Raw genomic sequence first — 72,089 nt, 5'->3', positions numbered from 1 at the left:
TTTGTCTTTTCTGTTTCCCTCTTATCTCTCTCATTATATTAATCAGTTGACCATCACTTACAAGCAAATAATTTTATTCTTGACCCAAATTGTTTCCTTTTTTGCATTTTGTGGGTCCCTACCTCCTTTTTTGCATTTTTATCACTTCTCCCAAACTCAGGTCCTCCATGATAGGTAGTTTTTGCTCCATTTAGCACAACATAATTCACAGTTTATCACAGTATTTTCTCAAAGAGAAGGGGAAAAGAGAAGAAAACAAATAATAATAAATTTTCTTTTTTTATATATTTTTTGTTTTTTACTTTTTATTCTTTATTAATTCACATTAGTGCTATTAACAAAACCACCCTCAGATGCCATTAAGGAAAAGGAAATTGAATATCATGAATACAAAAGACAACGAAGTAGCACAGATAGATGAGAAAAAAAATCTATGGAGAAAAAATTTAATATATTGGAAACCTTGGAGCTAAATGACAGAGAATTTAAAATAGAAATCCTAAAAATACTCAGAGATATACAAGAAAACACAGAAAGGCAATTTAGGGATGTCAAAAAACAACTCAAAAACTCAACAAACACAAAGAAAACATTACCAAGAAAATTGAAACTATAAAAACAAATCAAACAGAGATGAAAATCTCAATTCATGAACTGAAAAATGAGATAACAAGCTTAGCTAATAGAACAGGCCAGATAGAAGAGAGGATTAGTGAAATAGAAGACAAGTAACTTGAGGCACAACAGACAGAAGAAGAGAGAAACTCAAAAATAAAAAAAAAAAAAAGAGAAAGCCCTACAGGAATTGTCTGACTCCATCAAAAAGACTAACATAAGAATAACAGATATATGAGAAGGAGAAGAGAGAGAAAACGGAATGGAGAACAATTCCAACAAAAAATAGATGAGAACTTTCCAAGCCTGTGGAAAGAACTAAAGCCTCAAATTCAAGAAGCAAACAGAACACAGAGTTTTCTTAACCACAACAAACCTACTCCAAGGCACATCATAATGATATTGGCACAAACCAACAAAAAAGAAAAAATTCTCAAGGCAGCCAGGGAAAAGAAGAATACAACATATAAAGGAAGGCCCATTAGATTATCATCGAATTTCTCAGCATAAACTCTACAAGCTAGAAGAGAGTGGACCCTAACATTTAAAGTTATGAAAGAGAGAAACTTATAGCCAAGAATATGATACTTATCAAAGCTATCCTTCAAATATGAAGAAGCAATAAAAACATTCACAGATACAGAAAAGAAGAGGGAATTTATCATCAGAAAACCCCAATTCAGGACATAATAAAGGGGGTTTTCCAACCAGATACAAAGAACAAAACAAAACAAAACCACAAGTAAAAGCTCCACCAAGAACACAATAAAACCAAATTTAAATTGTGACAACAAAAACAAAAAAGAGGGGAAGAGGAAAAAATGAACAGTAGCAAAGAACAATGGAGTGCAGAATCACTCATAAGATAGTGTACTACAATGAACATGGTAGGCACCCTTTTTATTACTTAATAGTAACCACCCTTGAAAAAACCACCACAGAAGCACATGACTTAAAAAAGATAGCAACTGAAGTGACGTCACGAAAATGGCGCCGTTAGCAGCGCGTCCGACAGCTCTCCCCTAAATCACAACAAATATATCAACTAGAAACAGAAAAATTTATCCTCGGAGCATTTCGGAGTTCCACACAAACAGAGCGAAAGAACTGTTATCACTTGAATCTGAGAGACGAGGGTGTGGAGGAATCTACCACAGGGATGTTCTTTCAAACCGCGAGGAAGTGCGCCTGTGGTGAGTCAGCCCATATTTGGGAACCGCGAGCCGCCACCGCGAGCCACCACGAGCCGCCGCCGCGAGCTGCCGCGAGCAGCCGCGTGCGCGCCCGGTCCGGTTGAGCACCGCTGACGTTCCCAGCGGCCCGCACACTGCGAGTGGGGGTCGCCAGCCACTGGTGCCCGGAGTGCCCCATTCGCGCGTGTGCATTGGGCATTCCATGCACCCAGGGCGCCCTGCTGGCCCACACACCCAGAGTGCTCCATTATCCTGCGCCTGGTGCAGTCCAGCCGCCAGCGGCAGGGCGAGCGGGAGAGGCTTGGGAGATTCTCTCCGTGGGCGGGGCACCTCACCCAGCCATTCAAGCTAACAATCAAGTGTTGGGGGAGGGGTGCGTGCAGGCAGCCTAAAATACCTTCGGAAGCACAGCTGCGACCCAATCACTGAAATTAGCTTAACCCATGAAATCTGCGCACCCTCGGTTCTAATTGATAAGATCTCTCTCAGTTCAGCGATCCAAGACAAGAGGCGTGATATTTTTTAGTGCCTCTCGCTAAAGGGGCGGGGGAAACTTCTGATTGATAGAGCCTCCATATTCAGGGATAAACGCTAACAAGAAGGACTTGGCAGATAATAAGGTCTATACTACACTAGTCGCAAGCAGACTAGTGCCTCTTCTTCCCTGCAAAAACAGGCTACAAAGTGTGGAAAGCCTGGGTTGAGAGGTCCAACTAAATGATAGGCGCTGAACAGTCACCTTGACAACAATTGATTCCCACCCCCGCCTGATTACACTGGAGGCCCTGACTGTCAGAGCCGTTCCCAAAGCTTTGCACTGAGTGGGGATAGAGTGGGGATTTCCCAGCTCTTTGAGCCTCTTACTCCCCAGGCAGAAGCAGTTGCAGCCTTATAGCTGGATCACCAGGCTGCTAATTCAGAAAGGGGGGACTAGGAGAGAGAATCCAGGAAACCAAACTCTCTCATCGTTGGACCCTGCAAACGCCAACAAGCCTTGACCTCCAGCAAGACTAAAGCCAATTATATGACATTGCCATAGAATCCCATCAACTGCAAATCCCTACCTAAGTGTGACACAGGGGCAGAGCCTGGGGTACAGAGTCACCGACCAGGAAGAGGGAGAGAAAAGAAAAAGGAAGAAGTTAACCTCTCAAAATCAAGAAAAATCCACAGACTTTACAACTTAATCCACTAATTTTTTTGTTGTTGTTGTTTGTTTCTTCTATCTTATTGCCTTTATTTCCTCCACCTCGGTCCTTCTATTCTCTGCCCATCTTATGCTTCCCCTTTCTTGAACTATACTACCCATGAGTGTTGCATTTTATTTCTCTTCTTCATCCTCACCCTCCTTTAAGGTTATACTCCAAAACACTTAACTCTCACTCTCTCCTCTTTTGTTTTTTTTTGTCTTGCTTTATTTTGTTTTTTTCTTTTCCTATTTTATTTCTTCCTTCGTTTTTCTCTTTTTCTTATCTTTTCCTTTCTATTCGTTTTTTCTTTTCTCATTTTACTTTCATCACATATAACCCTCAATCACGAACAAATTAGTTAATTTGGAACTCAAGGCTTTTTTTTGGCTTTATTTCTCTTTTTTGCTTTTGTTTTTATATTTTTTTTTCTTGTTTGTTTATTTTTGTGGCATTTTGGGTCCTCCCAACCCAAGGTCTCCATTGTATTTAGTCTTCGCTCCACTTAATACAACAGATTTTTACTTATTATTTTTATTTTTTCTTCTTTATTATTCTTTTTTGTTCCTTTTTTCTGGTTCCCTCTTATCCCTCTCATTATATCTCTTAGTTGACCATCACTTACAAGCAAATAATCTTATGCTTGTCTAAGATTTTCTTTTTTTTTTTTTTTTTTTTTTGCATTTAGTAGGTCCCTACTCCCTTTTTTTTTGACCCTTGAACTCTACACCCCAAACCAGGCCCTCCATTATAGGAATGATATTTCCCTGAGGAGGGGAGAGGAGGGAAAGAGAAGAGAGAAAAAAGGGGGAAATAATAAATTATTACTGTTTTTTTTTTTGTGGGGTGTTTTACCTATTTTTGTTTGTTTGTTTGTTTGTTTTTTTTACTTTTTACTCTTTAGTAATTCTAATTAGTGCTATCAACAAGACCACCCTCAGATGCCGATAAGAAAGAGGAAATCGAATATTATGGATACAAAAGAAAGAGAGGTAACACAAATAGATGTGGAAAAATCTATGGAGAAAAGACTTAACATATTGGAAGCCTTGGAGCTAAATGACAGAGAATTTAAAATAGAAATCTTAAAAATACTCAGAGATATACAAGAAAACACGGAAAGGCAATATAGGGAGATCAGAAAACAACTCAATGAACACAAAGAATATATTACCAAGGAAATTGAAACTATAAAAACAAATCAAACAGAAATGAAAAACTCAATTCACGAGCTGAAAAACGAGGTAACAAGCTTAGCTAACAGAACAGACCAGATTGAAGATAGGATTAGTGAAATAGAAGACAAACAACTTGAGGCACAACAGAGAGAAGAAGAAAGAGACTCAAAAATAATAAAAAACGAGAAAGCCCTACAGGAATTGTCTGACTCCATCAGAAAGAATAACATAAGAATAATAGGTATATTAGAGGGAGAACAGAAAGAAAATGGAATGGAGAATATACTCAAACAAATAATAGATGAGAACTTTCCAAGCCTGTGGAAGGAACTAAAGCCTCAAATTCAAGAAGCAAACAGAACACCAAGTTTTCTTAACCCCAACAAACCCACTCCAAGGCACATCATAATAAAGATGACACAAACCAATGACAAAGAAAAAATTCTCAAGGCAGCCAGGGAAAAGAAGAGTACAACATATAAAGGAAGGCCTATTAGATTATCATCAGATTTCTCAGCAGAAACTCTACAAGCTAGAAGAGAGTGGACCCCAATATTTAAAGCCCTGAAACAGAGGAACTTTCAGCCAAGACTACTATACCCATCAAAGCTATCCTTCAAGTATGAAGGAGATATAAAAACATTCACAAATACAGAAAAGATGAGAGAATTTATCAACAGAAAGCCCCCACTCCAGGAAATACTAAAGGGGGTTTTCCAACCAGATTCAAAGAACAAAAGAAAACAACACCACAAGTAACAGCTCCACCAAGAACACAATAAAACCAAACTTAAACTGTGACAACAAAGAAAAAAAAGGGGGGAGAGGATGGAGATTAACAGTAGCAAAGGATGATGAAGTGCAGAAATACTCATAAGATAGGGTACTACAATGAATATGGTAGGTACCCTTTTCATTACTTAATGGTAACCACCCTTAGAAAAACCACCACAAAAACACTCGACTTAAAAAAGGTACCAACAGAGGAAAGAAGTATGGAACACAAACAAACAAAAACAAATGATAGAAAAACAAAAGAGAAGAATCAAACTAGATACAAAACTAACAGAAAGCAATTTATAAAATGGCAGTAGGGAACCCACAAGTGTCAATAATTACACTAAATGTAAATGGATTAAACTTACCAAAAAAAAGACACAGAGTAGCAGAATGGATTAAAAAAGAAAATCCAACTATATGCTGCCTACAAGAAACACATCTAAGCAACAAGGATAAAAACAAATTCAAAGTGAAAGGCTGGAAAACAATACTCCAAGCAAACAACATCCAAAAAAAAGCAGGCGTAGCAATACTCATATCTAATAATGCTGACTACAAGACAGAAAAAGTACTCAGAGACAAAAATGGTCATTTCATAATGATTAAGGGGAAGTTGAATCAAGAAGACATAACAATCCTTAATATATATGCACCAAACCAAGGAGCACCAAAATATATAAGACAGCTACTTATTGACCTTAAAACAAAAACTAACAAAAATACAATCATACTTGGAGACCTCAATACACCGCTGACGGCTCCAGATCGGTCATCCAAACAGAGAATCAATAAAGATATAGTGGCCTTAAACGAAATACTAGAACACCTGGATATGATAGAAATCTACAGGACACTTCATCCCAAAGCGACAGAGTATACATTTTTCTCTAGTATACATGGAACATTCTCAAGAATTGACCATATGTTGGGCCACAAAGACAATATCAGCAAATTTAGAAAAATTGAAATTGTACCAAGCATATTTTCTGATCATAAAGCCTTGAAACTAGAATTCAACTGCAAAAAAGAGGGGAAAAACCCCACAAAAATGTGGAAACTAAACAACACACTTCTAAAAAATGAATGGGTCAAAGAAGAAATAAGCGCAGAAATCAGAAGATATATACAGACAAATGAAAATGAAAATACGACATATCAGAATCTCTGGGATGCAGCAAAAGCAGTAATAAGAGGAAAGTTCATATCACTTCAGGCCTATATGAACAAACAAGAGAGAGCCGAAGTAAACCACTTAACTTCACACCTTAAGGAACTAGAAAAAGAAGAACAAAGACAACCCAAAACCAGCCGAAGAAAGGAGATAATAAAAATCAGAGCAGAAATAAATGAAATAGAGAACAGAAAAACTATAGAAAAAATCAATAAAACAAGGAGCTGGTTCTTTGAAAAGATCAACAAAATTGACAAACCCTTGGCAAGACTCACCAAGGAAAAAAGACACAGGACTCAAGTAAATAAAATCCAAAATGAAAGAGGAGAGATCACCACAGACATCATAGATATACAAAGAATTATTGTAGAATACTATGAAAAAGTATATGCCACCAAATACAACAATCTAGAAGAAATGGATAAATTCCTAGAACAATACAACCTTCCTAGACTGAGTCATGAAGAAGCAGAAAGCCTAAACAGACCAATCAGCAGGGAGGAAATAGAAAAAACTATTAAAAATCTCCCCAAAAATAAAAGTCCAGGCCCAGACGGTTATACTAGTGAATTCTATCAAACATTCAAAGAAGACTTGGTTCCTATTCTACTCAAAGTCGTCCAAAAAATTGAAGAAGAAGCAATACTTCCAAACACATTTTATGAGGCCAACATAACCCTCATACCAAAACCTGGCAAGGATGGCACAAAGAAAGAAAACTACAGACCAATATCTCTAATGAATACAGATGCTAAAATACTAAACAAAATACTGGCAAACCGAATACAACAACATATTAAAAAAATAATACATCATGATCAAGTGGGATTCATCCCAGAATCTCAAGGATGGTTCAACATACGCAAAACGGTTAACGTAATACACCATATCAACAAAATAAAGAACAAAAACCACATGATCTTATCAATAGATGCAGAAAAGGCTTTTGATAAAATACAACACAATTTTATGTTTAAGACTCTCAACAAAATGGGTATAGAAGGAAAATATCTCAACATGATAAAGGCCATATATGATAAACCATCAGCCAACATCCTATTAAACGGCATAAAACTGAGGACTTTCTACCTTAAATCAGAAACAAGACAGGGTTGTCCACTCTCTCCACTTTTATTTAACGTGGTGCTAGAAGTTCTGGCCAGAGCATTCAGACAAGACAAAGAAATAAAAGGCATCCATATCGGAAAAGAAGAAGTAAAGGTATCACTTTTTGCTGATGATATGATCCTATACATCGAAAACCCGAAGGACTCCACAAAAAGATTATTAGAAACAATAAACCAATACAGTAAGGTCGCAGGATACAAAATTAACATACAAAAGTCCATAGCCTTTCTATATGCCAACAATGAAATATTAGAAAACGAACTCAAAAAAATAATCCCCTTCACGATTGCAACAAAAAAAATAAAATACCTAAGAATAAACATAACAAAGAACGTAAAGGACCTATATAATGAAAATTACAAAGCATTGTTAAGGGAAATCGAAAAAGACACAATGAGATGAAAAAATATTCCTTGTTCTTGGATAGGAAGAATAAATGTTATCAAAATGGCCATATTACCCAAAGCAATATACAAATTTAATGCAATTCTCATCAAAATCCCTATGAGATTTTTTAAAAAAATGGAACAAAAAATCATCAGATTTATATGGAACTATAAAAAACCCCGAATAGCCAAAACAATCCTAAGGAAAAAGAATGAAGCTGGGGGCATTACAATACCTGACTTTAAACTATATTATAGGGCCACGATAATCAAAACAGCATGGTATTGGCAGAAAAATAGACACTCAGACCAATGGAACAGAATAGAAAACCCAGAAATAAAACCACATATATATGGTCAAATAATCTTTGATAAAGGGGCCAACAACACACAATGGAGAAAAGAAAGCCTCTTCAACAAATGGTGTTGGGAAAACTGGAAAGCAACATTGAAAAGAATGAAACTCGACTACAGCCTGACCCCGTGTACTAAAATTAATTCAAAATGGATCAAAGACCTAAATATAAGACCTGAAACAATAAAGTACATAGAAGAAGACATAGGTACTAAAATCATGGACCTGGGTTTTAAAGAACATTTTATGAACTTGACTCCAATGGCAAGAGAAGTGAAGGCAAAGATAAATGAATGGGACTACATCAGAATTAAAAGTTTTTGCTCAGCAAGAGAAACTGATATCAAAATAAACAGACAGCCAACTATATGGGAACTGATATTTTCAAACGACAGCTCAGATAAGGGCCTAATATCCAAAATTTACAAAGAACTCATAAAACTCAACAACAAACAAACAAACAATCCAATAAAAAAATGGGAAGAGGACATGAACAGACACTTCTCCCAGGAAGAGACACAAATGGCCAACAGATATATGAAAAGATGCTCAGCTTCATTAGTTATTAGAGAAATGCAAATCAAAACTACAATGAGATACCACCTCACTCCTGTTAGATTAGCTATTATCAACAAGACGGGTAATAGCAAATGTTGGAGAGGCTGTGGAGAAAAAGGAACCCTCATTCACTGTTGGTGGGACTGTAAAGTAGTACAACCATTATGGAGGAAAGTATGGTGGTTCCTCAAAAAACTGCAAATAGAACTACCTTATGACCCAGCAATCCCTCTACTGGGTATATACCCCAAAACCTCAGAAACATTGATACGTGAAGACACATGCAGCCCCATGTTCATTGCAGCACTGTTCACAGTGGCCAAGACATGGAAACAACCAAAAAGCCCTTCAATAGAAGACTGGATAAAGAAGATGTGGCACATATACACTATGGAATACTACTCAGCCATAAGAAATGATGACATCAGATCATTTACAGCAAAATGGTGGGATCTTGATAACATTATAAGGAGTGAAATAAGGAAATCAGAAAAAAACAAGAACTACATGATTCCATATATTGGTGGAACATAAAAATGAGACTAAGAGACATGGACAAGAGTTTGGTGGTTACCAAGGGTGGGGGGGAGGGAGGACATGGGAAGGAGGGAGGGAGAGAGTTAGGGGGAGGGGGAGGGGCACATAGAACTAGATAGAGGGTGACGGAGGACAATCTGACTTTGGGCGAGGGGTTTGCAACATAATTTAATGACAAAATAACCTAGACATGTTTTCTTTGAATATATGTACCCTGATTTATTAATGTCATCCCATTACCATTAATAAAAATTTATTATAAAAAAAAAAAGATAGCAACAGAGGAAAGAAATATAGATTATAAACAAAAAAAAACCCTAAATGATAGAAAAACAGAAGAGAAGAATCAAACAAGACACAAAACTAACAGAAAGCAATGTATAAAATGGCAATAGGGAACCCACAAGTGTCAATAATTACACTAAATATAAACGGATTAAACTCACCAATAAAAAGACACAGAGTAGCAGAGTGGATTAAAAAAGAAAATCCAACTGTATGCTCCCTACATGAAACACATCTAAGCAACGATTAAGACAAATTCAAAGTAAAAGGCTGAAAAACAATACTCTAAGCAAAAAACATCCAAAAAAAAAAAAAGCAGGTGTAGCAATACTCCTATCTAATAATGTGGACTACAAGACAGAAAAAGTTCTCAAAGACAAAAATGGTCATTTCATAATGATTAAGGGGACACTGAATCAAGAAGACATAACAATTCTTAATAAAAATGTACCAAACCAAGGAGCACCAAAATATATAAGACAGCTACTTGACCTAAAAACAAAAACTGAAAAAAATACAATGATACTTGGAGGCCTCAATACACCACTGATGGTTCTAGATTGTTCATCCAAACAGAAAATCAATAAAGATATATTATCCTTAAATGAAACACTAGAGCAATTGGATATGATAGACATCTACAGAACATTTCATCCCAAAGTGACAGAGTATAAATTTTTCTCTAGTGTACATGGAACATTTTCAAGAATTGACCATATGTTGGGCCACAAAAATAACATCAGCAAATTCAGAAAAATTGAAATTGTACCAAGCATATTTTCTGATCATAAAGCCTTGAAACTAGAATTCAACTGCAAAAAAGAGGGAAAAAATCCACAAAAAATGTGGAAACTAAACAACATACTTTTTAAAAATGAATGGGTCAAAGAAGAAATAAGCACAGAGATCAAAAGATATATACAGACAAATTAAAATGACAATAAGACATATCAGAATCTCTGGGATGCAGCAAAAGCAGTAATAAGAGGGAAGTTCATATTACTTCAGGCCTAGATGAACAAACAGGAGAGAGCCCAAATGAACCACTTAACTTCACACCTTAAGGAACTAGAAAAAGAAGAACAAAGACAACCAAAGACCAGCTGAAAAAAGGAAATAATAAAAATCAGAGCAGAGCCTGACCTGTGGTGGCGCAGTGGATAAAGCACCAACCTGGAAATGCTGAGGTCGCCGGTTCGAAACCCTGGGCTTGCCTGGTCAAGGCACATATGGGAGTTGATGTTTCCAGCTCCTCCCCCTTCTCTCTCTCTCGGCCTCTCCTCTCTCTCCCTCTCTGTCTTTCTCTCTCCTCTCTAAAAATGAATAAATTAAAAATAAATTAAATAAAAAAAAAAAAAAGTCCCAGCTCAAAAAAAAAAAAAAAAAAAATCAGAGCAGAAATAAATGAAATAGAGAACAGAAAAACTATAGAAAAAATTAATAGAACAAGGAGCTGGTTCTTTGAAAAGATCAACAAAATTGACAAACCCTTGGCAAGACTCACCAAGGAAAAAAGAGAAAGGACTCATATAAACAAAACACAAAATGAAAGAGGAGAAATCACCACAGACATCATAGATATACAAAGAATTATTGTAGAATACTACGAAAAACTATATGCCACCAAATTCAACAATCTAGAAGAAATGGATAAATTTCAAGAACAATACAACGTTCCTAGACTGAGTCATGAAGAAGCAGAAAGCCTAAACAGACCAATTAGCAGGGAGGAAATAGAAAAAACTATTAAAAACCTCCCACAAAATAAAAGTCCAGGCCCAGATGGTTATACTAGTGAATTTTATCAAACATTCAAAGAAGACTTGGTTCCTATTCTACTCAAAGTCATCCAAAAAATTGAAGAAGAAGCAATACTTCCAAACGCATTTTATGAGTCCAACATAACCCTCATACCGAAACCTGGCAAGGATGGCAAAAAAAAAAAAGAAACTATAGAACAATATCTCTAATGAATACAGATGTTAAAATACTAAACAAAATATCAGCAAATCAAAAACAACAACATATTTAAAAAAATAATACTGATACATCATAATCAAGTGGGATTCATTCCAGAATCTCAAGGATGGTTCAACATATGAAAAACAGTTAACATAATACACCATATCAACAAAACAAAAAACAAAAACTACATGATCTTATCAATAGATGCAGAAAAGGCTTTTGATAAAATACAACACAATTTTATGTTTAAGACACTCAACAAAATGGGTATAGAAGAAAATATCTCAACATGATAAAAGCCATATATGATAAACCATCACCTAACATCATATTAAATGTCATTAAACTGACGACTTTCCCCCTTAAATTAAGAAAAGACTGGGTTGTCTTCTCTCTCCACTCTTATTTAATGTGGTGCTAGAAGTTTTAGCCCAAGCAATCAGAGAAGATAAAGTATAAAAGGCATTCATATTGGAAAAGAAGAAGTAAAGTTGTCACATTTTGCAGATGATATGATCCTATACATCAAAAACCGCAAAGACTCTACAAAAAGATTACTAGAAACAATAAACCAATACAGTAAGGTCACAGGATACAAAATTAATATACAAAACTACATAGCCTTTCTATATGCCAACAATGAAACTTTAGAAAATAAACTAAAAAAAAATCCCTTTCATGATTGCAACAACAAAAAATAAAATACCTAGGACTAAACATAACAAAGAATGTAAAGGACCTATATAATGAAAATACAAAGCATTGTTAAGGGAAATTGAAAAAGATACAAAGAAATGGAAAAATATTTCTTGTTTTTGGATATAAAGAATGAATATAATCTAAATGGCCATAATACCCAAAGTATATACAAATTTAATGCAATTCCAATCAAAATTCCAATGACATTTTTTAAAGAAATGGAAAAAAAATCATCAGATTTAAATGGAACTATAAAAACCCCAAATAGCCAAAGAAATCCTAAGGAAAAAAAATGAAGCTGGGGGCATTACAATACCTGACTTCAAACTATATTATAGAGCCACGACAATCAAAACAGCATGGTATTAGCAGAAAAATAGACACTCAGACCAATGGAACAGAATAGAAAGTCCAGAGATAAAACCACATAAAAATGGTCAAATAATTTTTGATAAAGGGGTCAACAACACACAATGGAGAAAAGAAAGCCTCTTCAACAAATGGTGCTGGAAAAACTGGAAAGCCACATGCAAAAGAATGAAGTTTGACTACAGTTTGTCCCCTTGTACTAAAATTAATTCTAAATGGATCAAAGACCTAAATATAAGACCTGAAACAATAAAGTACATAGAGGAAGACATAGGTACTAAACTCATGGACCCAGTTTTTTTTTTGTTTGTTTGTTTGTTTGTTTTTGTATTTTTCTGAAGCTGGAAACGGGGAGAGGCAGTCAGACAGACTCCCACATGCGCCTGACCAGGATTCACCCAGCACGCCCACCAGGGGGCGACGCTCTGCCCACCAGGGGGCGATGCTCTGCCCCTCTGGGGCGTCGCTCTGCCACGACCAGAGCCACTCTAGTGCCTGGGGCAGAGGCCAAGGAGCCATCCCCAGTGCCCGGGCCATCTTTGCTCTAGTGGAGCCTCGCTGCAGGAGGGGAAGAGAGAGACAGAGAGGAAGGAGAGAGGGAGGGGTGGAGAAGCAGATGGGCGCTTCTCCTGTGTGCCCTGGCCGGGAATCAAACCCGGGACTCCTTGCACGCCAGGCCGATGTTCTACCACTGAACCAACCGGCCAGGGCCTGGACCTGGGTTTTAAAGAGCATTTTATGAATTTGACTCCAAAGGCAAGAGAAGTGAAGGCAAAGATAAATGAATGGGACCACATGAGACTAAAAAGTTTTTGCTCATCAAGAGAAACTGACAACAAGATAAACAGACAGCCAACTAACTAAATGGGAAATTATATTTTCAAACAACAGTTCAGATAAGGGCCTAATATCCAAAATATACAAAGAACTCATAAAACTCAACAACAAACAAACAATCCAATAAAAAAATGGGAAGAGGACATGAAAAGACACTTCTCCCAGGAAGAAATACAAATGGCCAACAGATATATGAAAAGATGCTCATCTTCATTAGTTATTAGAGAAATGCAAATCAAAACTACAATGAGATACCACCTCACACCTGTTAGATTAGCTATTATTAACAAGACAGGTAATAGTAAGTGTTGGAGAGGCTGTGGAGAAAAAGGAACCCTCATTCACTGTTGGTGGGAATGTAAAATAGTACAACCATTATGGAAGAAAATATGGTGGTTCCTCAAAAAACTGAAAATAGAACTACCTTATGACCCAGCAATCCCTCTACTGGGTATGTACTCCCAAAACTCAGAGACACTGATACGTAAAGACACGTGTAGCCCCATGTTCATTGCAGCATTATTCACAGTGGCCAAGACATGGAAACAACCAAAAAGCCCCTTAATAGATGACTGGATAAAGACGTGGCACATATACACTATGGAATACTACTCAGCCATAAGAAATTATGACATCGGATCATTTACAACAAAATGGTTGGACCTTGATAACATTATATGGAGTGAAATAAGTAAATCAGAAAAAACTAAGAACTGCATGATTCCATACATATGTCGGACATGAAAATGAGACTAAGAGACATGTACAAGAGTGTGTTGGTTGGGTGGGGAGGGGAGGAATGGGAGAGGGAAAGGAGGGGGGGAGGGGCACAAAGAAAATCAGATAGAAGGTGAGGGAGGACAATTTGACTTTGGGTGATGGGTATGCAATATAATTGAATGACAAGATAACCTGGAGATGTTTTTTTTGAACATGTATTCTGATTTATTGATGTCACCTCATTAAAATTAATAAAATTTATAAAATTAATAAAAATTTATAAAAAAAAAGAATGGATGTCAGAAAAGTCAGAGAATTAAAGTCTTAGTTATTCCACTTTGACCCCTTACCACTAGGTTCGATCTTGAAATGTGTTGCTTCAATTTGAGTGCCTCTTTTGAAAGTCATAATTTTAGGCAAGATCCTAACCAACAGAATGAGGAAGCCTCCTTCTTACTGGCAACAAAAGTAATTTTTCTGAATCAAAATTGTATATTTCTTACGATAAATCTTCAGATTAATGAAAGTTGATGACTTAGAATATAGGAAGTGCTTTAAAATGTGATATAAATTCAGGGAATTAAAAATATTATTTACAGGACTGACCTGAGGTGGCACAGTGGATAACGCATCAATCTGGAACGCTGAGGTCACCGGTTCAAAACCCTTGGTTTGCGCAGTCAAGGCACATATGAGAGTTGATAATTCGTGCTCTTCCCCTTCTATCTCTCTCTCTCCTCTCTTAAATAAATAAATAAAATCTTTTTAAAAAGAAAAAAATAGTGTTTAAAGAAAATATGTTACCTAGAATTCTTGCATATTCTAGAAGTATGATTGCCTCCTGTATCTTGTAAATAAATATTATTAGGAAAAAAAATTATATGTTTCTCTTTTGGGTTGAGGCTCTTTAATATCCCAAAAGCCTATCAATTTAAACTATTTTACTTATTTTTTTCTTAACAATTCAGTGAAATAAATATGAATTGACTTTATTACAGATAAAGAAGTCAAATTTCTTCAAAATTCACTACTTTGAGATAAATCACCTTGAGGAGATGGTAAGAGTTAGATGATCACTCCAAGACATCAGAAGCCTGGTATACTTCCTGTGACCTCAGTTTCTATACTTTCTTGTCTTTATTCATTAAGGAACGAGATACCAGTAAGCAGAAAATCAAACAAGAAGCCCTACAAATGAAGGGCTTGGAGAAATACATCCTAGGAGGTGAGGCTTGGGAGGAAATGGATTGATTAAATTTTATTTTATATCCCATGATCAGACTTCTTTGATAAGTAAACTGTAGCCTAAAAAAGGGTGATGAGAGAGGGGTGGAGAAAACACCCCCTATGATAAAAGTTTAGACTAGCATCTGTGATTTTAAATATTAACTTAAAACAATTTTAAAAGCTTTAGGAAACTTACTGGCCTTCCCCAGGAAGATGCTACTTACTCTCCCTGCCCCCCAGGGAGATGCTAATCAAGCTTGGCCCCTGGCAGTTGTGAAGAATTCTTTAAGCCTGACCAGGAGGTGGCACAGTGAATAGAGCGTCAAACTGGGATGCGGAGGACATAGGTTCAAGACCCCGAGGTTGCTAGCTTGAGTGCGGGCTCATCTGGTTTGAGCAAAGCTCACCAGCTTGGACCCAAGGTTGCTGGTTTGAGGCAAGGGGTTACTCAGTCTGCTGAAGGCCCACGGTCAAGGCACATCTGAGAAAGCAATCAATGAACAATTAAGGTGTCATAATGAAAAACTGACGATTGATGCTTCTCATCTCTCTCTGTTCCTCTCTGTCTGTTCCCCTCTATCCCTCTCTCTGACTCTCTCTGTCTCTGTAAAAATAAATAAATAAATAAATAAATAAATAAATAAATAAATAAAAATTTATTAACAAAACAGAAAGTAGGCAGGTGTCTTTAAATCCTATCTCTATTTATAAGTGCCTTTAATATGAAACAGTTTGATGTTGAAACTTGATAAGCAAATAAATAAAACAAGGCAAGCAAACAAATGAAAAAGTCCTGAAGGAAATATTTAGATTTTCCACCAGAAGTATTCTGTTTTCTGAAATTGTTCTGGCCATCTACCGCTCCCCGATACAAGAACCTTCTCTTAGCTGATGTTATTCTTTATACCTGTCCATGTGTTCCTTTTCTCTTGATTATAAAATAAACACACTTGGTGTAAAAAATACAGAAATATTTAAAAACTATACATGCTCTCTTCTCTCAGATGTAAGCAACTTTGATACCTTGTAGTATATTCTTTTGTGTTTTCCCTGGTTGTTTGTTTTACCAAATAGCACTAAAATACAATACCTTTCTGCATACATTCTCATGAGCACATGCACAAAAACACACATAAGAACAAAAATATATCTTAAGGATTTTTCCATTTTACATACAATAATATTATGCATGTCTTTCTGGGATAATACTGTATTGTGTTCATATGGATACTTCATTATTCTTTTGTACAGTTCATAGTGGCTGTTAGAAGCCTCTTTAGTATCCAATACAACTTTCTTTCTAACAGAATCCTAGCAAGAGCAGCAAGATGCCCAACTAAAACACAGAATCAACTAAATTTATTAATGTTCTTTGTTGCTTGCAAAGACAGCCATTTAACATGGTCCTGGCCAATGAGGTAGGTGAAGGTTTCTGAGGAAGTTGTGTTTTCTCAGCACAGAAACTGGAACTGGAAAAGTGACCCACAGGTCCAGCTGCCTGTTGCAATTACATGATACAGGTACTGATGAGAAGGAAAGAGGTTTATTCAAGCATGGGCCACCTGAGAAGATGAGAGAACTGCTGTCCTCAAAAATCCATCTTCCTCTTTTGGTGCAGGCATGTGTTTTTATAAGGAGGGAGGAGGGAAAATAAACAAAAAATAGAACAAAAAAATCAAAAGGAGGGGGTTGAGGTTGAGAATTCTTTGCTGAGGGGACTCAGATTACTGTTTGAAGGCCAGCATGTCTCCCAGAGCAGCCATATCTGAAGATTGAACTTTGTTTCTTTGGTTGGTACAGGAACTGAAGCTAGCAAGTAACTTACAAGCTAGGCTTTTTGTCCTATGTAACAGGTGTCCACAGACTGCCACAGTCAGGTTGTCCTCTTGGCCTTGAGCAAGAATCAGAACTGCAAGCTTCAGTGCAGGTTCAGATATTAACCCTTGATGTGCATCAGCAGGAGGAGAAAAGTCTTTTTAACTGTAATGAGATCTGGGCCAGAGGTAAAAGCACAGGATTAACTACATACTTTTTGATTTCTTACAGAATACATAACTGTGACCACTTAATTAGTAATATTGAATTATAGTTGTAGGAGTAACAAACTGGATTTAACATTTAACAGAAATATTTTTATAAGCTTAGTTTGTTAATACATTCTTTTAAAAAATTTTTTTTTTCATGAGAAGCAGGGAGACATAGATCCACCCATCAAGCTCCCTATGAGGTGATGCTCTGCCAATCTGGGGCCATTGCTCTTTTGCTTGGCAACCAAGCTATTTTTGAGGCAAGGCTACAGAGCCAACCTCAGCACTCAAGGCCAATTTACTCCAATCGAGATATGGCTGCAGAAGGAGAAGAGAGAGAGAGAGAGAAGAGGGGGAGGTGTGGAGAAGCAGATTGTCACTTCTTCTGTGTACCCTGACTGGGAATCAAACCCGGGACATCTATGCACTGGGCCAATGCTCTACCACTGAGACAACCATTCAGGGCAGTGCATTCTTCTTTAGTTCTGTTTAATGGCTAGTCAGACTAATAACAGTAAATCAGTAATATAGCATATCTATTCCCAATTACAATCAGCCCTACTTTCTTTGTCCTTTCCTCCTTCCTATTGTCTGAAATATGGATATAATAACTGGAGCTGCACTGCCCATACCTGTACCATGAGAGAAAAGATAAGTGAATCATCACCATCTTGCCCCTGACATTCCTGAGTCATGTCTGCAAACTTCTTCTTATAGATATAAACCCGTAATTTGCAAAGAATACAATTGGATCATTATCTTGCACCATACACAAAAATCAATTCAAAATAGATCAATTACTTAAATGGAAGACCTGGAACTATAAAACAACTAGAAAGATAACATAAGAAAAGAGCTCTTTGACATTGGTCTTGGAACGAGTTTCTGGAATTTACACCAAAACCATAGGCAACAAAACAAAAATAAACCAGTAGCACTATGGAGAACTAAAAAGCTTCTGCACAGCAAAAGAACCATCAGAAATGAAAAGGCAACCTATGAAATGAGATAGAATATTTATAAATCATATATATAATAAGGGATTAACATCCAAAATATGTAAGGAACCCACATACCTCAATAGCAAAAACATCTAGTTAAAAAGTAGGCAGAAGGCCCTGGCTGGTTGGCTCAGCAATTGAGAGTTGGCTTGGCATGTGCAAGTCCTGAGTTTGATTCCCAGTCAGGGAACACATGAGAAGTAACCATGTGCTTCTCCACTCCTCTCCCTTCTCTCTTTCTTTCTCTCTCCCTTCTCTTCCTGCAGCCATGGCTCCTATGGTTTGAGCAATTTGGGCCCAGGTGCTGAGGACGGCTCCATGGTTTCACCTCAGGCACTGAAATAACTCTGTTCAGAGCAACAGAGCAGCAGCCCCAGATGGATAGAGCATCATCCCTTAGTGGGCTTGCTGAGTGAATTCCAGTCAGGGTGCATGTGGCAGTCTGGTTCTCTGCCCCTTGCCTCTCATTTAATAATAATAATTTAAAAAGTGGGCAGAGAACCTGAATAGTCATTTTTCCAAAGAAGACATACAAACAGTTAGATATCACCTCAGGCTTGTTAGAATAACTATTATCAAAATGTCAAAAGACAACAAGTATTGGTGAGGATGTGGAGAAAAGAAAATCACTGTGCACTGTTGGTGGGAATGTAATTTGATGCAGCCATTATGGAAAACAGTATGGAGGCTCCTCAAAATATTAAAAATAGAACTGCTGTATTATTTAGCAATCCTACTTCTGAGATTTTACCCAAAGGGGTTAAAATCACTATCTTGAAAAGGTATTTTCCTTCTCATGTGCATTGCAGCATTATTTACAGTAGCCAAGATACAGAAATAATGTAGGTGTATATCGACTGTTGAATAGATAAACACACACAAACATGTACACACAACACAACAGTATATTACTAAGCCATAAAAAGAAGTCAATCCTGCCATATGCAACCACATGAATGGACCCGGAGATCATTAATATAAGTGAAATAAGCTAGACACTGAAAAACAAATACTATATGACCTCACCTTTGTGTGAAATCTTAAAAAGTTGAACTTACAGTAACAGAAGATAGAATGGAAGCCACCAGAGGTTGGGGTGGGAAAAAAGTGTAGATGTTAGTCAAAGGTTACAAACTTGAAGTTACCATATAAGACGAGTAAATTCCAGGGACATACTATAACATGGTGCCTATAGTTAAGGTATTAAATACTTGAAATTTGCTAAAAGAGTTAACCTCAAGTGTTCTCACACACACATAAAAAGGTTACCTGTGAAAATACAGTGGTACCTTGAGATACAAATTTAATTCGTCCTATAACCGAGCTTGTAAGTCAGTCATCTCATATATCAAACAAATTTCTCCCATTTAAAATAACTGAAATAGATTTAATACATTCTGGCCCTGTGAAACATCCCCAAACCATCCTAAATTATAAAAAAAGACATGTTTTTAATTAAGAAACTCACATGTACACTTTACCAATGCATAACAAAATATATGAAATAAAAGAAAAAAGTGTTATTTAGTATTGTACTGTATTCTTACCTTGGAGTCAGAGGAGCGCAGCTAACAGAGGTGAATGATGGAGGAGGGAGGGAGGAAGGGATGCAGACACTGTAGACACATAAACTAAAACTGCACTTTCTTAACACTAAATGTAAACTATAACTGCATTTTCTTTACTTTAAACAAAACTAAAACTGCACTTTCTTTACTTGAAATGAAACCACAAAAACTTAATTGTAAAAATATGCATTCTTAACTTTAAACTTAACCTAAGCTTAACATTACATATTTTTTATTTAATCATCACCTGTTTTGCCTTTTTGGCTGTACTTTCGGCACTTTCACTTGCGGGACTTTTAAATAAAAATCTATTTAAAGAGGTTTGCTTTTTTGCCTGCCTTTTAAAATGTTACAGAAATGTGACAAACAAGTGTCATTAAAAAGTGCTGAAGCATGACCAGTTGAAACTTTTTCTGGGTGTTTCTTTTCAATGAAACTTGAAAGCTTCTTCCACATTGCCAGCATGTCTTTAATTTCACTTGTAGAAATCACTTCCTCCGACTCTACCTCCTCACTACTAATCTCTTGCAGAAGCTCCATATGTTGCATCATCTGTAACTCCTTCAACTCCTCAGTTGAGAGTTTCTTTTTTTTTTAATAAATTTCTATTTTAATGGGGTGACATCAATAAATCAGGGTACATACATTCAAAGAAAACATTTCCAGGTTATCTTGTCATTTAGTTCTGTTGCATACCCATCACCCGAAGAGAGATCATCCTCTGCCACCCTCCATCCAGTTCTCTCTGTACCCCTCCCCCTCCCCCTCTCCCTCCTTCCCTCCCCCCACCCCCGTAACCACCACACTCCCGTCCATGCCTCTTAGTCTCGCTTCTATGTCCCACCAATATATGGAATCCTGCAGTTCTTGTTTTTTTTTGATTCACCCATTTCGCCCCACACAATGCTACCAAGACTCCACCATTCCACTGCAAGTGATCCGATGTCATCATTTCTCCTAGCTGAATAGTATACCATGGTGTATATGTGCCCCATCTTCTTCATCCAGTCCTCTATTTTTTTTTTTTTTGCAGTGATTAAAAGCCTTTAAGCAAACTCTTGGCCAATACAGCAAGAATCCCTAAAAGAGTAGTGTCCTTAACATGTTCACCAAGTCCAAGTTGGCCCCATCACCATGCCAAATCCCTGAAAAATGCAACCCAACCACAGTTCAGTCTGTTAGGAGCTGTCACAGGGAGCAGGAGTCCAGGAAAGTTCCCCACAGGAAAAGTCCGCATGGCACTGGAATTGTTGTCACCATTCTATACTTTGCAGCTCATGTCCAAGTCCCAATGACCGCTGCTTCTAGCTGGTAATGATTCAGGTAGACTGGAAAAAGCCATTTGCAGCATGCGTGAATATGGAGCTTCTGTTCTCCTCTGCCTGGAGAGTTGAGACCAGGTTGCTTTTCCTTGGAGCTCTGTGACTGTGGCCTGGTAAAGAGAACCTTGGGATACACTAAGCTGGGTGGCAAAGGTAAATTCATAATACAAGTTGGCAAAAGGAGGAAAGAGAGCTCTAAATTAGGAGTAGGCCCCAGCCTGAAATATGAGTGGGGTATTGAGGTAGGAGGGATAAAGGAAACACTATATATTAAGCAAAGCAGCAGAAAATAGGACTATCAACACCCACAACAGAGATATTTGAGGGAAAGATAAAAAACCTGACTATTCAGGCAAAACATAGTCAAGTGGCCCTTGTGCGAATGAGATCAGTTTACCTGCTTCTTGGAAGAAATACCCTAGGCTCGTCCACAGTGTCGTAGATGGGGCCGACGGCCCTGGGCACCTTCAGCCTTCAGTGGCAAACCCCAGCTTTCTGGGAAAGGTTAGGTCATAGGTGGCTGGAGCAGGGCTGGAAGAGACTGAATCCTCCCTTAGAGGAGCGAGGGGGAAGCCCACCTTCCAGTGTCCCTGTTTCCTCACAGCAGAGGCATGTAAGCCTGGCAGGCTTTAGCTCAATGACCTTCCTTTCAACTATTGAAGCAGGACCCAGATGGCATCCTATGAGACCCCTTTGGGGCGTTGGAGCCTTTAAGGGTGTATCCTAAAAGCTGGTAGTTCCCCTGATCTCTATTGGGCTTTTTCTGCCTCTAGGTATCCCAAAAGCCATTCTCAGAAGATCCCGCTGAGGGGTTTGAGGGTCCCCATCTGCCTATATAAATCTTTTCCATATATCTGGAGCTATTTGGAAAAAAGACAGAACAGTGTTATTAACTAGATCTAATAAAGAAGGTAGTAGTTTGCAGGCAAAAAAGATTGGTGTCTCCTGTTCATCAGCATTCAAAAGAAATGTAAATTTTTTTTTAAGTAAAAAACATGATATGGTAGACCCGTTGGAGTCATTGGCCTGGTGTGCAGGATTCCCGGGTTCCATTCCTGGCCAGAGCACAAAGGAGAAGTGCCCATCTACCTCTCCACACCTCCCCCTCTCCTTCCTCTTTGTCTCTCTCCTCCCGCCTGCACCCAAGGCTCCACCAGAGCAAAGCCACCCTGGGCACTAAGGATGGCCCCATGGCCTCCACCCCAGTCACAAGAATGGCTCCGGTTGTAACAGAGCAACACCCCAGATGGGCAGAGCATTCCCCCCTGGTAGGCATGCCAGGTGGATCCCAGTCAGGCACATGCAGGAGTCTGTCTGACTGCCTCCCCATCTCCATCCTCAGAAAAATACAAAAAATAAATAAATAAAAGAAAAAATACTAACAAAAAAAGGGGGGGCATTCCCTTGTGCTAAAGTTCCAGGGAGCATGGAGCGAGCTTGAGTATGTCCTATGAAACATGGAGCTCTAAGTCTTTGAAGAAGGAGGAACTGCTGAAATCGTTTATCAGCATTTGTCCCTAAGACAGCGGTCTTTATAGTGGGAACACCATACGTAAATATTTGCTGTCTGTCTATAGATTAAGGGGGGAATATGGCAAATGCTGAAAAGCCATGATCTTTGTGCCCCTCCCCTCCCCAACCCCCCTCCTCTCCTCCCCCCACCCTGTAACCCCAACACTGTTGTTCATGTCTCTGAGTCTCATCTTTATGTCCCACCTATGTATGGAAACATATAGTTCTTAGTTTTTTCTGATTTACTTCTTTCACTCAGTATAATGTTATCAAGGCCCATCCATGTTGTTGTAAAAAATCCTATGTCATCATTTCTTATGGCTGAGTAGTATTCCATAGTATATATATATACCAAAGCTTTTTAATCCACTCGTCCTCTGATGGACACTTGGCTGTTTCCAAATCTTTGCTATTGTGAACAATGCTGCCATAAACATGGGGGTGCATTTCTTCTTTTCAAACAGTACTATGGTGTTCTTGGGGTATATTCCTAACAGTGGTATAGCTGGGTCAAAAGGCAGTTCGATTTTTAATTTCTTGAGGAATCTCCATACTGTTTTCCACAGTGGCTGCACCAGTCTGCATTCCCACCAGCAGTGCAGGAGGGTTCCCTTTTCTCCACATCCTCGCCAGCACTTATTCTGTGTTGTTTTATTGATGAGCGCCATTCTGACTGGTGTGAGGTGATATCTCGTTGTGGTTTTAATTTGCATTTCTCTAATCATTAGTGATGTTGAACATTTTTTCACATGCCTGTTGGCCATCTGTGTGTCCTCTTTGGAGAAGTGTCTATTCATTTCTTTTGCCCATTTTTGGATTGGATTGTTTGTCTTCCTGGTATTAAGTTTTACAAGTTCTTTTTTTTTATTTTTATTTATTATTATTATTTTTTTTTTACAGAGGCAGAGATAGACAGGGACAGACAGACAGGAATGGAGAGAGATGAGAAGCATCAATCATCAGTTTCTCGTTGGCATTGCGACTTCTTAGTTGTTCATTGATTGCTTTCTCACATGTGCCTTAACCACGGGCCTTCAGCAGACCGAGTAACCCCCTGCTGGAGCCAGCGACCTTGGGTCTAAGCTGGTGAGCTCTTTGCTCAAGCCAGATGAGCCAGCGCTCAAGCTGGCGACCTTGGGGTCTCGAACCTGGGTCCTTCCGCATCCCAGTCCGACGCTCTATCCACTGTGCCACCACCTGGTCAGGCAGTTTTACAAGTTCATTATAAATTTTGGTTATTAACCCCTTATCAGACGCTATGTCAAATATATTCTCCCATTGTGTAGTTTGTCTTTTTATTCTGTTCTTATTGTCTTTAGCTGTGCAGAAGCTTTTTAGTTTGATAAAGTCCCATTTGTTGATCCTGTCTTTTATTTCACTTGCCTGTGGAGACAAATCAGCAAATATATTGCTGCAAGAGATGTCAGAGAGCTTACTGCCTATGTTTTCTTCTAAGATGCTTATGGTTTCACGGCTTACATTCAAGTCTTTTATGCATTTTGAGTTTATTTTTGTGAGTGGTGTAATTTGGTGGTCTAGTTTCATTTTTTTGCAGGTAGCTGTCCAGTTTTCCCAACACCATTTGTTGAAGAGGCTGTCTTTACTCCATTGTATTTCCTTACCTCCTTTGTCAAATATCAGTTGTCCACAGAGCTGTGGGTTTATTTCTGAGTTCTCTGTTCTGTTCCATTGATCTATGTGCCTGTTCTTATGCCAGTACCATGCTGTTTTGAGTACAATGGCCTTATAATATAACTTGATATCTGGAAGTGTGATACCTCCTGCTTTTTTCTTCCTTTTCAGGATTGCTGAGGCTATTTGTGTTCTTTTTTGGTTCCATATAAATTTTTGGAATATGTGTTTGATGTCTTTGAAGTAAGTCATTGGTATTTTAATCGGTATTGCATTGAATTTATAAATTGCTTTGGGTAATATAGACATTTTAATGATGTTTATTCTTCCTAACCATGAGCACGGAATATGCCTCCACTTATTCGTATCTTCCCTGATTTCTTTTATCAATGTTTTATAATTTTGCGAGTACAAGTCTTTAATCTCCTTGGTTAGATTTATTCCTAGGTACTTTATTTTTTTGGTTGCAATGGTAAAGGGGATTGATTCCCTGATTTCTCTTTCTGACAGTTCATTATTAGTGTATAAAAATGCCTCTGATTTCTGAGTATTGATTTTATATCCTGCCACCTTGCCAAATTCATTTATCAGGTCTAGTAGTTTTTTGACTGAGACTTTAGGGTTTTCTATATACAATATCATGTCATCTGCAAATAATGATAGTTTTACTTCTTCTTTTCCAATTTGGATGCCTTTTATTTCTTTTTCTTGTCTGATTGCTGTGGCTAGGACTTCCAGAACTATGTTGAATAAGAGTGGTGAAAGGGGGCACCCCTGCCTTGTTCCTGATCTTAAGGGGATTGCTTTTAATTTTTGCCCATTGAGTATGATGTTGGCTGTGGGTTTGTCATAGATAGCCTTTATCATGTTGAGGTATGTTCCCTGTATTCCCACTTTGCTGAGAGTTTTGATCATGAATGGGTGCTGGACTTTAGCAAGTCCTTTTTCTGCATCTATTGAAATTATCATGTGGTTTTTCTCCTTTCTTTTGTTTATGTGATGAATCACATTGATTGATTTGCGAATATTGTACCAGCCTTGCCTCCCAAGAATAAATCCTACTTGGAGAGTTTCTTGATGAGCTCGTTTACATCACCTTCATCTACCTCCAGACCCATCAACTTTCCAAGGGACACAATCTCCTCCAATGCTTCTACCTTGGTCTTGGTCTCTGGTTCGAATCCTTTGAAGTCCTTCTCTGCAACAACATCAGGCCATAACTTTTTCCATGCCAAGTCCAAGGTTCTTCTTGTAACCTCTTGCCATGCCAAGTCAATAATGCATAAACATATTACAATGTTGTAGAGATCTTTCCAAAACTCTCAAATGGTTAGAATTGTATTCTCAGTCACCTCAAAGCAGGGGTGGAACAAGTGCTTTGTGTAAAGCTTTTTAAAGTTGGAAATGACCTGCTGATCTATAGGTTGCAAGATTAAAGTTGTGTTGGGTAGGAGGTAGAGGATTTTCATGAATTTGAACTCATCGAGAATGTCATCTTCAAGACCAGGTGGGTGGGCTGAAGCATTATCAAGTATTAGTAATACTTTCATCAGGAGTTTATTTTCTTGAAGATATTTCTTCACTGCAGGATCAAAGATGAGATTTACCCATTTAGTAAAAAACTGCCACATAACCCATGCCCTAGAATTGGTGCGCCATATAACATACAGTTTTTTTTAAGAATCTTGTGAGTCTTAAAGGCTCAAAGATTTTTGGAATGATGCACTAGCAGTGGCTTTACTTTACAGTCACCATTAGCATTTGGTACACAATGCAAGGGTCAAACAGTCCTTCATGGGTTTATGGCCTGGCAGCTTCTTCTCCTGTATGGTGATGAAAGTTCTCTGGGGCAATTTTTTCTAAAACAATCCTGTTTTATCACAGTTGTACACTTGTTGGGAGATGTAGCCTTCCTTTGTGATAAGCACAGCAAATCGTGCAGCTGCCTTAACATTGGCACTCGCAGCTTCACCATGCCTCACCACCGAGTGGATGCCAGATCTCTTCTTGAAATTTTCAAACCAGCCATAACTTGCCTTAAACATATTTTCTGCTGCCTCTTTTGAGGTTGATGGTTCTTTCTTCTTCAAGTTGCCATAAATCAGTGATTTTCAACCTTTTTTGAGCCACGGCACATTTTTTACATTTACAAAATTCTGGGACACACCACCTACCAAAATGACATAAAATGACACTCTAACACAGTACATATTATACACATAGTTAATAATATAGTTTCTAAATGTATTTATACTCACTTAGTGTGAAACCTGGGCCTGTTTTGATGAACACAAAAGGGATATCCTGGCAGGAATGGTAGAAAGACACACACAAAGCTCTTTCTCAACAGTTTTCAGTCTCTCTCTGTTTTTAGTTTTTATAGCAGTCAAGCTTGAGATGCTTAGCTCATATAGAGATGTGGTTGAAAATGGGAGCAATGTCAAAATAGCTTTGTTGGCCAGAATGGGGAACTCCTTGGCAACAGATAACCAAAAACTGTCCAAAGGAAGATCAGCAAACTTTAGCTTTAAAGTTAGATAACATTGTGATGCATTGTGATGCATTGTATATCACCCTCTGCAGGGGCCTCTTTTAAAAAGAAAAAGGTCAAATATCTATATATACCATCAGGATAGACATAACCAGCTGAGGCTGAGGCTTCTTCTAGTGGTGGCAACATTTACCTCCAGTCTTGACCAGGATGAGAAATTGGGACCATGGGGAGGAGTAGCAGCTTCAACTACTCGCCGCGGCCACACAATGACTAGTGTGTGGCAGCCCAAACAGGGACCTTCCTGGGTGTGGAGGAGAGGTGGCTACTATTGGTTTATTGCTAGTGGTCAAGATGAATCCTAGAAGGTGATTGGTCAGTGAGCATTCCCTGTGCCTCCACTCTTCCTGTCGTTGATAGCTGGAGGGATTGTGAGGGGAATGTTTATGTTCCATTGGAGGCGGCTGGCTGCGGGCCGAATAAATAGCCTCCACAGGCCGTAGCCGGCATGTGGGCTGTAGTTTAGGGACCCATGTTTAATTTCCCCATGGCACACCTGACCATGTCTCATGGCACACTATTGTGCTGTGGCACACTGGTTGAAAAACACTGCCATAAATAATACGTGCCTTTTCACATATTACAGTCTCCATCACTGTATCTCCTGCCAATTCTTTCTCTCACCCACACCAGCAGAAGCTTCTCCATTTCTTCATGGATATTTGTCCTTAATTGGGAAAGAATTATTGTTTCTTTGCTGGATTTGCACTTTTTATGGCATCCTTTTGTTTAAGGATGGTACAAATTGTAGATGTATCATGGTCATATAGCCTTGCCAGTTCAATCACTCATACCCCACACTCATGTTTTTCTATTATTTCTTGCTTTACTTTTATCAACATCATTCTCTTCTTCTCACCACAGTTCTTTTTTTTTTAATAATTTTATTTTTTTAATGGGGTGACATCAATAAATCAGGATACATATATTCAAAGATAACAAGTCCAGGGTATCTTGTCGTTCAATTATGTTGCATACCCATCACCCAAAGTCAGATTGTCCTCTGTCACCTTCTATCTTGTTTTCTTTGTGCCCCTCCCCCTCCCCCTTTCCCTCTCCCATTCCCCCCTCCCCCCCTAACCACCACACTCTTATCAGTGTCTCTTAGTTTCACTTTTATGTCCCACCTACGTATGGAATAATGCAGTTCCTGGTTTTTTCTGATTTACTTATTTCGCTTCGTATCATGTTATCAAGATCCCACCATTTTGCTGTAAATGTTCCAATGTCATCATTTCTTATGGCTGAGTAGTATTCCATAGTGTATATGTGCCACATCTTCTTTATCCAGTCATCTTTTGACGGGCTTTTTGGTTGTTTCCATGTCCTGGCCACTGTGAACAATGCTGCAATGAACATGGGGCTGCATGTGTCTTTACGTATCAATGTTTCTGAGTTTTGGGGGTATATACCCAGTAGAGGGATTGCTGGGTCATAAGGTAGTTCTATTTTCAGTTTTTTGAGGAACCACCATACTTTCTTCCATAATGGTTGTACTACTTTACATTCCCACCAACAGTGTATGAGGGTTCCTTTTTCTCCACAGCCTCTCCAACATTTGCTATTACCTGTCTTGCTAATAATAGCTAATCGAACAGGTGTGAGGTGGTATCTCATTGCCGTTTTGATTTGCATTTCTCTAATAGCTAAAGAAGATGAGCATCTTTTCATATATCTGTTGGCCATTTGTATTTCTTCCTGGGAGAAGTGTCTGTTCATATCCTCTTCCCATTTTTTTATGGGATTGTTTGTTTGTTTGTTGTTGAGTTTTATGAGTTCTTTGTATATTTTGGATATTAGGCCCTTATCTGAGCTGTTGTTTGAAAATATCATTTCCCATTTAGTTGGCTTTCTGTTTATTTTGTTATCAGTTTCTCTTGCTGAGCAAAAACTTCTTAGTCTGATGTAGTCCCATTCATTAATTTTTTCCTTCACTTCTCTTGCCTGTCTCACCACAGTTCTTTACACTCACTTTCTTTGGCCCCATGATAGCACACAAAAAGAGTTAGTTAAAAATGCAAAAATGATGCAAGAATGAGTACAGCACATGAGATTCGACTTGATTCTGCTGGTAACACGTGAGAAAGAATGAGATGCTGGTGTTGTGCTGCTGATACTGGACCCATGTGCCAATGCACCAACTAGTGGCAGCTTCCTGAATCATGACTCATATCTCAGAATTTTGTTCAGATCTCAAACAAAAATATGAACCGAGTCACAGCTCATATCTTAAAAATATTTGTATGTTGGTCTGCTCATATCTCAAGGTCCCACTGTAATGGATATTATGATTAGCTTGATTTTGGTAATCACTTCACAATGTACATCTTAAATATATACATTTTTGTCAATCATACCTCAATAAAACCCCAATTTTTTTAAGCTACTGCCTACTTATAATTGTTGCAACTGAAATGGAGCCCTTGTAATGTATGTAATAATTAATAAAAATAAAAGTACCATATTTTAATATATGATGCAACATATAGATATTAGGATGCACTTTTTAATAAATATGAATGCATCATAAATTCTTTAAATTTTTTATTTTATTTTATTTATTTATTTTTTTAGAGAGGAGAGAGAGAGGGAGAGAGAAAGAAAGAGAGGGAGAGAGAGGAGAGAGAGACAGAGAGAGAGAAGGGGGGAGGAGCTGGAAGCATCAACTCCCATATGTGCCTTGACCAGGCAAGCCCAGAGTTTCGAACCAGTGACCTCAGCATTTCCAGGTCAATGCTTTATCCACTGTGCCACCACAGGTCAGGCCCATAAATTCTTTAACTATTCAACAAGTAAAGGATATTTAGAATATTTTTAGTTTTCACTATTATAACAATGATAAAATGGACAAATTTTTCATTTCTTTGTCATTTTGTGCTTTTTAGTTTGGGTTGTAGCATATTTTCCCATGTATAAGATGCTCCCGTGTATAAGACACACCTTAATTTTGGGGCTCAAAATTAGAAAAAAAATGTGTTATATAAAGTTATCAAATTTAAGTTTTATTCTTCATAAAATTCATACAACTCTTCATCACTGTCAAACTCCCATCCATTAGCTTGTCCTCCTCTGTGTCTGATGATGAATCACTGTCTTCATATATTGCCTCATCCTCAGTTCCATCTATGGCATTTGAAATGCCACAATCACTATATAAGATGCACCCAGGTTTTAGACCCTAAATTCTTCAAAAAAAGTGCATCTTATACATGGGGAAATACAGTGTTTTTTTATAATCCTTTTGTTCAATCTACCATCTCACTAATTCATATTTTATTTGGGTTTTTCTATGCTTTTAGCTCATTATTTTGTGTGTTTTTAAACTTTAGCATTCACTTATGAACCTATATTTATGTGTGTATCTGAAACATTAAATATTTTATTATGTTGCATAAATATTTAAACTATGTGGAATTGATAACATATAAAATATGTATTACTAAGAATTATTTATTTATATTTAACTCTAAGCACCAAAGTAGTTTTAGAGAAGTGTGTTTCTTTTATTATGCATAAGAAAAATTTTTTGAAGACATTAACTATATTTATTTAAACTTTTATTCTATTTTTCTCTACTATGTCTATTTAACTGTAATGATAATTTTCTTATAATTTAGGCTTGGCAGTTTCAGAATCCTTGACTCCCACCAGGCTTTTGTCTTTTTTTTCTGAATATCTGAAAATGTTAGAAAATTCTGGACTGCAGTTTGAATGGCAGAGAGTATTTCTTTAGTGTACATGAGAGTCTCTGAAGGCTTTGCAGTGAATGTAGCCCCGTTCTTTTTTCAGGTACGTGGTGAAAGTACCTGGGGGCCAGGCATAGCTTGTATATCACTTATCTTCAGGATATGGGCTCCATGGAGCTTCTTTGTGGTTATAAGGTGACTGGGACAATTTTCAAATTTATTGCCCCAGTCCAGGATTATCTAGTGTGAAAATGTCCACCACTTACAATTGTACTCTCTGGTTTATTGGGGAAGAGAGCAAGGGTCTGCAGAGTCAATTGGTCATTAGTAGAGAAATTAGTTCAGCCAAAACTGTGTATTTTCCTCATTGCTACTGGAGTTTCTTCCGTTTGATCCTTTTGCATTTTTTTTCTTGCCTTATTAATCAACTGGGACTGCCAGTATAATAATAAAGATGACATTGGGCATTCTTGTCTCATTTCCAGTCTCAGAGGGAAAACTTTTAACAGTTACAATTTTGAACAGTGTGTTGTGTAAATCTTTTAGTGGATATCTTTTTTTTTTTTTGATCAAAGAATTTTTTTTTATATTTTAGTTTACTAAATAGATCTATTTGAATGGATGTTGAAAAAATATTCTGTATGCATCTACTGAGATTCTGGTTACATATATGAATATATTGGTTGACTTTAGAGCTGTTGATTCTGGTTACATGTATGATTATATTGGTTGACTTTAGGGCCATTATTCAACCTTGCAGTCTTTAAATAAATCCTACTTTGTCATTGGGTCTTGGCAGGAAAGCAGTGGCCCAATTAAATTGGGTATTTTGAAGGTAGTATAGCAAAAGGATAGTTGAAAGGAATATGGACTAGAAAATAAAGAAATCACAAGAAGTAGAATAGCGGGCCATCTTGGTGTCCCCAGGCTTGCAGGCAGGAGAGTTAGAAGTGTCAACAGAGCCAGAGGAAAGACAGCTCAGTGTAGAAGGGCGCCGGACAGGGGTAGAAGAATTAATATACCAGCCTTTGGTCCTCCTTTTTTCTTACCTCTGACTGGTGCTCACCACTAACCAAACCCAGAGGAAAGCTTGAGGGAAGAGAAGTTCATTGATTCAGCCCTTGTGTGTTACCTGTCCCCCACTGTGGCAAGTGCAGTACAGGTTTGGATTGACCTTTACATTTATTTCTGGACTCAAGTTTTGCATTTACATTCAGGAGTAAAATTGGTATTGAGATTTTCTTTCTTATAATTGCTTATAAAATAGGCTGGGATTTTAAATGTTTTTCATTTTCTCAAAAAGTGTTTTTAAGATTGGCATTATTTCTACCTTAAAAATTTGTTTGAATTGACTGGTAGAGAAAATTGATATTGGTTATATATTTTTTATATCAGTCTAAAAAAAACTTAGCACTTTTATAAGTCCCTTCAAAGAACCAACATTAGCCTTAACTAATTCTATTTTTAGTTATTTGTGTATTTTATTAATCTCCACTTGTTTCCATTCTTCAGGTCAGTATGTAAACTTCTGGTTCTATCTGCATCTCCTAGTTTTGGTATGTGACATTGTTATTATATGCTTCTCACCATTTGCTTTAAAATCTTTTTTCATTTTCAATTTTAACTTGTATGTTCTTTAAAACTCTACTTCTTCTTAATTTTCAAATGACTTTTTATTTTATTTTTCAAATACCTTTTTTTGGGGGGGTTGGTTTCTTGTTTAATTGTGCTTTGATGTGAGAGCATATGTATAAAATTTGTATAATTTTGGTTCCTTGAAATTGGTTGAGATATGTATTCTGACCTGGTATATGGTATTTTTTCTAAATGTTCTATGTGTGCTTAAAAAAAACAGCCTGCCATTTCATTGTATCTTTTTCAATTTCCCTTAAAAATGCTTTGTAGTTTTTATTATATAGGTTCTTTACATTTTCTGTTATGTTTATTCCTAGGTATTTTATTTTGTTGCAACCATAAAAGGGATTATTTTTTAGTTCATTTTCTGAAGTGTTATTGTTGGAATATAGAAAGGCAATAAACTTCTGTATATTAATTTTGTATCCTGCGACCTTACTGAATTGGTTTATTGTTTCTAATAGTCTTTCTGTGGAGTCTTTGGGATTTTCGATGTGCAAGATCATATCATCTGCAAAAAGTGAAACCTTTACTTCTTCTTTTCCAATATGAATGCCCTTTATTTCTTTCTCTTGTCTGATTGCTTTAGCTAGAGCTTCCAGCACTGCATTGAATAAGAGTGGAGGGAGTGGGCAGCCTTGCCATGTTCCTGATTTTAGAGTAAAAGTCTTCAGTTTTTTATCATTTAATATGATGTTAGCTGATGGTTTGTCAGAAATGGCCTTTATTATGTTGGAATACTTTCCTTGCATATATATTTTGTTGAGTGTTTTAAACATAAAATGATGTTGTATTTTATCAAATGCCTTTTCTGCATCTATTGATAGGATCATATGGCTTTTGTTCTTTATTTTGTTGATATGCTGTATTACATTAACTGTTTTACATATGTTGAACCATCCTTGTAATTTCAGGATGAATCCACTTGATCATGATGAATTATTTTTTTAATGTGTTGTTGTATTTGATTTGCTAGTATTTTGTAAAGGATTTTAGCATCTGTATGTATTAGAGATATTGGTCTGTAGTTTTCTTTTTTGTGTTGTCCTTGTCAGGTTTTGGTATGAGGGTTAGGTTGGTCTCATAAAATGTATTTGGAAGTATTGCTTCTTCTTCAAGTTTTTGGAAGACTTGGAGTAAAATAAAAACCAAGTCTTATAGATACTCAGACCAATGGACAGAATAGAGAGCCCAGAAATAAAACCACATATATATGGTCAAATAACATTTGATAAAGGAGCCAAAAACAAAATGGAGAAAAGAAAGCCTCTTCAATAAATGGTGCTGGGAAAACTGGAAAGTCATGCAAAAGAATGAAACTTGACTACAGTTTGTCCCCTTGTACTAAAATTAATTCAAAATGGACCAAAGACATAAATATAAGACCTGAAAAAATAAATTACATAGAAGAAAACATAGGTACTAAACTCATGGACCTGGGTTTTAAAGAGCATTTTATGAATTTGACTCCAAAGGCAAGGACATGGAGGCAAAAGTAAATGAATGGGATTACATCAGACTAAGAAGTTTTTGCACAGCAAAAAAAATTGACAACAATACAAACAGACAGCCAACTAAATGGAAGATGATATTTTCAAACAACAGCTCAGATAAGGGCCTAATATACAAAATATACAAAGAACTCACAAAACTCAACAACAAACCAGCAAACAATCCAATAGATTGTTTCTCCAGGAAAAAGTACAGACACTTCTCCCAGGAAAAAGTACAAATTGCCAAAAGATATATGAAAAGATGCTCATCTTCACTAGCTATTAGAGAAATGCAAATCAAAACTATAATGAGATACCATGTCACAGCTGTTAGATTAGCTATTATCAACAAGACAGGTAGCAACAAATGCTGGAGAGGCTGTGGAGAAAAAGGAACCCTCATTCACTGTTGGTGGGAATGTAAAGTAGTACAACCATTATGGAAGAAAGTATGGTGGTTCCTCAAAAAATTAAGAATAGAACTACCACATGACCCAGCAATCCCTCTGCCGGGTATATACTCCCAAAACTCAAAATCATTAGTACATCAAGACACATGCAGCCCATGTTCTCTGCAACATTGTTCACAGTGACCAAGACATGGATGTAAGGTATTTTTCCCCACCAAGAAAGAAGGAAGGTCCAGAGCCACAAAGTGTAAAATAATAAAAGCCTTCAGTTAGTACAGACCACACATCCCGCCTGACGAGTTTCCCTAGCCCCGGAGACAGAGGCTAGGCAAGTTGCAAGTGGTGACCCATATGGGAGATATTTAAAGGGGCCCTAGGGTGGTCAAGCTAATATGACGTGGTGAAATCTTACTGGCTGATGGATGGTTGCTCTTTTCCAAAGGGCTCTTGGGAAGTTTCTTTTGGTGCGCTTGGTTGTGGGCAGTCCCAGCCAAAGTTTGCAGGCATGAACTTTCCCCATTATCCACCAACCTTACAATGAAAACAACCAAAAAGCCCTTCAATAGAAAATTGGATAAAAAAATGTGGTATAGGCCTTGGCTGGTTGGCTCAGTGGTAGAGCGTCGGCCTGGTGTGCAGAAGTCCCAGGTTCGATTCCCGGCCAGGGCACACAGGAGAAGTGCCCATCTGCTTCTCCACCCCTCCTCCTCTCCTTCCTCTCTGTCTCTCTCTTCCCCTCCTGCAGCTGAGGCTCCACTGGAGCAAAGATAGCCCGGGCGCTGGGGATGGCTCCTTGGCCTCTGCCCCAGGTGCTAAAGTGGCTCTGGTCGCGGCAGAGCAACGCCCTGGAGGGGCAGAGCATTGCCCCCTGGGGGGCATGCTGGGTGGATCCCAGTCGGGCGCATGAGGGAGTCTGTCTGACTATCTCTCCCCATTTCTAGCTTCAGAGAAATACAAAAAAAAAAGTGTGGTATATATATACTATGGAATACTACTCAGCCATAAGAAATGGTGACATAGGATCATTTACGACAACATGGATGGACCTTGATAACATTATACCGAATGAAATAAGTAAATCAGAAAAAACTAAAAACTGTATGATTCCATACATAGATGGGATACAAAATTGAGAGTCATGGACATAGATAAGAGTGAAGTGGTTACCAAGGGGAGGGCAAGGGAGGAGAGCAAGAGTGTGGTCAGAGAGGAGGGGCATAAAAAACAAATAAAAGGTAGCAGAGGACTATTTGACTTTGGGTGATTGGTATGCAATATAACCAAATGTCAAAATGACCTGGAGATGTTTTCTCTGAATCTATGTACTCTAATTGATCAATGTCACCCCATTAAAATTGTCTAAATAAAATTTTTTTAAAAATGCATGTGATCATAATAAGATATTAAAAATGCAGTCTTATTGATAAGAGTGTGGTGGTTATGGGGGGAGGGGGGAGAGGGAAAGTGAAAGGGGGAGGGGGAGGGGCACAAAGAAAACAAGATAGAAGGTGACAGAGGACAATCTGACTTTGGGTGATGGGTATGCAATATAATTGAACGACAAGATAACCTGGACATGTTTTCTTTGAATATATGTATCCTGATTTATTGATGTTACCCCATTAAAAAAATAAAATTATAAAAAAAATGCAGTCTTGTTCTTTTAAAGGAAGGAACATTAATATAACCATTATTAGTGTAACTTTTATGGACATGTTGCCAGAATTTTTTCTATCCCAGTACATGTCTTTTTATAAATGAGTAAGCAGTTAATTATTCTCACTTAACTTCTCTGCTAAACTGAAGGTCACATTGATTGAAAGGCTTTGAATTGGTTTATGCTCCCTTCTCTGTCAGGTCACATGTGGTTCTAATAAAGTGGTATGTTCTTTTTGACATTAAACTTACCTATTAGAAAGGTGCTAAAGGTGGAAACCACTGCTGGGGGTTGAGTTTTTGGTTTGTTGTATCTTTCTGGAGTTTTGACCCATGTTCTCATGGAGCTACAGCATAATTCACCTGTCCTGTTACTTGTGATTTTCACTACTAGAAACCTTCAGGAAATTATTTATTCCTCCTAACACTCGCTTTTCTCTGTAAATTGTTGAACAAGAAATGCAGCTTTTGTTCATAAATTTCATCTTTTGTGATTGTTTGTAGTATTTTGGTTGCCTCATAACAAAACATATGTTATTCTCCTGAGACATACCAGCTTGACACTGAAGTCAAATTTAAATATCCACTGTATTGTACATTTGCAGGGGTTGAGGGTGATTCAAAGTGGGACAATTCCAGATTTTGACCTTTGGAGCAGAAAACAGTTATAATAATTAAACCTTGCTGCATAACTGTTTTCAAAAGCTGGAAAGCATGAAAAGAGCCTTCAGAAGACCTGGGCTCATCACAGTGAAGCAAGAGATCAAGGCTTCCAAGAATGAAGGGCACTCGACCTCACAAGCCAAAGAGATGGCTTTGGCCTTGAGAGAACATTGCTGAGCATAACAATTACCAATCAATGGGAAACTGTTGATAAGTCAATAACTATCATCTTTGAGCTAATTCACCAGAAAAATTTTATGGTTCCTTAGTCCTCAATCATTTTAAGAGACTCATAAACCTGTTGAATACAAGTAACATCATCTGGCTATGATATACTTATATAAAAATATTTTACTCAAAGGCAACCGGGCTGCATATCAAACAGAACTATGTGATAATGCCATTCAAAAACCTTTTGGGAAACACACAGTTTGAACTGATAGATTAGCAAGAAATAAACTTGTGTTGAGTTTAAGCTATTATACTTTTCATTTAATTTGTTAAAGTAGGTTAGCCTACCATAAAATATATAGTTTCAGACTCCCCTTTTAGTGTCTTTTCTGAGAAGACAATCTATTAGTTAGAGCCTCACATTAACTATTTGAGAAAAGATAAGTGTGTATACTAAGTGCCTATTTTTAAATTTGCCATGGGAGAAATCTTATTTGACTGATAAAATAAAATGTATATGACACCAAGCACTTGGTAAAGTGAAAAAGGTAGTTTTGAAACTACTTAACAAAAAATATTAATATAACAAGCATCAGAGACATGAAATCTGCATCACAGGATAAACTGATGACTTATTATTGATTTACAGTAACAGAGATATGTCTAGTGACAAAAAACTCATATCCACCAGATATGAGTGGTGCCTTTCATATTCGGTGCCTCTCTTTATTATATGAACACAACCACTGACATGGTCAGCACTAAAAGTTGTCATCACAAGAAAATAATTGTTTTTTGTATCTATATGAGGTGATGGATGTTAACTAAATGCATATGGTAACCATTGCGTAGTCATGTATAAGTGAAGTCATTATGTTGTACACCTTAAACATACAGTGCTCTATGTCAGTTATAATACCATGAAACTGAAAAAAAGACAAACCTGGGAGAGTGCAGTGTAACATTCAGGTACCCTTAAAGAATAAATAACAACATATTGCATCCTCTGAGGTAACTTTTAAAAAATTCTTAATTCTGGATATTGCCATCAGAATTAGCTTCCTAAAATGTAGTGGGTTATAATATTTTACTACAGTATTCATTCAGTTGCCTAAAAAATTAAACTCTAAGCTTGTAATCTGGCATTCAAGTCTCTTTATGACATGACCACCAATTATTTCTCTAGCCAAATTTCTCATTACTCTATTCTGTATTCTGAGCTAGCATTCTGTTGTATTTTCCATTTTCAAACCATGCCTGTTGGGCAAATGAGTTTGTAAAATCTGTATTTTCTGGGCTTGCTCACTTTTATTGTTAAAAATGGCCACTGCCTAGGTATGTGATCTGTGAAACTGCTAATTACCTTCCTGCTTGGGAAGGGCCATTGTTATGCTAATGTTGCTGGAGGAGGGGTCTTTGTGGGCCCATGTAGTTTTTGTGAAGAAGCAGGAGAGAAAGAGGAAGCCAAGATGGCAGGGGGCTAAAGGAGAAGCCAGTTTGTGTAGAGTAAGAAGCCATGTTGGCAGATGGGGAAACAAAGGTGACTGAGACTGGTGGAGGCCTTTGAGTCTAAGAAAAACTGAAAAAGATTCTCCTGGTTGTGGAACCAGAGAATGTGTGAATGTGTTTTGGAGCTCTGTGTGTTTTCACTTGCCTGCTGGGTGTGAGGCAAGAATAAATGAATGGCCCACCAGTTTTTGGCTTCACAGTTTCTTTACCATCTGTCTGAATCTAATAGGAACCTGCATCTGCATGGCCACGGCAATGGCCACAACTATTGGCCATACAATGCCCATGTCAGATAATTTCATATCTTCCTTTTTTTTTTAATTTTTCTATTTGAGAGAGAAAGAGAAGAAGGGAGAAAAAAGAACACATCAACTTTCTATTTCACTTAGTAGTTCCATCTAGTTGTGTACTCAATGATTACTTCTCCTGTATGCCCTGACCAGGGGTAGAACCTGAGACCTCTGGTGCATCAGAGTGGATGTTTCATCCACTGAACCACCTAGCCAAGGCCAATTTTATATCTTCTTATACTGTATACACTGATATCTCACCCTTGCAATATTTTCCCCATGTTCTCTTACAGTGAAAAATAAAGGCATGCTCAACTGAAACATTTTTTTTAAACCTTCTTGGGCTCTCACAATTATAATATGTTTTTTGTGTTCCGGGCTCTCACAGCACAATGCCTCCATTTCCATTGGTGCATATTTCACTGTCTCTCCTAATATTTGAAGGTAATTGTGGCCAGGGTCCATAAGTAATTTATTTTGTGTTCCCAAAGCTTAGCAATAACTAGCATTTATTTATTAATTGGCCATTCTGTGCAGGATACTATTTGCTTGAGAAACAAATATGAAAAGACATTGGCCTTTGCATGTGTTATGCAATTATGAAATATATATTGAGTGACTGAAAGACAAGGAGGGGTCTTAGCTCTCTGTTTCTGACAATGAGTTGCCACAATCTTAAATAGTATGTGGTCCTAGACAATCTAATAAACAAAATGAGGAAATATATTTTAAAATATCCCACTGAGAAATTCTTGTGAAAAAAATAAGTACAGCTGGGATATCTCAAGATGAAAGAGCCTTGGATCACTAATTTAGAGATTCTCTGTCGCTGTTCTATAACATAATTTAGCATGGGAAATTATCTTCTCATTCGGCCCAAGTCTTGAAGGACAGAACCTTGAAGACTTCCCTCCATGGATGGCTGGGCTCCTATCAGTACCCTTGATAGTGTGTGGGAGGATCTGTAGATCTTTGCATTTACATTTTTTTTTTTTAAACTGAGATTGTGATCACTTTACATTTTCCTGAAAACCAAATGATCTATTGACAAAGCTGCCTGAAATATATGACCTTGTCACTCTGAATGCTAAATACGATTGAGAATTTATTTTGTGTTGGAAGCTTCACTAATGAATTTGGATTTTTTAATAAGTTAGAAAAAAAACTGAAAGCTCCAAGTAGATGAACGATTTACTGTCCATTGTATGCGAGGCACATTAATGCACCAGAAAAAAACAACAACTAGCTGCATAAATAAGTGAATGGTGGCTCAAAGGCCAGTTATGAATATAGTTTTATAGGTGGTCATAGGTAATAATACCCACAGTGAGAGATACTTGGAAATAAAAAAGAGAGCACAGAGTGCTTGGAACCATTTTGGAAGATAAATCAATAGAACCCAGTGATTGGTGAGAGACATGGGGGAAGGAATATAATTAAAGTCACAGATGAGGAGTGACTTTTATCGGGAGATGGAACCCAGGAGGAGGAAAATAATTAGAGAACAGAATTTTCTCAGTCAGTGTGACCTAGGTCATGTCACATTAATGCTAACCTTCAACCTCAGTAGATTAAGGTAGGAAAGTTTATTTCTTCCTATGGCTACATGCCCATTTTGGCCTGGCTGGGATTTCTGCTCCATGTCATCCTCATTCTGGGGACTCAGGCTGATAGGTCAGCCACTACTTGGGAAGCTGCTAGTTGCTATGGCCAAGGAAAAGAGTGTGCCAGGTGGGTTTTGTATCAGCAAGTAAATATTCCAGCCTAGAAGTGACAGATATTACTTTCACTCACAATTCATTCATCTGACTAGCCACAAGGACCATGAGACTGGCTCCAAGTGGAGCCTTACAGGTCAGAGGAGAGGAGAATGGGAGAAGGTGTCTGGGAGAAGCTTGTCAGTCACACCTTCAGAGAAGCAGACCGAGGATGGGATTAAACAGGAAAGAATTTTGTTTGAAGAAATAGCTGTATGAGAAAACAAAAAGGGGGCTGAGAGAGTCATCAGACTGAAATACAAAGCTCCCAAGATTGACAAGGAGTCCTGGAATTAGTTGATTATCAGAAGAATCCTGTGTGTCTGGATAGTAAACTTATCCTCATAGTCTCATCATGCTCAGTCAGTGGGTGGGAGCAGCCCACCCAGTGTGCAAATGAAGCCATGAATCAGAGCACTGCAGTGTAGGCCCTGGTCAGCTGGAGGCCACAGATAACACATTCTCACAGTTTCCACAGAAGCTGGCTATCTCTGGAGTGACAGAATCTGATTTATGAAAATCTGGTCGAGATTCTGAGGTAGGGAAAGCAGATAAATAACAGCAGTTGAAGGGGGCAGCTTTATTGTGTTGATGTCCATCAGAAAGGTGCATTTGCAGCTCAGAGACAGGCTCTGGGGTATTTATTTGAGAGCCATAAAGACAGGTAGGGACTGAGTTAATGAACAATAGATTCACAACAGCAGGGGAAAAAATCATATAACCCTGAATATAAAATGAGGCAGAACACACTTGTGTTCCCTTGTACAAGATGTTGGTCATGTGCCTTTGGGGGTGAAGGGACATCTTAGATAGTTGGTCAAATGCCTGATGAGACAGAGACAAACAGATCTGAGCAGACAAGTTAAATATGGACTTCCAGATTTGTAAAGGTCAAGAAGGGAGTAAGAGCCACCATAAAAGAGTGCATTCACCAGGTCAAGGGAACTGCAATCAAGAGACTACCAGCAATGGGCACTTCTCCAGGTACTCACAGTAGAGTCCCAGAATGCTGGTGGCCAAGGCCAGGCAGGTTCACATTGGATTCGGGCAGACAGTAAAGGAACTGCAGAGCCAGAAAGAGTCAGGCCAAACCCATTTATTGGAGGCTAGCAAAGATAGGCAAGCAAATAAACAACAAAAGGGAAAGAGCTGATAAACAAAGGAAAAATCTGCTATTTACAGTCAGGGCAAGGGAGCAAGGAAAACCGCACCTCAAGATGGTGGAAGAGCCATCTGGGAGAGTCATCACCCAGGGGAAACACCCATAGTCTTACATAGGCTATGCACACATGCCTCTGCCTTGTGCTCACACACTAATCAAGCAAAGTGCTTGCAGCTGGTAAACCCACACACAAGCCTAACACAGCTGCCCCACAAGTCCCCAGAAAGAAAACATCAACTTTAACCCCTACTAGGTAAACTTTCCTTCCCATGATGCCAGTCAAGAGGACTGTTTACTGTATTCTCCATATGCCTCTGCTGTTTTGAACTGGATGAGAAAATAATGACCAAGTTGAGGGACACAGGGTATAAATCATAACATTAGAGTGAGGAGGACAGGCATGCGCCTTCCTTCTCCTGCCTCATCTCTTCCAAATGCTTCAGCTGAGAAAGGGGAGACTTAATTTGAATGAAGCTAGAAGTCTTATTACATTGAATTGCACATCTCAAATTCCAAACTGAAATCTTGCCACTTAAATATTAATACTTTCTAGAACCTCTAAGAGACCTTCAAAGCCATAGGATCTGAGTTTAAGAACAGAATAAGAATTTGCCCCACCAAACAAATTTTATGCTAATATTGGCACACAAAACAAAACTTGTCTTCTAGCTACATCTTATTAGTTCTGCTTATTTTATGAATTGGTTAAATAAAAAGGCATAAACAGGACCTGATGATTGGGGCAGCCTTAATTGTAATTTTCTTAATTTTACAAGAAGGTAAAGTGTTTCAATTGCTTATTTTCAAATAAGAAGACAGTATGCATAAGTGACTTTTTCTTCCAGATTAAGTAGTTTAAATATTGTCATATGTGATTGTTTAAATGGAAGATTTTTCTTAATTAAATTTTATAAACTCTAGACCAGGGGTCCCCAAACTTTTTACACAGGGGGCCAGTTCACTGTCCCACAGACCGTTGGAGGGCCACCACATACAGTGCTCCTCTCACTGACCACCAATGAAAGAGGTGCCCCTTCCAGAAGTGCAGGGGGGGGGTGGATAAATGGCCTCAGGGGGCTGCATGCGGCCCGCAGGCTGTAGTTTGGGGACGCCTGCTCTAGACCAAAGATTTTTAACCTTTTTATCTCATGGCACACATAAACTAATTATTAAATTTAGTGGCACACCAAAAAATATATATTTTGCCAAACTGTCAAAAAATTGATATAATTTTGATTCATTCACACCAGACAGCTATTATTTTATTGGTTGTTGTCATTCTTCTCTTTGACAATCTAAGGGAAAACAGCTCAGTGCCCCTGACTAAAAAGGCAGGTAGTACATGTTTAAAAACTCTTCTGACACATGAATTGATACTTGTTGCTCGAGATCATTGATATACTGACCTATGTCCTGATGATGCTGAACGTAAGATCCCCATCTACTTTCCTTTTTTCAGAAAGCACTGAGTCAGCTATAGTCTTTGACTAAAAAGAATAAACAGATACTGAGAATATATTAATAATTATACCTGAGATAATTTATTAAGCACTGGGTTTGGCTTTTTTTTTTTTTAATTGGTGGCTCTTTTGCCATTGCCTGGAATTTTTTATGTCTTAGTAACTCATTGGACTCCTCAAAAATTTACACATATTAAAAGATTGATGTAGCCTAATTTAAGATCTGTGGCACTAAAGGAACAACAACTCATACCAGAGGACAATATCAGCTGTTAGAGGAATCTCTAATTTATCTAATCATCCAGAACTCCTCTGGCTGAAGTTGATCAGTATAAGCATTTGGGCTGATAAACTGTGTTGGGCAACAAGATTGGAAATAATTTGGGATAAGAAATAAAGAGTAATTTTTCAGCAGTAAGTAGCTCTGAGGTTGATTTAATTATTATGTGATTCTAGCACATCTCAGTGTCTTCTGAGAACAAAATTTATACTATCCAAGCAGGATAAACAAATGGTCTTATGAAAGGGGAAGTAGATAATTTTATTAACATTATTATTATTATTATTATTATTATTATTATTATTTTAGGGAGAGGAAGGGAGATAGTGAGACAGACTCATGCATGCACCCTGACCAGGATCCACCCAGCAATCTTCCTCTGAGTTGATGCTCAAATCAACTGAGCTATCCTCAGCATGCCTGGAGCTACTGCTCAAACCAATGGAGCCACTGGCTGCAAGAGGGGAAAGAGGAGAGAAGTGAGAGAGGGACAAGGAGAGAAGCAGATGGTTGCTTCTCTTATATGCCTTGACCAGGAACTGAAGAAGAAAGTTCATATGCTGGGTTGATGTTCTATCCACTGAGCCAACCGACCAAGGCCTGATTTGTTTTTAATTTGTATTGGGGTGATATTGGTTAACAAAATTATATAGGTTTCCAGTGTACAATTCTGTAATACATCATCTGTGTATTATATTGTGGGTTCACCACCTGAAGTCAACTCTCCTTCCATAACCATTTATCCCCCCTTTACCTTCTTCTACCTCCCCCCAAATCCCCTTTTATTCTTGTAACATCATACTGTTGTCTGTATCTATGAGGGGTTTTTTTTGTGTTTTTTGTTTATGCCTTCGCCATTTTTCATGCAGACTCCCAACCCATCATCCCTCTGACAGCTGTTCTCTGTGTCTGAGTCTGTTTCTGTTTTGTTTGTTGGTTTACTTTGTTCTTTAGATTTCACATGTAAGAGGGATCAGATGGTAGTTGTCTTTCTTTGACTGGTTTATTTTGCTTACCATAATACCCTCCAGGTCTATTCATACCATTGCAAAATATAAGATTACTGCCAAGTAGTATTCCATTGTGTAAGTGTACCGCTGCTTTTTTGTCCACTTATCTCCTGTTGAGCACTCCTGTTGGGCACTTGGGCTGCTTCTAAATCTTGGCTATTGTAAATAATGCTGCAGTGAATATAAGGGTGCATATATTCTTTGCTGTTAGTGTTTTGGGTTTCTTTGGCTATATTCCCAAATGTGGGACCACTGGGTCATGAGGTAGTTCCATTTTTAATTTTTTGAGGAAATTCCATACTGTTTCTCATAGTGACTGTACCAATCTGCTTTCCTAACAACAGTGCATAAGGTTACTTTTCCTTCACATTCTCACAAATACTTGTTGATTTTATTGATGAAAGCCATTTTGACAAGTGTGAGATGATATCACATTGTGGTTTTATTTGTGTATCTCTGATGATTAGTGACATTGAGTATTTTTTCATAACTCTGTTGGCCATCTGCATGTATTCTTTGGTGAAATGTCTATTCTGCTCCTTTGCCCATTTTTTAATTGTATTGTTTTGTTTTTGTTTTTGGTGTTGAGTAGTCTGAATTTTTTATAAATTTGGGATATTAACCCCTTATCAGATGTATCATTGGTGAAAAATGTTCTCTCATTCAGTAGGTTGTCTTTTCATTTTGTTGATGGTTTTCTTTGCTGTGCAAAAACTTTTCTGTTTGATGTAGTCCCATTTGTTTATTTTTTCATTTTCCTTGCTCAAGGAGATATATGACAAAAAATATTGCTACAAGAAATATCCAAGATTTTACTGTCTATGTTTTCTTCTACAAATTTTATGGTTTTATAACTTGCATTTAAGTCTTTAATCTATTTGAGTTTATTTTTGATTGTGGTGTAAAAAAGTTGTCTAGTTTTATTCTTCTGTATGTGTCTGTTCAATTTCCCCAACACCATTTATTGAATAGACTATCTTTATCCCATTGTATGTCTTTGCCTTCTTTGTCAAATATTAATTAACCATAAAAGCATGGATTTATTTCTGGGCTCTCAATTCTGTTCCATTGATCTACATGTCTTTTTTTATGCCAGTACAATGCTGTTTTGATTATTATGGCCTTGTAGTATAGTTTGATATCAGGCAGAACGATTCCTCAACTTTGTTTTTCTTTCTCAAGATTGATATGACTATTCGGGGACTTTGTGGTTCCATATAAATTTTTGAAGTATTTATTCTAGTTCTGTGAAATATGCCTTTGGTGTTTTGATAAGAATTGAATCTATAGATTGCTTTGGGTCATATGGACATTTTAATGATGTTAATGCTTCCTATCCATGAACATGGTATATATACTGCCCACAAAAAATTAAGGAATATTTCAAAATGAATATGAAGTACTAAAATATCCCCTAATTTTTGTGAGCAGTGTGCTTCCACTTATTTGTAGCTTCTTCAATTTCTTTCTTTAGTATCTTATACTTTTCCAAGTACAGGTCTTGTACCTCCTTGGTGAAATTTATTTCTATGTATATTTTTTTATGTAATTGTAAATGGTACTGTTTTCTTAGTATAAAGATGCAACTAATTTCTAGGTATTTAATTTGTATCTTGCTACATTACTGGATTCATTTATCAATCCTAGTAGTTTTTTGGTGGAATCTTTATAATTCTATATATACAATATCATGTTATCTGCAAATAATAACAGTTTTACTTCTTCCTTTTCAATTTGTATGCTCTTTATTATTTCTTGTCTGATTGCTAAGGCTAGGCCTTCCAGTACCATGTTGAATAAAAGTTGTGAAAGTGGACATCTCTGTCTTATATTTAATCTTACAGAAAGCGCTTTTAGTTTCTGCTTGTTGATTATGATTTTGACTGTGAATTTGTCATATATTGCCTTTACTATTTTGAGGTATGTTGCCTCTATTTCCACTTTGCTGGGAGTTTTCATCAAATGCTTTTTCTGCATCTACTGATATCATCATGTGATTTTTATCCTTCATTTTGTTTATGTGGTGTTTCATGTTTATTGATTTGTGACTATTGCAACAATTTTGCATCCTGAAATAAATTCCACTGATCATGCTGTATAATCATTTTAATACATTACTGGATCTAGTTTGCTAATATTTTGTTGAAGATTTTAATATCTATGTTCAACAAACATATTGACCTAAAACTTTCTTTCTTTTTAATGTCTTTATCTGGTTTTGGAATTACGATAATGCTGGCCTCATAAAATAAGTTTGGGAATCTTCCTTCCTCTTGAACTTTTTGCAATAGTTTGAGAAAAGTGGGTGTTGATTCTTATTTGAGTGTTAGGTTAAATTCACCTGTGAAGCTATCCGGTCCAAGACTTTTGTTTGTTGGGATTTTTTTTTTATTTTTGCTTCAATTTTATTAGTTGTAATCAGTCTATGAAGATTTTCTGATTATTCCTCCTTCAGTTTTGGAAGACTGTGTGTTTCTAGGAATTTATCCATTTCATTCAGATTGTTCAATTTACTGGCATATAGTTGTTTATAATATTTTCTTACAATTCTTTGTATTTCTGTGGTATCAGTTGTTACTTCTCCTCTTTCATTTCTGATTTTATTTATTGGGTCCTCTCTCTTTTTTTATTTATTCATTTTTAGAGAGGAGAGAGAGAGAGAGAGACAGAGAGAGGAGAGAGAGAAGGGGGAGGAGCTGGAAGCATCAACACCCATATGTGCCTTGACTAGGCAAGCCCAGGGTTTTGAACTAGCGACCTCAGCATTTCCAGGTCGACGCTTTATCCACTGCACCACCACAGGTTAAGCTTTTTTTATTCATTTTTAGAGAGGAGAGAGAGGCAGAGAGAGGAGAGAGAGAAGGGGGAGGAGCTGGAAGCATCAACTCCCATATGTGCCTTGACCAGGCAAAGGGTCCTCTCTCTTTATTTCTTGATGAGTCTTGTTAAATGTTTGTCAATCTTGTTTATCCTTGCAAAGAATCAGCTCTTGTTTTTATTGCTCTTTTATATAGTTTTCATGTATTTCTGGTCTGATATTTATTATTTCCTTTCTTCTACTGACTTTCAGAGTTTGTTGTTCTTTCCTAGCACCTTTAAGTATAAAGTAAGATTGTTTATTAGAGATTTTTCTTGACTTTAGAGATAGGCCTGTAATGCTATAACATTTTCTTTTTAGGCCTCCTTTTGTTCTGTCCCACAGACTTGGGGTTCTTATGGTCTCATTTTTATTTGTTTCAAAGTATTTTTTAATTTCTTCCTTGATCTCATTGTTAACCCATCATTGATTAGTAACATGTTATTTAGCCTCAATGTTCTCTGTATTTTTCAGGTTTTTCTTGTGATTGATTTCTAAATTCATACCATTATGGTCAGAGAAGATGCTTCATATGATTTCAGTCTTCTTAAATGTATTGAGAATTATTTTGTTTTAACATGTTGTTCATCCTAGAAAGCATTCCATGTGCACTTGAATAGAACATATATTCTGCTGCTTTGGGGTGAAATAGTCTGAAGATATAAATTAAATCTAGTGATTTAGTGGGTTATTTAAGGCCATTGTTTCCTTTTTGATTTTCTGCCTGGAAGACCTATCCATTGATGTCAATGGGGTGTTATAATTCCCTAGTAAGGCTGTGTCATTCTCAATCTTTCCCTTTATGTCCATCAAGATTTGATTTATGTATTTAGGTGCTCAATGTTGGGTGCATAAATGTTTACAAGGGTTAAATTATCTTATTGGATTGGTTACTTTATTATTATGTACTTTCCTTCTTTGTCTCTTATTATAGCCTTTGTTTTAAAGTCTATTTTGTCAGGTATAAATATTGCAACCCCAGCTTTTTTTTTCCATTTTATTTGCATGAAAAAGATTTTTTCATCACTTCAATTTTAGTCTGTGTATATCTTTTGTTCTAAGGTGAGTCTCTTATAGATAGCATGTATGTGGGTCTTGTCTTCTTATCTATTCATGAACCCTATGTATTTTGATTAAAGCATTTAAGCAATTTACATTTAGAGTCATTATTGATAGATGCATGCTATTGCCATTTAATTCTTATAACTATGGTCTTCTGTGGTTTCTTCTCCTTCTCCCTTCTCATTCTTCCTCTTCTTCTTGAAGATCCTTTAATAGTTCTTGTAATACTGGTTTGGTGGTAATAAACATTTTTACCTTTTTCTTGTCTAAAAAGGTCTTTGTTTTTACTTCAATTTTAAAAGATAGCCTTGCTGGGTAAAGTAGTCTTGGTTATAGGTACTTGCTTTTCATCACTTTGAATATTTTATGCCAATCCCTTGTGGCTTGTAATGTTTCTTTTGAGAATTCAGCTGACAGTTTCACAGGAGCTTTCTTGCAAGTAACTAACTGTCTTTCTTTTGCTGCACTTAAGATTATCTTTGTCTTTAACCTTTGCCGCTTTAATTATTATATGTCTTATTGTGAGCCTCTTTCAGTCCATCTTGTTTGGGACTTTCTATACTTCCTGGACTTGTGTATCTTTTCTCTTATCAGGTTAGGGAAGTTTTCAGCCATTATTTTTTAAATAGGTCCTTGATCCCTTGCTGTCTCATTGTTCTTTCTGATACCCTTATGGTATGGATATTGTTACACTTCATGTTTTCCCAAAGGTCCCTTAAAGTATCTTCATTTTTTTAAAATTTATTGAAAGGAGGGGAGGCAGAGACAGACTTTCACATATGCCCTGACTGGGATCCACCTGGCAAGCCCACAAGAAGGTTATGCTCTACTCATCTGGAGCCCTTGCTCTGGTGCAACTGGAGTCTTTTTTAATGCCTGAGGCAGACCATGGAGCAATCCTCAGTGCCTGGGGCCAACTCAATTGAATTGAGCCATGGATACAAGAGAGGAGGAAGAGAGAGAAAGACAGAAGTGAGAGAGTGAGGTGTGAAGAAACAGACAAGCACTTCACCTGTGTGCCCTGACCAGGAATCATACCCAGTACATTCAAATGCCAGGACAATGCTCTACCAGTGAGCAAACCAGCAAGGGCCTCTTCATTTTTATTTCATACATTTCTATTATTTATTTTTACAAAAATAAAAAAGCATTTTACTCTTTATTATCAAAATAAAACTGATGAGTGACAATACTGTAGAAAATGTCTGCCTTTGTGCTAGACAGAAAATATTTTTCAGTATAAGTAGTATGTTATTATTCATAATTATATAATGTAAAACTAAATTATAATTTGGGATTTCTGATTTATAAAAATATTAAATAGTGGCTAAGAAAATAGAACTAAAAGGAAATGACTTGTCACGATTTCTACTAGGACTTGTTTCAAATAGTTTTCTAATAAAAATATAAATTTGATGTTCAATATATATTATTTTTTCTCAGATAAAAAATACTCCTTAACACATTATAGAGCAATCTTATAAAGTTTTTTTTCTTTCTTTTTCTTTAATAATTTTATTTTTTTAATGAGGTGACATCAATAAATCAGGATACATATATTCAAAGATTACATGTCCAGGTTATCTTGTCGTTCAATTATGTTGCATACCCATCACTCAAAGTCAGATTGTCCTCTGTCACCTTCTATCTTGTTTTCTTTGTGCCCATCCCCCTTCCCCTTTTCCTCTCCCTCTTCCCCCTCCCCCATAACCACCACACTCTTATCAGTGTGTCTTAGTCTTAATTTTATGTCCCACCTATGTATGCGATAATGCAGTTCCTGGTTTTTTCTGATTTACTTATTTCACTTCATATAATGTTATCAAGATCCAACCATTTTGCTGTAAATGATCCGATGTCATCATTTCTTATGGCTGAGTAATATTCCATAGAGTATATGTGCCACATCTTCTTTATCTAATCATCTATTGATGGGCTTTTTGGTTGTTTCCATGTCCTGGCCACTGTGAACAATGCTGCAATGAACATGGGGCTGCATGTGTCTTTACGTATCAATGTTTCTGAGTTTTTGGGGTATATACCCAGTAGAGGGATTGCTGGGTCATAAGGTAGTTCTATTTTCAGGTTTTTGAGGAACCACCATACTTTCTTCCATAATGGTTGTACTACTTTACATTCCCACCAACAGTGTATGAGGGTTCCTTTTTCTCCACAGCCTCTCCAACATTTGCTATTACCTGTCTTTTTAATAACAGCTAATCTAAAAGGTGTGAGGTGGTATCTCATTGCAGTTTTGATTTGCATTTCTCTAATAACTAAAGAAGATGAGCATCTTTTCATATATCTGTTGGCCATTTGTATTTCTTCCTGGGAGAAGTGTCTGTTCATGTCCTCTTCCCATTTTTTTATTGGATTGTTTGTTTGTTTGTTTGTTTGTTGTTGAGTTTTATGAGTCTTTGTATATTTTGGATATTAGGCCCTTATCTGAGCTGTTGTTGAAAATATCATTTCCCATTTAGTTGGCTTTCTGTTTATTTTGTTATCAGTTTCTCTTGCTGAGCAAAAACTTCTTAGTCTGATGTAGTCCCATTCATTAATTTTTGCCTTCACTTCTCTTGCCTTTGGAGTCAAATTCATAAAATGCTCTTTAAAACCCAGGTCCATGAGTTTAGTACCTATGTCTTCTTCTATGTACTTTATTGTTTCAGGTCTTATGTTTAGATCTTTGATCAATTTTGAGTTAATTTTAGTACAGGGGGACAAACTGTAGTTCAGTTTCATTCTCTTGCATGTGGCTTTCCAGTTTTCCCAGCACCATTTATTGAAGAGGCTTTCTTTTCTCCATTGTGTGTTGATGGCCCCTTAGTCAAAAATTATTTGACTATATATATGTGGTTTTATTTCGGGGTTTTCTATTCTGTTCCATTGGTCTGAGTGTCTATTTTTCTGCCAATACAATGCTGTTTGATTGTCGTGGCCCTATAATATAGTTTGAAGTCAGGTATTGTAATGCCCTCAGCTTCATTCTTTTTCTTTAGGATTGCTTTGGCTATTCAGGGCTTTTTATAGTTCCATATGAATCTGATGATTTTTTGCTCCATCTTTAAAAAATGTCATTGGAATTTTGATGGGAATTGCATTAAATTTGTATATTGCTTTGGGTAATATGGCCATCTTGATTATATTTATTCTTCCTAACCAAGAACAAGGAATATTCTTCCATCTCATTATATCTTTTTTGATTTCTCTTAAAAATGGTTTATAGTTTTCATTATATAAGTCCATTACATTCTTCGTTATGTTTATTTCTAGGTATTTTATTTTTTTGTAGCAATCGTGAAGGGGATTATTCTTTTGAGTTCGTTCTCAAATGTTTCATTGTTGGCATATAGAAAGGCTATTGACTTCTGTATGTTAATTTTGTATCCTGCGACCTTACTGTATTGGCTTATCGTTTCTAGTAGTCTTTTTGTGGATTCTTTGGTGTTTTCGATGTATAGGATTATATCATCTGCAAAAAGTGATACCTTTACTTCTTCTTTTCTGGTATGGATGTCTTTTTTTTATTTGTCTTGTCTGATTGCTCTGGCTAGAACCTCTAGTACCACATTAAATAAGAGTGGAGATAGTGGACAACTCTGTCTTGTTCCTGATTTAAGGGGGAAAGCCTTCAGCTTTGTGCCATTTAATATGATGTTAGCCAATGCTTTATCATATATGGCCTTTATCATGTTGAGATATTTTTCTTCTATACCCATCTTGTTGAGAGTCTTAAACATAAAATTGTGTTGTATTTTATCAAAAGCCATTTCTGCATCTATTGATAAGATCATGTGGTTTTTGTTTTTTGTTTTGTTGATATGGTATATTACATTAACCGTTTTACATATGTTGAACCATCGTTGAGATTCTTGGATGAATCCCACTTGATCATGATGTATTATTTTTTAATATGTTGTTTTGTTCGATTTGCTAGTATTTTGTTTATTATCTTAGCATCTGTATTCATTAGAGATATTGGTCTGTAGTTTTCTTTTTTTGTGCCATCCTTGCCTGGTTTTGGTATGAGGGTTATGTTGACCTCCTAAAATGTGTTTGGAAATATTGCTTTTTCTTCAATTTTTTGGAAGACTTTCAGTAGACTAGAAACCAAGTCTTCTTTGAATGTTTGATAAAATTCATTGGAATAGCTGTCGGGGCCTGGACATTTAGTTTTGGGGAGGTTTTTAATGGTTTCTTCTATATCTTCTCTACTAATAGGTCTGTTTTGGCTTTCTGCTTCTTCTTGACTCAGTCTAAGAAGGTTGTATTGTTCTAGGAATTTATCCATTTCTTCTAGATTGTTGAATTTAGTGGCATAAAGTTTTTTATAGTATTTTACAATAATTCTTTTTATATCTACGATGTCCATGGTAATTTCTCCTTTTTCATTTTGGATTTTGTTTATATGAGTTCTTTCTCTTTTTTCCTTGGTAAGTCTTGCCAAGGGTTTGTCAATTTTGTTGATCTTTTCAAAGAACCAGCTCCTTGTTCTATTCATTTTTTCTATAGTTTTTCTGTTCTCTATTTCATTTATTTCTGCTCTGATTTGTATTATCTCCTTTTTTGGCTGGTTTTCGGTTGTCCTTGTTCTTCTTTTTCCAGTTCCTTAAGTTGTGAAGTTAAGTGGTTCACTTCAGCTCTCTCTTGTTTGTTCATATATGCCTGAAGTGATATGAATTCCCTCTTATCACTGCTTTTGCTGCATCCCATAGATGCTGATATGTCGTATTGTCATTTTCATTAGTCTGTATATATCTTTTGATCTCTGCACTTATTTCTTCTTTGACCCATTCATTTTATAAAAGTATGTTGTTTAGTTTCCACATTTTTGTGGGATTTTTTTCCTCTTTTTTTCAGTTGAATTCTAGTTTCAAGGCTTTATGATCAGAAAATATGCTTGGTACAACTTTGATTTTTCTGAATTTGCTGATGTTGTTTTTGTGGCCCAACATATGGTCAATTCTTGAGAATGATCCATGTACACAGGAAAAAAATGTATACTCAGTCACTTTGGGATGAAATGTCCTGTAGATGTCTATCATATCCAGGTGCTCTAGTGTTTTGTTTAAGGCCACTATATCTTTGTTGATTCTCTGTTTGGATGACTGATCTAGAGCCATCAGCAGTGTATTGAGGTCTCCAAGTATAATTGTATTTTTGTCAGTTTTTGTTTTAAGATCAATAAGTAGCTGTCTTATATATTTTGGTGCTCCTTGGTTTGGTGCATATATATTAAGAATTATTATGTCTTCTTGATTCAGTGTCCCCTTAGCCATTATGAAATGGCCATTTTTGTCTCTGAGTACTTTTGCTGTCTTGTAGTCAGCATTATCAGATAAGAGTATATTGCTACGTCTTTTTTTTTTTTTTTTTTGGATGTTATTTGCTTGGAGTATTGTTTTCCAGCCTTTGACTTTGAATTTGTTTTTATCCTTGTTACATAGATGAATTTCTTGCAGGCAGCATACAGTTGAATTTTCTTTTTTAATCCATTCTGCTACTGTGTCTTTTTATTGGTAAGTTTAATCCATTTACATTTAGTGTAATTATTGACACTTGTGAGTTCCTTATTGCCATTTTATAGATTGCTTTCTGTTAGTTTTGTGTCTTGTTTGATCCTTCTTTTTCATTTTTCTATCTTTTGTTTTTATTTGGTTGTATTCCATACATCTTTCCTCTGTTGCTATCTTTTTTAAATCATGTGCTTCTGTGGTGGTTTTTTCAATGGTGGTTACCTTTAAGTAATGAAAAGGGTTCCTACCCTGTTTATTGTAGTGCACTATTTTGTGAGTACTTTTGCACTCCATCATCCTTTGCTACTGTTAATCTCTATCCTCTCCCCCCCCCCCTTTCTTTTTGTTGTTGTCACAGTTTAAATTTGGTTTTATTGTGTTCTTCTTGGAGCTTTCACTTGTGACTTTGTTTTTCTTTTTTTGTTGTTGTTGTTCTTTGTATCTGATTGGAGAATCCCCTTTAGTAATTACTGAAGTGGGGGTTTTCTGATAATAAATTCCCTCATCTTTTCTGTATCTGTGAATGTTTTTATTTCTCCTTCATATTTGAAGGATAGCTTTGATGGGTATAGTATTTGTGGCTGAAAGTTTCTCTCTTTCAGGACTTTAAATATTGGGGTCCACTCTCTTCTAGCTTGTAGAGTTTCTGCTGAGAAATCTGATGATAATCAGTGGGCCTTCCTTTATATGTTGTATTCTTCTTTTCCCTGGCTGCCTTGAGAATTTTTTCTTTGCCGATGGTTTGTGCCAATTTCATTATGATGTGCCTTGGAGTAGGTTTGTTGGGGTTAAGAAATCTTGGAGTTCTGCTTGCTTCTTGAATTTGAGGCTTTAGTTCTTTCCACAGGCTTGGGAAGTTCTCATCTATTATTTGTTTGAGTATATTCTCCATGCCATTTTCTCTCTCTTCTCCCTCTTATATACCTATTATTCTTATGTTAATCTTTTGGATGGAGTCAGATCATTCCTGTAGGGCTATCTCATTTTTTTAAATTTTTGAGTCTCTTTCTTCTTTTCTCTGTTGTGCCTCAAGTTGCTTGTCTTCTATTTCATAATCCTATATTCTGTCTGGCCTGTTCTATTAGCTAAGCTTGTTACCTTGTGTTTCAGCTCATGAGTTGAGTTTTTCATTTCTGTTTGATTTGTTTTTATAGTTTCAGTTTCCTTGGAAATATATTCTTTGTGTTCATTGAGTTGTTTTCTGACCTCCCTAAATTGCCTTTCTGTGTTTTCTTGTATATCTCTGAGTACTTTTAGGATTTCTATTTTAAATTCTCTGTTGTTTAACTCCAAGGTTTCCAATATATTAAATTTTTTCTCCATAGATTTTTCCTTATCTATCTGTTGCCTCTCTTTCTTTGGTATCCATGATATTTGATTTTCTCTTCCTTAATGGCATCTGAAGGTGGTTTTGTTGATAGTATTAATGAGATTTAATAAGGAATAAATAGTTAAAAAATAAAAAATTGAAAAGAGTTGTTTTTTTAAAAAAATAATAATTAAATAAAGAAAAATAAAATAAATTTAAAAAAGGAAATTTTCCCCCCCCCTTTTTTGTTTCCTCTCCTCTCCTCTTCCCTCTTTCTTGAGAAAATATTGTGGTGAACTGTGAATTATATTGTACTAAATAGAACAGACAATGCCTGTAGTAGAGGGCTTGAATTGGGGAGAAGTAATAAAGGGGCAAAAAAAAAAAGGGTGTATGGACCCACAAAAAACAAATAAGGAAAAAATTTGGGTCAAGAATAAAATGATTTGCTTTTAGGTGTTGGTTGACTAAGAGTTATGATGAAAGAAATAAGAGGGAAACAGGAAAATTAAGGGACAAATTAAAAAATTACTATTGTATTTAGTGGAACAAGAAGTAGATAAAATGGAGAGCCAGGGATGGAAGCACTGCTAGTGAGTTAAAAAGGTGAAGTAAAAAAACCCTAAAATGCCACAAACATAAGTTAGCGTCCCAGATAAGATAATTTGTTCATTATTGAGGTTTGAATGAGAGGGGACATAAAGGAGAAAGGAAGAAACTAATATAGAGGGAGAAAAGAAAGAGAGAGAGAGAGAAAAAAAAAGGAACCACTAAAAGAAGAAAAAAGAAAAAAGAGGAGAGAGAGAGAGAGAGAGTTAAGGGTTTTGGAGTGCAACCCTCATAGAGAGAAAGGAAGAGGAAAGAAAAGATAATGGGAGATGTAACACTTATGGGTGTAGTTCAAGGAGAGGAGAGAGTAAGACCGGCAGAGAGTTAAACATCCAAATTGGAAGAGGAAAAAAAAAATCAAGAATGAAGATAAGAGAAACAAACGAACAAATATAATAAAATGGGATAGATTATAAAGTCTGCAGATTATTCTTGATTTTGAGAGGTTATCTTCTTGCTTTTTCTTTTCTCTCTCTCTCTTCCTGGTTGGTGACTCTGTACCCCAGGTTCTGCCCCTTTGGCACGCTCAGGTAGAGGTTTGCAGTTGATAAGTTTCTATGGCAATGTCATGTATTGTGCTTCAGTCTTGTTGGGAGTCGAGGCTCATTAGCATTTATAGGCTCCAACAGTGAGAGAGTCCATGATCCTGGAGCCTCTCTCCTAGTCTTTTCTTCCTCAATTAGTAGCCTGATAATCCAGCTATGGGGTTGCTGCTGCCTCTGCCTGGATAGTAAGAGGCTCAAAGTGCTGGCAACTCCCCACTCTATTCCCACTTAGCACAGGGCTCTGGGTAAGGCTCAGTCAGTCAGAGCTGCTAGCATAATCAGGTAGGGCTTCTGCCCACTCAAAGACCTCTGGCTCTGCCAGTCTGTTCGGTAACACAGGCGGGTGCCCACTCCTGGGGCGCTTGAAGGAAACTCTCGCTCACTATCTGTGCACAGACCAGGATATCAGGCCAGCAGTCTCACACTCTGAGTGAAACCTCCACCCACACGGAAAAGTTCCAGCGTTGGAATTGGCTCTTGCTCCCTCCCTGTGCGCAGCTTTTTCAGGGTGCTGGGGTGGCCTGGAGATTCTGCTTTTGGCCCACACAAAGGCTCCTGACTCTGCCCTGCTGTGGGATAACATGGGCACCCACTGCTGAGGCACTCGAAGGAATCTCTTGCTCACTATCAGTGCACGCAGACCAGGATATTAGGCCAGCTGCCTCACCCTCTGAGTGAAACACCCGCCCGCATGGAAAAGTTCCAGCGTTGGAATTGGCTCTTGCTCCCTCCCGTGCGCGGTCCTGGAGATTTCGCTTTTGGCGCACACAGAGGCCTCTGACTCTGCCCCTCTGTGGGATAACACGGGCGCCCACTCCCGGGGCTTTCGAAGGAATCTCTTGCCCACTATCTGCGCTCACCAACCAGGAGATCGGGGAAAATGGTTGCCCACTTGTCTTTCTTGGTCTGGGTTTGGCGTGAGTGTTAGCTTGTATTGACTGGGTTGCCACAGGAACAGTTTTTCCTCCTCGGCTTGCATCTACGTGCCACAGCCTGGTTCGGCCGTTTGTGAAGCAGCCTGGATCTATTCACCCCCTTTGCCCGCCTTAGTTTCTATACTTTCAGTTCCCAGTGAAAGCAGCCCTATTTAGGTTAGTGAGGAAGGTGGAGCATTTCTTACTCCCTATTTTCTTCTGGGTTTGGTTATATATTTAGCCAATTTTTTGCTCGACCATACCTTCGGGAGTATTGTGAAACATCTGGAGGCTCCAAGGATAGCTTTTTCTGTTTCTGGTTGAAGATCTTGTTGAGTTTTGGGGGAGATTTATTAGTACCGCTTCCTACCATGCCATTACTCTGACGTCATCCTATTATTTTTTTAATGTTAATTTATTGCATTAACACGGACTCAAGTGTCCCACTCAGTATAACTCCCTCACCCATCACCCTGGTATCCCCCATTACACCCACTTTGCCCCATTCCTCCTGACTCCCTCCCTTCATTCCCTCTGGGATTTGCTGTTCTGTTATCTGTATCTATGTATTACTGTATACATAAATTCACTAACCCCTTCACATTCTCTGATACCATCCCTTTCCCTGTCTCTGTCTCTAAACTGTTCTTCAGTTTATTTTGTTCATTAAATTTTACATATAAGTGAGATCATATGATATTTGTCTTTCTCTGCCTCGCTCATTCCACTTAACATAATAATCTCCAGATGTATCCATACCATTGCAAAAAGTAAGATTTTCTCCTTTTTCACAGCAGTGTAATATTTCATTGTGAATATGTACCACTGCTCTTTAATCCATTCATTGCAGACACTTAGGTTGTTTCCAGACCTTGGCTATTATAAACAATGTTGCAATAAACAACGGAATGTATATCTTCTTTTGAATCAGTGATTTGGTATTCTTGGAATATATTTCTAAAAGTGAGATAGCTGGGTCAAAAGCAGTTTCATTTTTTGTTTTTTAAGGAAATGCCATACTGTTTTCCACAGTAGCTGCACAAACCTGCATTCCCACAAGCAGTGCAAGATGGTTCCCTTTCTCCACAGCCTCACCAGCACTTACTGTATGTTGATTTCTTAGTGAGAGTCATTCTAACAGGTGTGAGATCGTATCTCATTGTGGTTTTAATTTGCATTTCTCTAATAATTAGTGATGTTGAACATTTTTTCATCTGCCTTTGGCCATCTGTGTGTCCTCTTTGGAGAAGTGTCTATTCAGTTCTTTTGCCCATTTTCTGATTGGATTGTTTACCTTCCTAGTGTTAAATTTTAGAAGTTCTTTATAAATTTTGATTATTAACCCCTTATCAGATGTATTGGCAAATATATTCTCCCATTGTTTAAGTTGCATTTTTATTTTGTTCATGATGCCTTTTTTGTACAAAAGCTTTTAAGTTTGATATAGTTCCATTTATTTATTTTGTCCTTTATTTCACTTCCCTGTCAAGATAAATCAGCAAAAATATTGCTATGAGAAGAAATATCATAGAGTTTACTGCCTATGTTCTCTTTCAAGACGTTTATGGTTTCACAACTTACATTTAAGTCTTTTCTCCATTTTGAGTTTATTTTTGTAAATGGTGTAAGTTGGTGTTTTAATTTTATTTTTTTGCATGTACCTGTCAAATTTTCCCAACGCCATTTATTAAAGAGACTGTCTTTACTCCATTGTATCCTCGTACCTCCTTTGTCAAATATCAATTGACCATAAAGACATGGGTTTATTTCTGGGTTCTCTGTTCTGTTCCATTGATCTGTATGCCTGATCTTATGTCAGTACCAAGATGTTTTGAGTACAATGTCCTTGTAGTATAACTTGATATCAGAAACTGTGATATCTCCCACTTTATTCTATATTTTTAAGATTTCTGAGGCTTTTTGTGTTCTTTTTTGGTTCCATATAAATTTTTGAAATATTTTTTTCTATATCTGTGAAGTATGTCATTAGTATTTTAATAGAAATTGCATTGAATTTATAGATTGCTTTGGGTACTATAAACATTTTAATGATGTTTGCTCTTTCTACCCAAGTGCACAGTATATGATTCTACTTGTTTGTATCTTTCTTGATTCCTTTTTTCAATGCCTTATAATTTTCTGAATATAAGTCTTTACCTCCCTGGTCACATTTACTCCTAGGTGCTTTTTTGTTGTTATTGCAATGGTGAAGGGAATTGTTTCCTTAATTTCTCTTTCAGACTGTTTCTTGTTGGTGTATAAAAATGCCACTGATTTCTGAATATTAATTTTATATCCTGCCACCTTACCAAATTTATTTATCAAATCTAGTAGTTTTTACTTGAGACTTTAGAGTGTTCTAGGTACAGTATCATGTCATCAGAAAATAATGATAGTTTTACTTCTTCTTTACCAATTTGGATGCCTTTTATTTCTTCTTGTTGTTTGATTGCTATGGCTAGGACTTCAGCACTATGTTAAATAAGAGTAGCAAAAGGGGGCACCCCAGCCTTGATCCTAATCTTAAGGAGATTGCTTTTAATTTTTACCCATTGAGTATGATGTTGGCTATCAATTTATCATAAATGGCCTTTATCATGTTGAGGTATGTTCCCTGTATTCCCACTTTGCTGAGAGTTTTGATTATAAATGGGTGCTGGATTTTATCAAATGCTTTTTATGCATCTATTTATATAATCATGTGACTTTTCTCCTTCTTTTTGTTTATGTAATGAATCACATTGATTGATTTGTGAATATTGTACCAGCCTAGCCTCCCCAAAATAAATCCCATTTGATCATGATGTATGAATTTTTTTTTTTTGTATTTTCCTGAAGCTGGAAACGGGGATAGACAGTCAGACAGACTCCCGCATGCGCCCGACCGGGATCCACTTGGCACGCCCACCAGGGGGCGACGCTCTGCCCACCAGGGGGCGATGCTCTGCCCCTCTGGGGTGTACTCTGTCATGACCAGTGCCACTCTAGCGCCTGGGGCAGAGGCCAAGGAGCCATCCCCAGTGCCCGGGCCATCCCTGCTCCAATGGAGCCTCACTGCGGGAGGGGAAGAGAGAGACAGAGAGGAAGGAGAGGGGGAGGGGTGGAGAAGCAGATGGGTACTTCTCTTGTGTGCCCTGGCTGGGAATTGAACCCGGGATCTCTGCATGCCAGGCCGACGCTCTACCACTGAGCCAACCGGCCAGGGCCGATGTATGAAATTTTTAATGCATTGCTGGATCTGGCTTGCTAATATTCTGTGGAGAATTTTAGCCTCTATGTTCATCAAGAATATTTGTCTATAATTTTCTTTCTTTGTAGCTTCTTTACCTGGTTTTGGAATGAGGATGTTTGCCTCATAAAAGGAGATTGGAATTCTTTCCTCCTCTTGAATTTTTTGAAATAGATTGAGAAGGATAGTTAGTTCTCCAATGAATATTTGGTAAAAATTTGCCTGTGAAGCTATTCAGTCTAGAACTTTTTTGGTTGGGAGTTTTTTAATAACTGTTTCAATTTCATTTGTTATAATCAGTCTGTTTAGGTTTTCTGATTCTTCCAGATAGAGTTTTGGAAGATGTCTGTTTCTAGAAATTTATCCATTTTGCCTAGGTTGTCCAATTTTTCAGCATATAGATCTTTATAGTATGTTATTACAATTCTTTGTATTTCTGTGGTGTCAGTTGTTACTTTTCCATTTTCATTTCTAATTTTATTTTGAGTCTTCTCTCTTTTTTTCTTGATGAGTCTGGTTAAAGTTTCATTAATCTTGCTTACCTTTTCAAAGAACCGGTCTTACCTGACCAGGCAGTGGCACCATGGATAGAGTGTCATACTGGGATGTAGAGGACCCAAGTTTGAAACCCCAAGGTCACTGGCTTGAGTGTAGGATCATCTGATTTGAGCAATGCTCACTAACTTGAACACAAAGTCTCTGGCTTGAGCAAGTGGTCACTCAGTCTGTTGTAGCCCCCCAGTCAAGGCACATATAAGAAAACAATCAATGAACAACTAAGGTACTGCAACAAAAATTGGTGCTTCTCATATCTCTCTCTTCCTGTCTATCTGTCCCTCTCTCTGTCTCTGTGACAATAAATAAATAAATAAATAAATAAATAAATAAAACCAGCTCTTTGTTTCATTGATCTTTGTTATTATTTTTTTTAGTCTCTATGTCATTTTTTTCCACTCTGATCTGTATTATTTCCTTCCTTCTGCTTCCTCTGAGATTTTTCTAGTTCTTTTAGGTGCAGGGTTAAGTTGTTTACTTGAGATTTTTCTTCCTTTCTAAAATCTGCCTGTAATGCTATGAACTTGTATGTACAGGTCCTCTTTTCTTATCCATACATCTACTCTGTGTCTTCTGAATGGAGCATTTAATCCATTTACATTTAAGGTTATTATTGGTATGTACTTACTTATTGCCATTTTATTCTTTAAATCTACAGTCCTCCTTTTCTAGAATTTTTCCCCTTTGTTCTTTTTCCAGCAGCCCCCTTAACATTTCTTGTAGTACTGGTTTGGTTGTAATAAATTTCTTGGGGATTTTTTTGTCTGGGAAGCTTTTTATTTTTCATTTAATTTTAAATAATAGCCTTGCTGAATAAAGACATCTTGGTTGTAGGTTTTTGCTTTGCATCACTTCGAATATTTTTTTCAATCCCTTCTAGCCTCAAGTGTTTCTGTTGAGAAGTTGGATGTCATCTTTATGGAGGCTCCTCAGTAGGTAATTAACAGCTTTTCTCTTGCAGCTTTTAGTATTTTTTCTTTGTCTCTTAACTTTGGCACTTTAATTATGATGTGTCTTGGTGTAGGCCTCCTTGGGATTCTCTCTAATGAGACTCTCTGTGGTTCTTGACCTTGTGTGACTTTTTCCTTTATTAATTTAGGAAAATTTTCAGCTATAATTTCTTCAAACAGGTTCTCTATCCCTTGTTCATTCTTCTTCAGGAACCCCTATGATGTGAATATTGTTTCTCTTCGTGTTGTCACAGAGGTCTCTTAGAGTTTCCTCAGTCTTTTGAGACCTCTTTTCTTTTTGCTGTTCTGCTTCTATGCTTTCATTTGTCCTCTAAATCACTGATTCGATCCTCTGTTTCATCTAGCCTGCTGTTGATTCCTTCTAGAGCATCTTCATTTCTGATATTGTATTTGATATTTTATACTGGTTCTTTTTTATAATTGTAATGTCCTTTTTTGCTTGCTATCTCTTTATTTAGGTGCTATTTATGTCCATCCATTGTTGTTCTAAGATCCTTGTGCATCCTAAAAATAATTATTGTAAAATCTGCATCTGGTAGTTTGGTTTCTTCCATTTCATTTAGTTTTCTTCTGGAGATTATTCTTGTTGATTTATTTCAGTCACATTTCTTTCTCTGCCCATTTTGTCTGTGTATTTGGTGACACTGTCTGACTTTGAAATTTTTGTGGTGTCTTATGAGGAAAATCAGCTCAGTGATACTGACCCCCAGGACACCTGTTTTCCTTGTTCTAGGAATACTTCTTGAGTGTACTATTTTTCCTCTTGTTTGTATTTAAGTATTGAATGCAGTTTGTCCTTTTGTGGGTACAATTATCCCTTCAGGCTGGCTGACTCTAATGGTCAGCCTTGATTGACAATATTTAGTGTCTGTCTTGTTGGGTGTATTTATTCTCCATGGTGTCTGGTGCCTATTAAACTTCTCCTTTGAGTGTGCTGCTTGTGTATCTATCTGGGTCTAGGGTTGGTGCTGTCTGCAACCCACTATTGGCTGTGTTGGCTCTAGATCTTCCTGGGCTGGCACCAGCTGTTGTTTGTAACCTGCTGTGGATTACCTGTCTGCAGCTACTTCTCTGTTTTCTGTTTGTGTCTGTATTTTCTGTGCCTGGGTAGTGTGGGAGGGGTAACCTTTGTATAGGGATCAGCTTTCCCCTGCTTAGAGATGACAGCAGCTCTGTGAATGCCCCAAGATCCATAAGATTTGTCTCCACTTTTCAGCTCCTCCTCCTTCTCTTGAAGCTGCCTGGTCTTCCCACAAAGTCTTCATACAAAGACTATATATAGTTTGGGCTCAGACTAGCCTCACCCAACCAACCCCTCTATAGGTTGCATGTTTGTAGATTAAGATAGCTGAGGTAGGAAATACAATGTTAGTGGAACGCGCTACTTCAGGGGTCTCTTGGTCAGGAGCTCAGTATGCGGAATGTGGTCCCTACTCCAGAGGCTAATCCCTTAACCACTGCTGGATACTCAAATTTTATTTCTCCCCAAAAAGGTGAGCAGAAGGTTCAGATCGAGTGTGGTCAACAGTCCCCTCTGCAGAAGTATACTTACAGCTGGTGAGACCCTGTTCTCAGGGAGGAATACTGACAGTGTCCTCTCCTGGGGCTGATTGTGTCCTTCCCAGAAAGTGGCTAAGTCCCTTGACCAGATCGAACAATAGGCTCACAGGGACCAACATGTTAAATGTCCATGTTCCAAGCCTCCCTCCCTTCCCTCTGTGAAATCTAGCCCAGCAGGGCAGGATATCCAGCACCCAGGCTGGCTGACTATGAAGCTTCAACCTGTCCAATGCACATGAGCCACTGTGCCAGTACTGATCACAGAGAGCAGAATTTGCCTCAGCTGGGCCAGGTGTGAAGGGGCCTTCCTTAGGATACCACTCTAGTAAGAGTTGTTAAGTCCTGAACCAATGGTTTCTGCGCCTAACCATTAGATGTGCTAGCCCTGGACCTCCCTGGCAGGAACCCAGTGCAGACCAGTGGGACACACTGCCTGTCATTGGCCCTCAGCAACCTTCTTGAAGCTACAAGCAATCCAGCATTTGTGGCTGCCTTTGTTGGGCCCAGGTGCTCATGGGAATACCAAGCTGCACACCTAGGCTGGCTTTTACCCACCCTGGGCCAGGGGGAATGTCTGCTTAAAAGGCAAAGTTTTTCTGAGTTCTGCTTCCTGAAGCCTCTGTCTGCTGGCTGCTTGTTGAACTTGGCCACTGAAAAACCCTCTGGAAGAGTCTAGAGCTTGCAGCAATTTAGGGATTAGTAATGTTGGTGGTTGTGGCTTCACCCCTCAACTCCAGGTGTCAGTCTGTCCAGACTTTTCTTGCAGCCCTCAGTAAGGTGCGGCCCCAGGGGTCTGGTAGGTGTGACCTCTGAGACCCAGAGGTGTGGTCTGCCTGCAGTTTGAAGAGTTTTCACTGAGTTTTCCCTGAGGTGAGAGCACCAGTCTTAGAGTTGGGATTCTGTGTGGGAAAGCTCTAGCCTCAACACCAGACAACTGAGTCACTAACACACCCCCTGTTTCTTGTCCTCTCAGAAATGACATGTCACCATGACTGGGGTAGAAGAGACTCCTGAGGGCTGAGTAGATGCTTTTCCCCAGGCTGATGCCACTTAGAGGGGACTGTTTCACCCAAGAAAGATGATGACTGTGGTATTGAAAAATAACTCAGCACAGGGATTCTGGTGGCCATTCCCCACAGTGTCTCTCCCTGGGCCTCCAACTTTACACTCTCCTCACACAACTCTAGTCCTCTCAGCTCTCCTCTGCCAGAGCCCCATGTAATTGGCTGTAAATGAAATTTTCTGTGTGGGCCCTTTCAAACAGAGCCTGCATCTCTGAAAGCTCCATCTCTTTCTCGCAAACAGAAACCCAGCTCTTTTCACCTTCAAATGCTCTGTAGGGGCCTTTTCTAGGCTCTGGAGCTCTAGGCTGGGGCACCTGGCCTGGGGATGAGCATCCACACCTCTCAGGGAGACCCTCCCTGCAGTGAGAGACCCTTCAGACCCTCAGCTGCCACTCTATCTTAGGAACAGGGCAGCCCTTTCCGCATCTCAACACTTCCTACTAGTTTCAGTGTGGCTTCTTATGTGATCCATGGTTATAGACTCCTCTTTTTTTAGTTCAAAGTTGGTTTTACAAGATGATTGTTCTTAAATTACGTGGTAATCTAATTTGGTCCTGGGAGGAAGCAGCTGGAACATCGACCTACTTTATCACCGCCTTGGAATCCTCTCTTTGTTTCTTTTTAATTTATTTTATTTATTTTACTGCTCTGATTTGGTGTTTTCTGCTACTTTTCTTCCAATTCACTAATTTGATCCTCTGCTTCATGCAACATACTGCTTATTTTTTTTAGTATACTCTTTCTTTCAGTTACTGTTTTCTTCATTTATGATTGGTTCTTTTTTATGATTTCTACATCCTTTTTCATGCTGTTGAAGTTCTCATTAAGTTTCTTGAGCATACTTATAACCATTTTTTGAATTCTATATCAGTAAATTGCTTGTCTTTGTTTTATGTACCTCTTTTTTTGGAGAGTTCTCCTTTTCTTTCATTTGGGTTATATTTTTTGTCTCCCTATTTTGGTTGCCTCTTTGTGTTTGTTTCTATGTATTAGGTATATCTGCTAATTCTCCCAGTGTTGCTAGTTTGCTCTACCCTCCTTCCATCAGAATCCAGAGTGAGTGGCTGCAAATGAGGTTTTGCATGTTTAAGAGAGCACCTGTGTTTATAAAAGATTCCCACCACTTTCTGGTGAATGGAATTTCTGCTGCTTTTTCAGAGCCCAATTTTAGACTGGGCTCTGGTGCTTTGGGTTTGGGAACCCAGCATGGGATGAGACCTCATGCTGAAAGAAGACTATTTTAACAGACTGTTGGTCTCCTCCCTGGATGAGGATGTTTCTACCCCTGGTTATACATAAGCTTTTTTGATCAAATCTAACAGGAAAAGATGAAAGAAAAGTAGAGGAGTGTTAGAGGTACCACTTATTCTCCACTCCTAATGTCTCTTTTGTGTGTGTGTGACAGAGACAGAGAAAGAGAGTTACAGACAGGAAGGAAGAGATATGAGAAGCATCAATTCTTTATTGTGGCACCTTAATTGTTTATTGATTGCTTTCCATATGTGCCTTGACCAGGGGGCTACAGCAGAGCAAATGATCCCTTGCTAAAGCCAGTGACCTTTGGGCTTAAGCCAGCGACCTTGAGGTCATGTCTATGATTCCACTCTCAAGCCAGTGACCTTAGGGTTTCAAACCTGTGTTCACTCCTAATGTTTCTTGATATGGAAGGACATCCTTTCCCTTGCTTCCCCTCATGTGAGGAGAATAAACTACCACTATTGGTGAGTTTAGGCCAAGAAACAAGGGATGCTCAGCCTATCTCTTTCTTTCATGAGATTTGTCTCTCTGTAGAGTGATTAAATATGCTCTTGATTATGTGGAAGAGAAACAATCATTGTTCAGTGCTGTTAGTGACTGCTGGGTATCTAGTTCTGGACCAGAATATTACAGGAAGGTTCTTGATTTCCAAAGCTATCTCCTCCAACTCAGTTTCACCTACACTAAACTCTAACATTTTGGCTCTGAATGGCTTATATCTGCAGGGGGAAAGGAGTATTGTTAAGCCACCTTCAAACCTTAGCAAAGTTATTCTGAATAGTGATATAATTTCTACACAAATTGGCTGATCAATGCTGTGGTGCTTTAGTTTAACTAATTGGTGAGTGTTTAATTTTTATAACATTTTCAGATATTGTTTACTATTTTCAGAGGTTTCTAAAGGCATTCCAATTATTTGGTTGAGCAAGTAAAAAGTTGACCTATAAGGTAAAGTTAAAAGTCAGAAATACTATGGAGGACATTCATGGACCTGTTTTTCAGGCATGGAAAATTTTTGGAGAGAGCAGCTTTGTTTGAAAGGAGACATGTTCTGCAAAGAGTTTAGTGTGTGATGGTGCAGTGTCTGTGAGTAGAAGGTGTACTCATGATTCTTCAAGGAAGAATTTGTATGTATCCATGAGTACATGTATGAATATTCTTGTGGGAGTGGGTAGAGCATGTATGTGGGGGGCTAAAAACGTGGATGACTTTGTATGGGTGTGAGAATGTGAATGTGAGAATTTTGGGGTGCATGTGGTTATGTGTCATCTGGGAAGGCATGCTTGCATGCATAGGTGTGTGTGACTGTGGCTGTGCATAGGATATAAGTGTGGCTATATGAGTAGGTGTGGGTGTTTCTAGATGTGTGTATGTGTGTGTGTGTGTGTGTGTGTGTTGATATGAAAGCTCCAAATATGCAACAGAAAGAAATAAAATCAAAATTGCTTCCAGAATAACAAAGACACCCATTTCCTCAGTAAATGTTAACATACTTTATAGGGAAATTTCATATGTTAACTTTTCAGAAATTTGCACTTAAAATGTAACAGAAAGATTAGAATTTTAGATAATTAATACAGCTAGACAAAGTCCAGTCAGAGACTGAAAGTCTTTTGTAAACCAAGACCAGTACTACTAGTCCTCATCGATGGTAGTGCAGTTTCTATGCACAATTGCTCCTGGCCAGCATGGAGTAGAGATTGAAATCCAGATGTTTCCCTATTTGCTAAAACCTGCATCCTCCATTCAGAAAGGACACCCTTTTCTAATTTGCACAAGGATACCCTAAAGTCCTAAATAGAACAGCAAGATGGAGTTTTCACAGTTTATTTTCCCATGTGTTACTTCAGTGCATATCTCCTTCCCTCTGGAACAGTTCCTATCAGTGGGCACATTTCTACTGGCCTGGAGTAGCAAGTTTAGTCTCAAAAAGATAAGAGCCTAATCTTGGATCTGCAGTGCTGGAAAAACGTTATTAATGAGGACTTTAGAAGCCTTAAGGGATGTTTATCATTGGTCCAAAAAAATGTATGAATTGCTATTAAGCCAGTAGCCACGGCCACCATTACAGCCACCTGGCCTGTGCAGGTTCACATTTGATATGGTTAGACCAGGGGTCCCCAAACTATGGCCCACAGGCCACATGCGGCCCCCTGAGGCCATTTATCCGGCCCCCACCACACTTCCAAAAGGGGTACCTCTTTTATTGGTGGTCAGTGAGAGGAGCATAGTTCCCATTGAAATACTGATCAGTTTGTTGATTTAAATTTACTTGTTCTTTATTTTAAATATTGTATTTGTTCCCATTTTGTTTTTTTACTTTAAGATAAGATATGACAATGTGCATAGGAATTTGTTCATAGTTTTTTTTTTATAGTCCGGTCCTCCAACGGTCTGAGGGACAGTGAACTGGCCCCCTGTGTAAAAAGTTTGGGGACCCCTGGGATAGACGGTAATGAAACAATGAAGCCAAGAACTGGTGAGCATTTAATCCTCACTTGCAACCAGTGGGCAAGAAATACACACAGTGGGAAAACACTTCTCCATTCAGGGCTCCCAAAACCACTGACTCATCCAAGTATTCTAGAATCAAAGGTCCCACCAGCCGTATTCACCTCTGTTCCCCATCTCCTTCTCTCTGCACTAACTCTGCACAAACTGGTTTCTCCTTCAGCACTCTGCCATTTTGGTTGCCTCTCCTCTGCAATGCTGATGGCAGGATCTGAGTGAGAGTGACCCTGCTGTGCCTTATTTTATAGTGTAGAAATTAAAGCCTTTAAGCCAATATACAAATAAGAAAGTCTTTGATACAAAGCTACTTATCTGAGGCATAAATAAAATTCCTCATAAGAGTGCACCACCCCACATTATGCAACAGTCAAGGGTGTGAGAAAAAGCTTAGTTTTGAGATCTTAGTATTAGAACAGGGGTCGGGAACCATTTTAGCTGAGAAAGCCATGAACACCACATATTTTAAAATGTAATTCCATGACTGCCATACAATGACCCATGTACGTTACACATTATCCAATAAAAATTTGGTGTTCTCCTGAAGGACAGCTGTGATTGGCTCCAACCACCCACAACCATGAACATGAGCGGTAAGAAATGAATGGATTGTAATACCTGAGAATGCTTTATATTTTTAACATTATTTTTTTTTATTAAATATTTGTCTGTGAGTCAAATGCAGCCATCAAAAGAGCCACATCTAGGCCCTGGCCGGTTGGCTCAGCGGTAGAGCATCGGCCTGGCGTGCGGGGGACCCGGGTTCGATTCCCAGCCAGGGCACATAGGAGAAGCGCCCATTTGCTTCTCCACCCCCACCCCCTCCTTCCTCTCTGTCTCTCTCTTCCCCTCCCGCAGCCAAGGCTCCATTGGAGCAAAGATGGCCCGGGCACTGGGGATGGCTCCTTGACCTCTGCCCCAGGTGCTAGAGTGGCTCTGGTCGCAGCAAAGCGACGCCCCGGAGGGGCAGAGCATAGCCCCCTAGTGGGCAGAGCATCGCCCCTGGTGGGTGTGCCGGGTGGATCCTGGTCGGGTGCATGCGGGAGTCTGTCTGTCTCTCCCTGTTTCCAGCTTCAGAAAAATACAAAAAAAAAAAAAAAAGCCACATCTAGCTCGCAAGCCATAGGTTCCTGACCCCTGTATTAGAAGGATGTTGAAAAGATCTTAGTATTAAAAGGGTGGAAAAGGCTTAGTCTTAAAACTAAGGCTTAGGCAATAAAGATCTTGCCAGCTTACAGTCTGTCTCTCACACCCAATGCAAACTTTAAGCGAGCAAACATATATATCATATTTGCAATATTTGACCTACAGTTGCCTTTGAAACCCTTCTACAAATTCTATCACTTCTTTGCCTTTTTCCTTGCTTCTCTCAGACACATTTCATTTAATAACAATTTTGGGTACTTGCATTTGAGAAAGATCTCTTCAGAAATAAAAACTCTTAAGAATATATAAATGAATTTCTCATATGAAAAAAAGCTTCATACAAGCATGAGGTTGGAGGGTGGAGTAGGCTTCTGGGCTCTTGAATCCTGTTGTGACAGCACTGATTTGAGAGGCACAGATTCTTGTACATTTTCTCTAGAAGTTCTGTGAAAGACATTTGATGCATCTACCTTTAAGAAGAGCTAACTTAGGCCCTGGCCAGTTGGCTCAGTGGTAGAGCGTCGACCTGGCGTACAGGAGTCCTGGGTTCGATTCCTGGCCAGGGTACACAGAAGTGCCCATCTGCTTCTCCACCCCTCCCCCTCTCCTTCCTCTCTGTCTCTCTCTTCCCCTCCCGCAGCCAAGGCTCCACTGGAGCAAAGTTTGCCCCGGGGAACTGAGGACAGCTCTGTGGCCTTGCCTCAGGAGCTAGAATAGCTCTGACTGCAGCAGAGCGACAGCCCAAGATGGGCAGAGCATCACCCCCTGGTGGGCGTGCCAGGTGGATCCTGGTCGGGCACATGCAGGAGTCTGTCTGACTGCCTCCCCATTTCCAACTTCAGAAAAATACAAGAAAGAAAGAAAGAAAGAAGAAAGAAAGAAAGAAAGAAAGAAAGAAAGAAAGAAAGAAAGAAAGAAAGAAAGAAAGAAAAAAAGAAAGAAAGAAGAGCTAACTTTAGATAAGAGATGAGTTGGGGGTTTGTGGGGTAGATAAATGAATATGATATCTTAGCCAAGGATTCTGAGATGTGTCAAAATGAGACTAAGTATTTTAAAATTGTGAACATGGAGAATTGATACTGTAGGAAATTTTAAGGGAAGATTACATCTGAAAAACTAAGCAGAAGGTACAATGGCTAATCCCACAAAGGTGTTTACCTTTGCCAGCCTTACCAAGGTGCTGAGTCTAGGGCAAACAAAGTCTCCCAGGCTTCATTCATCCTCTTACAACACATCCATAAACTGATTACTTGTTTTCAGCACCTTTTACTTGACAAATCCTCAAATTAACATCCATCACACATGCTAAGGTGTACAGAATAATAAATGCACCATCTTCCAAATCTAACAACACTAGATCATACAGCCCTTTTTAATTGACTTTACTAGGGCTGTATATTTTAATTCCTGAATGGGACTAGTTTTTTACAGGCCTAAGCCATTCTCTGAAAGATTCAGGACTGTCTCTCTTACCTGCCTCCATCTATCTGCCTTTCTTTCACTAGTGTGTCACTTACATGTTAATCTTTATCACCAAGGAAGTGTGTGTCCCTGCTTAGGAATTATAGGCAGCTACATGACAGTATAAAATGGTGAAGATATGGGATACAAACCAGGGTAGGTCTGAGTCCTTCCTCTGACATTTGTCAGCTGTTTAACATTGGGCAACCAATTTATATCCACTGAACCTGTTTTCTTATCTTTAAGAATGTGATCAAAAAAGGTAAAGGAATTAGTGAAACTATATACATAACACAAAGATACAGATAACAGGACAGCAAATCCTAGAGGGAATGGGGAAGGGAGTTATAGGGAGGGGGGCAAAGGGGATATAAAAAGGGACACAGGGGTATGGGTGAAGGAGTTATATTCAGTGGGACACTTAAATACATGTAAACACAATAAATTAAAAATTAATAAAAAATTTTAAAAAAGAGTAAGAGAGACGGGAAAAAGAAGAATGTTACAATGATTCTTAATTTCCAGCATCATTGTGAAAATCAATTTATCTATCAGAATTACATTTAATCTAACTCAGTATGTGACATTATGGTGGAAACATTCATGTAATTAAATGTGTCGACACTCTACCTTTTTTTTGTAAATCTGAAAATTGTGAAAGCACCTTATAATAGTCAGTCATGATGAATGTAATAGAAGTGGCCTGGTCTTGTAAACACACATTTTTCCTGAAATCTTAAAGTTTAGAATACTAGTTAAGGTCCACTGTCCTGGGTTCTAAGTTAATTTAGTAATTCTGTCAATTTAACTGAAATATTCATCCAAGAACTTTATTTATTTATTTTTATTTTATTTAGAAAATTAATTTTCACATGGTAACACTAATTAATAAGAGCACATAAGTTTCAGGTAAACATTTCTATAGCATTTTAACTGTTGATTATGTTGTATACCCATCATCCAAAGTCAAATCATTTTCTGTCACTTAATATTAGTCTCTCTTTACACCCCTCCCACACATCCCCTCCTCCTGGTAACCACTCAATTTGATCTATGTTCATGAGTCTCAGTTTTATTTCCCAACTATGTGTGAAATCATACAGTTCTTAGCTTTTTCTGATTTACTTATTTTACTCAGTATAATATTCTCAAAGTCCATCCATGTTGTCATAAATGGCAATATGTCATCATTTCTTATGGCTGATTAGTATTCCACTGTATATATGTACCACATCTTCTTTATCCAATCCTCTATTAAGGAAAACTTGGTTGTTTCCATGTCTTGACCACTGTGAATAATGCTGTGATGAATATGGGGGTGCCAGTGTCTTTATGTACCAACGTTTTCAAGTTTTGGGGGTAGATATCCAGTAGAGGGATTGTTGGATCATATGATAATGCTATTCTTAATTTTTTGAGGAACTACCATATTTTCTTCCATAATGGCTCTACCAGTTTACATTCCCACCAACAGTGAATGAGGATTCTTTTTTCTCTACAGCCTCCTCAACACTTGTTATTACCTGTCTTGTTGATAATAA

This window comes from Saccopteryx bilineata, chromosome 4 (assembly GCF_036850765.1).
Source record: "Saccopteryx bilineata isolate mSacBil1 chromosome 4, mSacBil1_pri_phased_curated, whole genome shotgun sequence".
Classification (NCBI taxonomy): Eukaryota; Metazoa; Chordata; class Mammalia; order Chiroptera; family Emballonuridae; genus Saccopteryx; species Saccopteryx bilineata.
Note: the sequence above shows the minus strand (reverse complement) of the source record.